Consider the following 71,088-nt stretch of genomic DNA (forward strand, 5'->3'; position numbering starts at 1 on the left):
TAATCCTATATTCCTATTATAATCGGAATTCAAGGCTTTACTCTGATGATTGGATTGTTCAAGTGAGAAGACACTTCTCTACGTACATATCCATTGGAATTTGATACCTACTTTCCTTTGGTAATTAGGGAAACTTCATTATAAGGTCCATGCCAGGTACAGAAAAACCAACAAGGAGAATTACAGCTCAACCTAAATCCACAGGGATAGAGCAACAGTCAAAAATGGTTCAGAGGGGCAGTCTTTTGGGATGAGATAAAATGTCGAGGAAGCGATCGGTGTTTCTGGAAGTGTGAGGTTGTGAAACTTGGAACCTTGGGTCACCAAAACGAACACGTTTTAGAGAGAACGTGGAAATGAATAGTAGAGAGAGGAAAAAGATGTTTAGAGAGAAAAAAAATGCATATTATTATTTAAAATATGCCAGCTGTCAGACACCGTAATGGAGTTGACGGTTCTAGGTATTTATGTTAGATCTCATTGTGATATTTTTGAAATTTAAAAAATAACAAACTTACAGGTACACCAAAAGTCATACACTATTTGGACGATTTTCTCCGTTATAATCGATCAGAAGGTTCTTTTCGTCAGAACTCAATTTCACAATTGGTCATGGACCGCATTAGCCTTGGGCTTAACTGCGAAACCCAAAAGGAGTGCTATGTCTGGGAAGCATCTACGTCGTCGTTTTGACGTTCCAGAACATCTCTCTCTTCAGGTTCTTCTTCTTCTTCTTCTTCTTCTTCAAAGCTCTTTGTATACAACTTCAGCCTTGTAATGCCACAGCAAGAGACCCAATTCTACATCGACTAATACCCAATTTCCAAACCAAAGAGAAAGATCGACCTCAATGCCTTACCAATTCTTCCTTTGGCCTCTGATCACTGTTCTATCCGCCTTAATCCTCAGAATCTCTCTACAAATTTTCACCGCCAGAAGCAACCGCCACCGCGCCGTCGCATTCTTCCACCCCTACACCAACGACGGCGGCGGCGGCGAGAGAGTGCTCTGGTGCGCCGTCAAAGCCATCCAGGACGAAAACCCCAACCTTGACTGCGTCGTCTTCACCGGCGACCACGACTCCTCCCCTGACTCACTCACTTCCCGAGCCGTCGATCGCTTTGGAGTCAAACTACTTCACCCACCAAAGGTACAGTGCTCTCTCTCTCTCTCTCCCGTACTCTATCAATATCTCTAATTCAATTTTCCAGTGATACCTAATCCAATTGATTAGGTGGTGCTTCTGTACAAGCGGAAATGGATCGAGGAAGCCACGTACCCTAGATTGACTATGATCGGGCAGAGCCTGGGCTCTGTGTATCTATCATGGGAAGCACTGACCAAGTTCACTCCAGCTTACTATTTCGACACCAGTGGATACGCCTTCACTTACCCAATTGCGAGGCTATTTGGCTGCACAGTCATCTGCTACACACATTACCCTACAATCAGCTTGGACATGCTCTCCCGGGTTCGCCAGCGGAGCTCCATGTACAACAATGATGACTTCATTGCTCGGAGGTCTGTTTCGCACTAATGGTACATTGATGATGATAATGCAATTTTAACAAAAATGGCTGAGTTGTTGGCTTTTTTTTTTTTTTTTGGTGTTGTTTTGTAGCAATTGGTTATCGCACTGCAAGATTGTGTACTACAATGTGTTTAGCTGGATGTATGGGACTGTAGGCTCTTGTGCACATCTTGCCATGGTCAACTCTTCGTGGACTCAGTCCCATATACAGAAGCTGTGGAAGATTCCGCAGCGTACTAAGCGTGTCTACCCTCCTTGCGATACTTCTGGACTTCAGGTTTGTGATTATAATTTTGTTTGAGAAACAAGCTCAATTCGGTTATGGTTGAATTTTTAGCATACCTCATGTGCTTGTTAAAAAGTGCCTTTCTTGATCTTACAAATGATTTACACAAACATTAAAGGAAAATAATAATAACTGAAGAAGGAAAAAAGTAGGGAAAATGTCTCGAATTGAAGAAAGAAGTGAAGGTAGCATAGCATGGTAGGAGTGAGGACTAGAGTTTTTGGTTAGGCATACTAGTATGCACAATTTTGGTTAAAGAATTAGATGCTGCAGGCACAGAGCTGCATAGGACATGTAGACTTCAAGTGGTGGTAGATAGTCCACAGTGCAGCACCTCACTCGAAGGTGAATGCACTATGCAGATCATAATGAAAATTGCCAAAAAGAGTATGGAAGGATCATTATGAGAGCAAAAAAAAAAAAAAAGGAAGGAACAAGGTTACTCATGCCACCATTACTTCTGTTTTGTATCCAAAGAGTTCAGAGATATTAGTGTTGGTTTAAATAGGAAGCAAGGATGGTATGATTTCCTTGTTCCTCTAGGATTTTCTCCCAATGAGAGGGAAGCTGGAATCTTAGGATGAAGATGTACTGAATATATTAAATCTTTTGAATTACAGTAAGAAGCATGAAAATGTTGAAACTTGAAAAGGTGATGACACTGAGATGATATGAGGCCAAATTTGAAATCTGGCACTTTAATTGCAGAAGAAAGTTATTTTAATTAAAATTTCATTTCTTTGAATTTAACAAGTGGCTGTCCACAGGTGCTTCCTTTGGAAAGACTAGCTGATCCTGCAAAAATCATATCTGTTGCTCAGTTTCGGCCAGAGAAGGTGGGCATATAAACCTTAATTGAGCACAAGGTACTAATAATTTATGGCTCATTTAAGGAGCCTTTATTTGTTACTCCTACTGGCAAGTCCTTTTTACCTTTATCTTTCTTTTCTCAGGCACATGGTCTCCAACTTGAGGCCTTTGCAGTTGCAATAGGGAAATTAGATGCACACTTGCCCAGACCTAAGCTGCAGTTTGTGGGTAGTTGTCGGAATAAATCAGATGAGGAAAGATTAGAACATCTGAAAAATAAAGCAATTGAGCTGAAGGTGGACGGGGACGTGGAATTTCATAAAAATGTCATGTACAGGTCTGTGCCGAGGATTTTATGTTCTGCATTATTTTAGGGTCATCAACCTAATCTAGTGACATGGTTATGTGGACATCTAGATAGCTTGTTTCTGTCCTACATCTCTTATAGTGCATTGTGTATTAACAAGTTGAATAGCTTTGACTGGCTTGATCTATTGATTGCTTCCTAATATATGCTTGAACCATATAAGTAGACTTGGTATATTACATAGCCATAGCTTCTGGACATATTTGCTTATGGAAAGGACTTGAGTTAATTTGTTTTCCACTTTTCTCAGTTCGTCAAATTAGTTAATTATTGTTGGTAAGTCAGGGTTTATAGTTTTCCACCTGTCATACAATATTTTCCTAAATCAGTTATAGCAGCTGTACTTATATGTAGAAATTTACTTCCAACTGTTGTTAGTTAGCTATCATGCTTGTAATCATCACCCTATAATGGATTTGTAATTGCTTTCTTAGCCTCGGGTGGTTTTCAAATCGACAGGGACTTGGTGCAACTTTTGGGCGGAGCCGTTGCAGGGATCCATTCAATGACAGATGAACACTTCGGAATAAGTGTTGTGGAGTATATGGCTGCAGGAGCCATCCCAATTGGTGGGCGTCTCATTTGTTATTTGAACTAACAACCTTTGTCGTGCCTTAGTTATACTGTACACTGATGTTGCTCATATTTTTCCCTTCATTCTTCAGCGCACAATTCTGCCGGCCCACAGATGGACATTGTTTTAGCAGAAGATGGAGAGCAAACAGGATTTCTTGCCCGCACTGTTGAGGAATATGCAGATGCCATCCTCAGTGTCTTAAAGATGCCAGAAACTGATAGGCTCAAGATGGCTGCAGCTGCAAGGCGACGGGCTGCCAGATTTTCTGAGCAAAAATTCTATGAAGACTTCAAAGCTGCAATCTCTCCAATACTACCCAGTAATTCCACTAAATGACTTATCACAGTATACATGTACCTTAATAGAAGAGAATTTTCACTAGCCTTTAGTTTTACAACATTTTTGTAATCCAAAGTTGGACCAGTAATTGAGAAAAAGTTGCAATTGGTGATTAATGACTGATCTTTTTCTTTTTCCCAGATGAAATTTAATCAGTAGTCTTGGGCTTTTTGATTGAATTAAAGGGCAAATGAGGGAACATTGCTCTTACAGAAAAATCTAAATTACTAGGCTCTTAAGCCCGAACCAAGCAACAAAACCTGACCCTAGAATATAAGAAGAATCCTTAGCCACCACAGTTTCGTGCCCTATATTTTGAGAATGTATAAAAGTACTAGTCTATACATTAAAACTTTGATAAATTAATAATTTCAATTAAATAATAAATATCTCTCATGGATTCTATCATAGGTACGACTCCTAGTTCACCAAGGATTAGTGGCTGATAAAAAGCACTAGCTAATGGAGATCTAGTCTCTGTAAGTTGAGAATTTGGTTAATCAAAGAGCTTCGGGAATATGATGGCGGACTGTAGAAAACCAAATTGGCCAGACCTTCCCATTGACCTTTTTGAATTGATTTTATCAAAATTATCCCTGAGGTACATACTGCGTTTGAAAGCAGTTTCTCGTTCCTTCTACAACGCTGTCGACCATGTGTTACAGACGTCCTCCTCATCATTCACTTGCTTAGCAGAACCACCATGGCTCTACCTTGGCATCGATGGTCATGGCTTTCGTTTTCAAAGTCTTCATCAGGAATTCAAGTTTTACCACTTGAATCAGAACAACATGGCCCAGGAGTTTCGCGATCACTTTTGCCTAGGATCGTCCAGAGCTTGCGCTGCTTCTTTTGAGCAAAACCCTAGATTTTAAGCTCTTGAATCCTTTATCCGCAATTCAACTTCCACTCCCTACCGGTACCACATTTCCAGACTTCATACTGGATAGTGATTGCTTATATTATCGTGCAAGGTTTAGCACATTTAATGTATTGCCTTTGCAACCTTCTCTGGTTACAATCATGTACAGTGTCAAACGCTTTAGTGCAGGGCCATACAGCATTGCATTTTGTACAACAGATGCAGATGGTAAGTGGACAAAGCTGAATGGTACTTAAATAATTGTTGCCATCATGATCAACTCTATGCATTACTGCAAGACATCAGTATGGTTGAAGTATGGGATTTCTCGACTTCCTTTCCCATTAAAAAGATGGAAATCCGAGCGGATCATGCACTTGGGGAACGAATAAACTATCATCAAACATGGCCGCAACCATGCTACATAGCCAAAACAGCAGAAGATCTACTCCTCGTATCGAGTTTATTCAGAAAAATTTGTGTTTTTAAGCTGGATTACAATTCCGATGGTAGCAACAGATGGATAGAGACAGAGTCCATTGGCAAGGGTGAATTGTATTTGAATATGGACCAGTCACTACTAACCTCAACAGCTGATGATGCTTCAGAACGCAACAGGAACTCAATTTACTTCACAAACTTGTTGAATTCCGGCAAAGGTGCCTTTGGTTTATTTGCGTATAGTTTAAGAAAGAAAAAAGAAGAAAAGGTCCAAGACTTGGTATTTTGGATGCCATATGGATCTATTTTGTTTGATCCTAATCTTTCATTCTTTCTTAGGCTTTAATTACGAAAAAGTTGCCATTTTGGTGATTGATGATTGCAATTTTGTAATCGCAAAGTAAAAAGATTTTTGTTAGTTAGAAAATAGGAATAAGAGAATTTAACAAGTTTGTTGTAATCCACAGTTTCAGATGAGGGCTCACCTAAAGAGCCAATGGTTGTGGACAATTTTTTTTTTTGGAATTTGTTCAGTACTTGGCTCATAAATAGAACTAGTAAACATAACTACGTGAATATCTCGCTCGAATTTCAATTTGCGCTTATAATCGTGGTTTTTTTTTTTTTTTATGAGTTTTGGAGATGGGAGCACGCAGTGGCGGAAAATAACATAACCTGTACGAATTCAGCAGTTCAGTTGTAACTTAATGATTTAATCAAAGCCGAAAGACCTTCGGGCACACAAACTATTGTCGGGTTGGGGCAGGCAAGGCTAAAACCCAACCCAAGCCCAAAAATAGTTTTCTTTAGCCCAAACTTTTTCTTTCGGGTTGTGGCGTTGAAATGGATCTAGCCCAAGTTCTATACTTACAAAGAGTAGGCGTGCCAGGCACGCGCTAAGATAGGCTGTGGTGCCATCAACTTCTCATCCCCTTTCCTTGGATTACAGACCATCCACTCCACTGCACCACAACAGAGACACAGTAACTCTCTCTCTCTCTCTCTCTCTCTAATGGTTGGGCCGTAGACGACCAGAAAATGGCTGTTTCATTCAACTCAGTACTTGGCTTCAATTCTACGGTAATTCTATGCTCCTTATTTCCACCATTTGTTTCTTTTTGATTGTACAAACCTCATTGTCATGGTTGTGTTGGAAAATTGTCAATTGGGTGTATTTCTATTATGAAGCTTTGGAATGAGCAGCCAGGGATTGTTTTGTATTGAAGTAGATATTGGGTGGTGTTAAAAGTTAAAACTGAACATTAAAGGAAGAATCTTGGCTCAAGAATGGAACTATACATAAAACTAAGCTCAAGAATGAGTCTTGGCTTTTGTTTTGTGTCTTGAGGTTTGTAACTGTTAGGTCCTAAGATCATACTTGTACTATATAGCTGCTTAATTTGCTTTGAGACAAAGATTCTGGCAGGAAAGGAAGGTTCCTTGGTGATTATGGACTGAGTTCCTGAAATTTACTTTGGCTGAACTAATATCACTCAAAAAAAAAAATTTCAGCAAACCAATTAATCTTATCCTGAAGGTTGTTTTGGTTCAGATAAGTTAATTCAAGTTTTAAGGAAAATTAGGGCTCTCCTTCTGTACACATGTTATATTCCTATATCTTTATGTAGGCAGTAGGTACAGTTTTTTTTGCTTAGTTATGTACTGAACAGTTCTGACCAAAAAGAGAAGTACTCAAGTCCAGTAATCAGGAGGGTAAAAAATTTCCAATCTTTTTACCTTTTGGAACTTGGTTTGCTTTTATGAATGGAGATAGGCTTCACTAGTAGACTTGATCTTTTGATGTATGGAGCAAATGTTTGTGTGTGTGGTGTGTGCTATGAACTATGTTGTATTAATGGAACAGTTCAGAAAACGATAGAGATGATTGTTCGAAAAATGGTTCTGCTTAGGGCAATTGGTTTTATATCTGTATGAAAGGCTAAAATCTCTCTGTTTATGGTTATTGGGTTTTATGTGATCTATATATAAGTTGCCAACTTCTGCTTGCGTTGATAGTTTACAATAGTTTTGTACTCTCTATTTGAAGTTACAAGCCAAGTACCAGAATGTGTCAAGATTTTCTGCTGGAGCTTCTACACCAACAGTCACACAATTCACATCTTCATTTGGAACATTTCGGCCAACAAGGCATATAAACCGAAAAAGATGGGGTTTATGTCTTTCCGTTGCAGATAGCAATCAGCTTACCACAGAAACTGGTGATAAGGCTTCTGAAACTACTTCAACTTCTCCTTCTGAGGATCCGTTACCAGCTGTGAGTTCTTCATCTTTGGGTACTTCTGCCAATGATAGTCAGTTCCAAAGTAGTGCCATTGACGAGCCTAGTTCACAAACCTCTGAGGCTGCCAATCGATCATCGGTTAATTCAAGTCAGAAACAGGAGGAAGCATCACCTCTACCAAACTCGCAATCTAAATCAAAAAGATCCCCACTAACAGCCAGGGAGAGACTGAGGGCAGCCAAGGTTCTCAGCCGTTATAACACGGAGTCAAAGCCAGCTAGAAAGAAATCAGATAGGAGCAAGACTGTACTAGACGCTGCTAGAGCGAGCGACGGTGGGAAGAGAAGATCTGGACTTCCACAGGCCCCTACAAACATTTTCGACGACAGCAAACGAGGAATGCCAAAGGATGGCCTAACTTGGGATTTTCCAGGGGGTGCTGATTTGTTTCTAATCATCTTCTCGTTTGTTTTCATCAGCACGGTGATGTTTGCTACCACTTACTTTGTCTGGAAAGTTGGTGCCATCCATTTTAATGAAAATTGAGTTGAAGAAACTGCGATTGGCTTACTTGCATCCAATCAATCCACCTTGATGCATCTCAACATTTTTGACAAGATATACATGTCAATGTACAAAGATTTGCACGGTCAATATTTGTATCAGTTACTTGAAATTTACTGCTCCTACACTTTTATAGCTTTGTTTCTTTGAAGTGGAAAATGTTATAGAAGCTATTAAATTCCTTTGAACCCTGCCTTGATTCTTTACCTCTACTGATTGCAAAAAACCATTTTACGCAAAATCTAATTGAACCTAATGGTGTACTAGCCCTTAAAAAAAATATAAAAAAATAAATAAATTGTGGACTAGCTAGATTTCTCTGTTTGATCCAACATTCAAAGAACAAGGCCATGTGTTTATCATCTTTATCGTGCTTGTGTACTCGTAATCAGTCACATGGTTCATTGTTATCATCCATGAACAATGTCACCATGTAGACTAAAGCTTAACCGCTTAGCTATTCGTCGATTTAATCATGGCTCCTGCCGACGATATAATTTTGCAGAAATTGTTGGAGCAATGGGACCCGAAAAGACTGCTGCACTTGATATTTCGATTTGGTGTAAACACCACACAAATTATGAGAAGAAAATGGGAACTCTGCAAAGCGAGTGGTTGATCAGATGTCGAATCAATCTTTAAAGTCCTCTTTATGTCGAATTACAATGTTTGAGTGAATTCGAGGGCCCTATATATCTCCGGCCGGTGATTTCTTATTGAAGCCTTTTGTCAGGTTGTGGAGTACAGCACAGGAAGAAGACAAACCAAGCCACTAAAACTGGTGGCAACTTGAAGCTTCAACGCATACAAGAAATTTTTTTAGTTGGATTCATCAAACATGTTATGTCTTGAAGCTTCCTACATTAATTAATATATTATTTGTGTTACCATTCACGGTCTAATAACATAACATACAAGATGAGTAATGCAATACAAAGAATAATAGAGAGGTTCATAGTGGTTCCAAGGTAGAATACATTATTTGCGTTACCATTCACAGTCTAATAACATAACATACAAAATGAGTATTGCAATACGAAGAATAATAGAGAGGTTCATAGTGGTTCCAAGGTTACCACCTTAGATACTTTGGAATGCATACCCCAAAGAAGATAGTACGGGAAGAAAAATGATGCATATCCTGGATAAGGATCAGGGTACAAAGAAACAGGCTTGTTCTACCAGTACAAGAGGTTTTGCCCCAGTACATCAGATGATACAACTCATCTGACGGTGCAAAACCATATTGGACAGTGGAATTTTTCTGTGTTTCTTGGATTTCAGACGGCATCTAGTTCTAGTATTATTGAAAATCTACTTGTCGGGATATCAATCCCTAAGTTCATGATCCTTGTTACTCACAAGTCACAACTATTACCAAGTCAATGTATAGACAACAGTTCCTATACAATTATTTAGTGTAGTATTTCTATGTCATTTTCACTCTTCATTTTTATCCAATTTTCATCAGCAATATTCGCATTTGTGCCTTGGCAATGCATAACTCTCTTTCTTCTAAGAGCTAGCACTGTATTTTTTTTTTATTATTGTTCAATCACACGGTGTCCTCAAATGCTTCTTAGGTCCAGAGACTAATCCGTGCTCCTTGGATCTTGTCAAAACGCTTCCTCCCTCCTTGCCACCAAGAATATATTGGGATTTAACTCCAATAAGCGTCGACGGGATTCGAACCCGGATATGGGGGTTCCACACCTGGAAGCTCTTACCAACTCGATCACATGTAGTGGTTAGCTTGCACTGTTATTTGTACTGCAACATTCATTGGTTGAGACGGTCACTTTCTGAATTATGTCATAAAATCTCAACTACTATATCATTTTCTAAACCCAAATCAAAATACAGTGAAATTAAACTGGTGATTTGAGAAAATACAGTAGAATTTATAGTGCACTTAGCAATAAAGGAAAAGAATTCATATTGAAATGACAGGCAGATACTGCCAAGAAGAATTTTCATTTGACAAATTAAAGGGGTTTATGGATAACCACTAGCAATCACTTTCAAGATGTGGAGATCACACATTATTTGCTTAGTGCAAGGAACAGTAGATCTTGATTGTATGAAATAAAAGGGGCAAAGAGGGTGGGAGGTCCTAACTTTTGGCCATGGAGAAATGTTATTCTGCTGAAGGGCCAAACTGGGTTAATCAGCACCAGACTGCAACAGCAGTGAGCAATGAGTCTTCTTCTTTCCAAGTTCCATGGCCTCATGTGAGTCATGTTTCTAAGCCTACTCAATTCCAGTTCTCTGGACGGTTTCCACCTTCATGGTCTTCAACGGCCGAAGGGATTGCCGAAGAAGATAGAGCTGCGAGTGCTTCTAAGAGCCATAGCCAAGCCGAGAAGCGGCGCAGAGACAGAATCAATGCGCAGCTTGCAACTCTTAGGAAACTAATTCCCCAGTCTGACAAGGTAAATTGATCTCATCTCCCTCTCACACACCAACATGGATGATCTTGCATGCAACCGTTTTATATAATCCGTGTCTTGAGTTTTGAAGGAGTCGCATGTCAGTTATATGACCAAGATTGTGAGATAGAGGTTGTATGCATGCATCGATTACACTTTTCACATTTGCTACTTGAATAGTAGGTTTATCATCTCTAAAATATGTTGTCACAATTTTTGAGTGAAATATATAGCTTACAAGTGGTTTGATGCTAGGCTAGCTTTAGGTGTGTGTTTAATTATGTACATGTTCAACGCATTAGAAACTGATATGGAACCTTGATTTGATTGTGAAGATGGACAAGGCAGCTCTATTGGGAAGTGTGATAGATGAAGTCAAGGATCTTAAGCGAAAAGCTATTGAAGTGAGCAAAGCCTTCATGGTTCCAACTGAATTTGATGACTTGACTGTTAGTCAATGTGATCCTGCCCGTGAGGGTACTCTTATAAACTCCACCAGCATCAACAAAATCAAGGACAATAGTATTATGATAAGGGTATCTGTTTGCTGTGATGACCAGCCAGAGTTGTTCACGGAGCTCATTCAAGTACTCAAACGCCTAAAACTGACTGCAATTAAAGCCGATATTGCCAGTGCCGGCGGCAGGATCAAAAGCATTTTAGTCCTTTGCTCCAAGAACAGCGAAGAGGCCGTCTCCATAAGCACTCTCAAACAAGCTCTTAAGTTGGTCTTAAGTAAAATCGCTGAATCATCCGTAACCCCAAATTGTCGAATTAGAAGCAAGAGGCAGAGGTTCTTCTTGCCCTTCCAATACCCAAAGTAGATTTTTCTCAAGATTCTCGAGTCCTTTGGTGATTTAATGTGTTGCAGTATTACTCCCTATTGCTCATTGTGTTCTTCCCCCGGGAGACATGATTCAATTATGCATTGTATGGACAGGTGGAATGCACAAGGTGTAAGACATAAGACATAAGGCAGTAGGCACGATATATACTGATCATCATTTTGCTTCCCTACCACTTGAAGAAGTGGAGTTCATTCTAGGACCACTTATTTTTTTGCTTCATTGAGAGCAACTGTGCCTTTCCTCATCTCAACATCAGTAGAAGATTGAACAAGAAGTAGATGAATTGCTTAGTTCCTTATCTTCTAAGAAGTTTTGCTTTCTGACAATTTTGCATAAATTGTGATGGAAATAAAAGAACAATGTTATTTGCAGTCTTTATTTCTTGTTATGCACTCTCTATTGTTTATATAAATTTAAAATAAAACTCTCAATTAAAAAAAAAAAAAAAAAAAAAAAAAAAAAAAACAACAACAACAACAACAACTTCACACGACCATGATTAATTTCTACTCAAAATTGTGGATTATAGCACTCAAATTTTGGCCAGAATTACATATTTGTTTAAGTAAATCCTTATTTGTATGTCTGGTCCAAACTTTAGGCTATTTGGCCTAGTGGTAATAGGGTTACATTAGAAGGATCTAGATTCCTATTCAATGTATGATTACTTTCCTTGTATGATTTGGATTATATGCATTGTAATCCTCTATATAAAGAGACTCCTATTATCAATTAGAATATACAGCAAATTCCTCTCAATTTCAGTTTCTCTACAACACGTTATCACCACGAGCCATAACCCTAGCTTTAGAAACCAAAACCCCAGAAATTAATCAAACTCCACCGAATTAGCCTTGCCTGCCCTACTACTGCCCCCGCAGCCCCCGCGTCGCAACTCAACGCTAACCCTACCAGGTTAGCCTCGCTGCCCCTGTATCGCACGCAAGCTCTGCTTGCCTTCTGCCCTCGCGACCGCGACTCACTAGCGACACCGCTACCCCAGTGTCACTGCAACTCGCCCAAGACCTCGAGACCGCGACACCGCAATATCTCATGCCCACGACTCTGCAACCCTAGCGACCTCCGCGACTCTGCAACCCTAGCGACATCCGCGACTCCGCAGTCCCACGACCCCCGCAAATCCTCATTCCTGCGACTCGCCCTCGACCGCGAGACTGTTGCGACTCCGAGACTGCCATCTCCCTAGAATGCTCGCCTAGGACGGAAACTCATCTACAATCCTTCAATGAGGATCGAGTACGCCCTGCAATCCTAAGAGGTATGTTTTACTAAAAGTTCCCATTTTTGAATTTTTCTTCTTTTCTCGGGGACTTGCAACCTCCCTTCTTCTACCCCCTTTCTTCTTCATAGGGGAGACCAATAGCCGAACTGTGGGGGTTCGTGCCCACTCCAAGCTTTGAGCTTGTAAAGTCCTCCAAACTTAGAGTTTGTTGAGAAGAAAACGATTGACCACAAACATCATTGTTTCAATCTAATCCAACCCCTCTTGGAATCAAATTTCTTGGAAGCGACTACGCTCGGAAATTTCCAATTTCTTGGAAGTGACTACGCTCAGAAATCCCTAATTTCTTATAAGTGACTACGCACAGAAATTTTATATGTTTTCGTGGTAGTCTTTTACGCTCCGAAACTAACGATAATTTCTTGTTCTCTTTCAGGATGAGTAACCTGAACAGATTGGACTTTGCTCCATTGGGAACAACTGGCTCTGGAGATCACAGGTGGGTTCGTAATATCCACCAGCATCTCAAGGCCAATGGAATTCTAGATACGATTCTCTAGCCTATCTAGGATGTGCTAACTGTTGAGCAAGCTCAAGCTTTGGAAGCAAATAGAGCATCCTTAGAGGCAAATAAGGCGAAAGCCATCATCCTAATGACAAATCATATGGATGATTCACTCCAGTACAAGTGCATGAATGAAGAAGACCCCAGAAGGTTGTGGGTCTCACTCGAAGAAAGATTTGGCAATGTCCGTGACTCCCTACTTCCTGACCTAGAAGTGAGATAACATAGCCTCCGCTTATGTGATTTCAAGTCAGTTCTTGACTACAACTCGGAAGCACTTCGCATTAAATCCTTAATGGAAGTATGTGGTAAAGATATCACAAATGCGATGTTGATTGAGAAGACTCTCTCCACCTTCTCCGTCTCTGTATTGATGGTTGCAAAGAACTATCGAATCGATGTTACTGTAAGACAGATCACAAGGTTTCATGAGCTTATTGGAGCCATGAATGTCGCTGAAAAGCATGACAATATCCTTGTGAAGAACTATAATTTGAGACCGTAAAGACAAAACTTATTTCGGAATCCGATTACAGTCGCGCCCCTAAGAGAAGGCGCCAAGAGCTAAACCATAATCTCAGGGATACTTCTGGACGTTCTGGTCCATATAATCGCTCTACTTGGGAATGTAACCGCCAAAATAGGTGAACACGGAACCGAAGAGGTCAACATGGAAAGAGAGAAGGAGGCAATGCCTCTGGCCATGTTGGTGTCGCCACCAATACTAAGAGCCATCTAAATGACATTTTTAAAGGGCCTCAATCAATGGAGTCTAAGCAAAAAGATGTGTGTTCTCGATGTGGAGTGTCCGGTCATTGGGCACACATTTGTCGAGCTCGTGAAGAAATTGTCACCTCCTACAAAGCATATTGTGAAGCAAGAGAACCTCGCTATGTGGAACAAGAAGATCAAGAAGATGATCTAGAGTGAAGGGTTGAAGACTACAAATCAGGCTGGGATTAATTGATCGCCAATTCTGTTTAAGTCTTTATTTTTCCAAGAGATATAATTGGCAATTGTCATTGCCATATACTTGTTTGGACCCAAAATGAGCATTTTGGTCTGACAAGGCGTGTCTTGGAGAAATTGAGCCAATGTTAGTGGCTCAAGCTATATATTGTCGACCAGTTTGAAATATATTATTTAGAGGCTAAATAAAGCCTCTAAATGATAGAAGATTATGCGAGCTGCAAGAAAAGGAAATGATGGAAGCATGGAAATAAAAAAGTCAACTTTAGCACATTTTCCTACTTCGATTAGGAGAAACCGAGCTAAACAAGGAAGAAGGGGCGGAAGACTAACCACATGAAATCCAAATGAGCTAAAACTGTCTAGATTAATTCTAGACATTCCAAGGATCATTTCTTATGAAGAGTTCCAGAGCTAGTTATGAGTGGAAAGCCTTCAAAAAAATCAGTCCAATTTTCTGCATAAGAAAAACTGGAAAACTGGACCTATAAGGAGTCCAGCAGCATTTCCGGCCAAACACATGGAATAAAGCTCTGAAAATTTTCCACAATAATCTACACTCATTTTGGATCATTTGATATGAATAAGTAAAAGGCCCATTATGATTTCTTAGTGGAGATATAATTGAAGGAATAAAGGAGCCGAAAGTGCTTCCTTATCTCCAAAATTCATCATTCCTTATCTCCAATTAGCGTCTCCTTATCTCCTTATCTCCAAAATTCATCATTTTTTATCTCCAATTAGTGCCCCACTATCATTTGTTTAAGGCCAACCACTTTGGCATGGTAGCCTATAAATAGAGGTTACAATGAAACACTTCAACACATAATTCATCACAACAATCTCTAAGATTATCCAAGCCTCTGTAGAGCAACCCTCTCCTTCTCTTACCAATAGTCACACTCCAGTCCTAGTCTCCTCAAGAGCTGACTGTCAGTGCCACCAAACCTTCCAGCCAAGCTAAAATCACGCTTTAGTAAGTTCTCATCACTTCCTAGTAGTTCTCGCTCTGCTCGATCTACAACATCGAGTATCGATTGTGATTCTGAAGAAGCTCAGCAAAAGTCCGCGCCGCTAGGCACAAAGAATCCCACAACGAGGTTGGTGCTTTCCTCGTCCACAATAGCTTGAAAGAAGTCAGGTCAAGGGATACCTCCGATGACCGCACCTGAACGGTATTGGCATGCCCGCGCAAGAAAAGAGACTGTTGACCAGCTTAAGGAAAACTGGAGCCAAACAATACTGTGTAGTAAATACCATTTTGCATTAGCTAGCATTTGGATTAGATTCCCCTAATGGTTAAGAGACAATGATGTACTCCATTGGCTTATGAATAAAATTTCGATTTCTTTTCATTATGACTCCATTTTGATTCTGAGCATATGACTTTGTGACTACGATGGCTGGGCCATCGATATTAATTCTAGGACATGGAATAGCCCAAGTTCTCCTTGCCAAATGGCACCTTGATTACTGTCACAGAACTCTCTACGCTCATAGGGCAAATCGCACCTATGAATAGCCAACGGATTCCATGCGAAAACGCATGTAGAGAACGGAAATGAGTTCCTTTGCAATGTCTCTAATGATTGCGAACAAAGGCGCATCTTAGAGAAGTTTATGTGTCTCTCTAGTGAACTCTATGTCACTATTCAAGCAATTAAATCCAATAAAGTTATGAGAGAAGATTTCTTAGATTTAGACACATATTGGCTTTAACACGACAGGATAGATCATCCTGGTCATGATATGATGATCCCAGTGTTCTAAAAATCGGCCGCCTAGGCTCCAGACGGCGGCTCTTCCACTCGACTAAGGCCAAATCTGAGCTATTGGGCGGGCTGGGAATGGGCGGCCGCCTAGACCGCCCAGACGGGCTACTAGGCGCTTGGGCGATCGGGCTACGCCAGTCTGCTACTGGATTTTTCTGGGCGCCGGCGTGGAATCTCTCCCTTCCCTATCAAATCTTGGAATCCGATAGTCGAGACATCGTCGTTTCTTAGCTTCGTCATCCCTTTGGATCACGACACACATCGATGAATCCCTTTAAAACAGCAGCAACAAGGTTGCTGAGATAATTACAACACCACAACCATAATCAAAGACTTGAAATTTAAACCAAAAACTGAAAAACCATGAATCCCCAAAAGCAACAAGCAATATCAAAAGACAGTAATAGAGGAAAATCGTTGGTGAAGTCCATGACGGCGAGCGAAATTGACGCCTGCGAAGACATTCTGGCACAGACGTAGAGCAGATCTTAAACCCAGCATAGACTTCACCTTTTGATCTCTATTGGACAATTGGGTTTGTTGGGATTTTGATTCTTGAACGAATTGAAAGGTGGAGCATATCTTAGACCCAGCAGCTGTAGCAATGATATTAGAAGTGAAAAGAAGAAATGGTTTCAGACTTTCAGGTTCTCACCTCCGATATGAGCAATGGGCAATTAGAATTAAAGATATATTTTTATATACTATTCATATTATTCTTATTTATGAATTAAAGAAATATTTTTATATAATATTCTTATTTATGAATTATAATAACTCATTATATATCCATGTAAGTCTTTGTATATTCATACATATGTATTAAAAATAAATTATAAATTAAAAAAAATAAAAACCGCCTAGGCCCCTGAGCGCTAGTCTCCTGGCCACCGCCCGACTAGCGCCTAGAGATTATTCGAACCTTGGATGATCCGTCTACTAAAGACTTCACACGGACATCCATTCTCTCAAGCGAAACGAAGCACGAATCAAAAATTGATTCCTGGACTAAGTATGGCAGCCGCTGCTGCCTAGGACACCGCCACCTTTCGCCACCAGCCTAGGGTTGACACAGTCCCTATCCATGACGCCATGGATAGCGTCCATCATGATGATGGCGCCCCAGGTGATGTTGCAATCATCAACTTTGCTTCAAATAACGTTTCAGACGCTCATGCCCAACCAAAATCTTTATTGGTTACTTCTAAAGCCTCTCACTCGTTTTACAAAGCCCGTTCCTTAGGGAAATTAGGACTGAGACCGTCCTGTGATAAGGATATGAAAATACTCATTCTGTTCTTACATAGAATCTATCGGGATTCTGTGGACTAATTCAACCAACCTGTAGACGTTTAAATATCTCATGATGTTGGTTGACACGCAAACACGCTGGTCACGTGTTGTACCATTGTCCACTTGTAATGTTGCTTATGCTACACTCCTAGCACATATCATATGACAACGAGCTCACTCCCCGAATCATCATATTCAATCAATTGGATTTGACTATGCTAGAGAGTTTACATCGAAGATTTTTTATGGATGTTGCAATGGGATTGATGTTGGACATCATATTCTCATGCACACACCCAAATGGTCTCGCGGAAATGACTACGATGGTAGTCCAGATATTGGTAATGCGCACCAATCTCCTTATATCCGCTTGGGTGATGCAATATCGATGCAGCTATGCTAATTCGTCTACAACCCACTGCCACTCGATCTACCTCTGCGTTACAGCTAGTAACTGAGTACAAATATCGTACTTACGCATATTTAAGAGTGCTAATTGCGCCGCCACAGCGGTCTATGATCGGTCCTTACAGACGAATGGGCAACTCAATTGGATTTGAGGCTCCAAAAATCGTCCGCCACTTAATGCCCTTGCAAGGCAATCTCTTTACCACTAGATTTGTGGATGTCACTTTGATGAGACAGTCTTCCCGTCATTAGGGGGAGATAAGAACACAGATGTTCAACAGGAAAAACATGAATTTTCGCGGCCTGTCCCCACTATGTCTCATCTCGATCCCTGTTAAAGTGACGAGATCACACACATTTGCTGCAAATATGCCTGCAAGGAAGGACGTCCCTACGAGAGGAAATAGGACCACCCTACACGGAGGTAGGCATAGCACCAACGCCAAAGAGAGTGACACTCTGGATTTACAGGCCATGGCTCCAACTAGGATGCGTGGGAGGCCCGTGTGTTCGAATGATACTTTGGCACATTCCAATCCTTTGATCATCAAGACTCAAAATCCGTCTCATGAGAATCTTTCGGGTTAGGGTTATCATTGGGGGACGCCTCAGCATTAGAATCTATTCCTGAGAATATAGAGCTCTATGAAAATTACACTAGTGTATATGAGATGTGGGATAGAAACTCCATCATAATTGATGATGTAGTTGCGCATTTTATTGCTCATGAGTTTGTTGAGTCTGACGATATCGAACCACGCTCCTTTGATGAATGAATGCCAACGTAGAGAAATCTGGCCTAAATGGAAAGATGCGATCCAGGTTAAGATGGATTCTATAACGAAGAGGAAGATTTTTCGAGGTAGTGATTTCAACACCTCCTAACATTAAACCTATTGACTAATGGGTCTTCGTTAGAATGCGTGATGAGAAAAAGTGATGGTAATCTCTTTAGAATGCCAACACCTCCTAACATAAAACCTATTGACTAATGGGTCTTCATTAGAATGCGTGATGTGAAAAAGATATGGTAATCTCGCCTTATGGCGCAAGGCTTCTCACAAAACGCCCTGGAATCGACTACGGTAAGACATATTCTCTCGTAATGGATGTCATTGCACTCCACTACCCTGTTAGTTTGGTAGTTTCTGAATAACTGAACATGCAGCTTGCAAATGTGGTCACTACGTATCTCTATGGGGATCTAGATATGGAATGTAAACGAAGGTTCATGGTGAACTTCATTTACCCAAGTCAAGTGGCTCTAGACCACGGAACGCGTTTACAATAAGGTTGAAAGCTCACTAAGATGACTACTTGATTGGGAGGAGATATGCCCGCGCGTTTTCATAACAAGTTCCGGATTCTATCGCGGTTCATGTTGGACATAATCTTCATTGGAAGCCCTTAAAGAGATAAGGAAAACCGCTGAACACTTGAAATCCGATTTTGAGATGAAGGATTATGGGAGAACACAATTATGTCTTGGTTTGGAACTTGAGCATCGTGTTAATAGATGCTTAGGCATTTTGACAAGGTCAAGCCTTCAAGCACTCTCATGATCGTACGTAGTCTTGATCCTGAAAATGATCCTCTTCGTTCAAAGGATGATGACGAAGATGCGCTAGGGGCGGAAATGCCCTAGTTAAGTACAATAGGCTCATTATTGTACTTAGCTCAATGCACAAAACCAAACATCTCATTTGCAGTGAACTTGTTAGCTAGATATAGCTTTGCACCAATGTGACGCCATTGGATTGGTGTAAAAGATATCTTTCGGTACTTGAGATGTACGATTGATATGAGCTTGTTCTATTCATATAGAAGGATGATGGATTCGGACCCATCACACACTAGGAACGCCGCCAACATTGGCCTGCGTCCACTATCCCCATCCCAAACGACACGTGTTTTGGAAGGTTTTGCTGATGTTGGGTATCTCTCTGACCCACACAAAGGTCATTCCCAAAATGGTTAAGTGTTCACCATGGGTAAAGACCGTGATATCTTGGATGTCTACAGAATAGACCCTAGTCACTATATCTTCGAACAATGCAGAGATCATTGCTCTTCATGAAGTGATTCTTGAATGTATATGGATTGGATCCATAATTATGCATGTTCGAAAAATTGTGGTTTGAAGTCTTCCACATATGAGCCTACGAGCATTTAGGATAATACTGCTTGTTTTGAACAAATGAAGCAAGGCTACATCAAAAGCTACAACACCAAGAATAATCAGCAACAACAGACTATTCTCAAGATCAAGGTGAACTAGGTTCGATCTGAGGACAGTATGGCAGACTTGCTCACTAAGTCATTGCCTAAATTCCACTTTCGAGAAACATGTTGGTAGCATCGTTTGCGGAAGTTATCCGAACTTCCATGACCATAGTCATCAAGGGGAGATGCATACATCAGGGGGAGATGTCTACATGCATGGTCTCGAAACGTGAAAGGTGTGTTGTGCTCTTTTTCCCCTTCGACCGAGGTTATTTTTGTCCCACTGGATTTTTGTTACTCGGCAAGGTTTTTAGCGAGGCAACGAGAGAAGCACCATGTTTGGGCGACACAAGGGGGAGTGTTTAAGTAAATCCTTATTTGTGTGTCTGGCCTAAACTCTAGGTTACTTGGCCTAGTGGTAATATGGTTACATTAGAATGATCTAGATTCATATTCAATGTATGATTACTTTCCTTGTATGATTTGGATTTTATGCATTGTAATCCTCTATATAAAGAAACCCCTATTATCAATGAGAATATACAGCAAATTCCTCTCAATTTCAGTTTCTCTACAATAATATTCTAATTTTTGCTCCCTCAAATAATAATATCTAAACACTTCTCATATTGACGGGACTCAAAATTTACGACATTTTTATGATTTTTCAAGGTTAGAAAATAGTAAAATTGATATAAAAAAATTCTTTCAAGGTTTCATTATTATATCAATTGGAATACATTCTAAAAATGGGGTCGTGACCACTTACCCAATTTTAGCCCAAAAATTGTCCACTTACTCCACCAAGAGTTTTTTGACCTCATTTACCCAATCTAACCTATAGTGACAGTTTTGCCCCCTATTAAACTCTATCCTCTCAGACTCTCTCTCTGCCGCGCCCCACCTCCGGCTTCGCTCTCTCTCTCTCTCTATCTCTCTGTGCCATGGTTACTCCGGCAGCTTCGGGCCACCACCTCCATCAAGTCTCCACCGCCATCAGAGAAGATAGGAGCACTGCATCCGGATTCGACCTCAACCTCCGAGCGCCGCCGTCACCCGAACCATACTCTCTCTCCCCCAGACTCTCTCTCTCTCTCTGCCATGGCTGCTCCGGCGCTCCACCTTCAGATTCTGGCCAACAACTCAATCGATCCGGCGGATTCTGGGCCATCTAGTCTCTGTTTCTCGATCCGGATCTTGGCCGGGTCTTAACTGGGGAACCCACGGCGACGAAGACGTACGGTGGTTGAGGTTGAGGTCGGTGGTCCGGTCCTATCAACCTTGTTTCGCCAACTCTTCCCATCTTGACGAAGACGATGACGATCCGACCAATCCTACACCAGCCTCACACTCGGTGAACCCCGTGAATGAGGAAGGAATTGCAATGTAACTGTGGGGTTTGTTTGATGGTCTACTGGGGGGCAGTAGACACATTATTGGCCCCCAGTAGACTTTGATATGAGGGACAGGGATCACTATAGTGTGGTGTTTTGATAAGTTACCTGTTGTTTTCTGTGTATTAAAGTCAAATTATCTGTGAATCCTACAAAAATGTGCATTTTTGGTGGTCTATTGGGAGGCAGTAGAAACATTGGACTTTGTATTGGGGGGCAATAATATGATTACTGGGGGGCAGTAATATGATTATAAATTGATCTATTGTTCCTGTAGTGTATTCATTTTGGTTTTGGGAGTTCATACAATTCACTGGACGGCAATAATATGATTTTTGGGAGGCAGTAATATGATTACTGGGGGGCAATAATAGCCGGATTCCGTATTCCAGTCATCTGTCGCCGGATTTCGGTTACCGGTTTCCTGAATCCGGTCACCGTTCGCCGGAGTCCGGTCGCCGGAGACCGTGATAGGAGCATTTTAATGTGATATTTTAATAGCTAATTCCTCACATTTTGCTTAGTTAATTCCTTAACTGAATCGATTTTTATTTCAATTTATATTTTTAGGTACATTGGAGTAGATGAAGAAGAAATGAGTGTTACGTCCATAATTACCTAGAAATGATGGAGAAGAATGAAAATGCACTAAAAAGTCAACCTTGAATATTTTCTTACTCCGGCTAGGAGAATCAGAGCCAAGCAAAGAAGAAAGAGCGGCCGCGTGACCAAATGAACTTCAAATGAGCTGAAACCTTCCAGATCCATTCTAGACACCCAAAGGATCATTTCTTATGAAGAGTGCCAGAGAAAAATATGAGTGGAAGGCCTTCAAACAATCAGCCCAATTTTCTACAGAAGCAAAACCGGAAAACTGGACCTGTAAGATGTCCAGCAGCATTTTCAGCCCAACCACATGGAATAAAGCTCTGAAAATTTGTCAGGATGATCCACACTCATAGTGGAACATTTTTTATGAAGAAGTCGAAGGCTCATTCTGAATTTTTGATGGAGAAATAATTGAAGGAATAAAGGGGAAGAAACTGACCTGAAAACAGCTCAACACCACATATTCATGTTTCCCACCCATATGAAGAAAGCATTTCTTTTTCCTTGGATACATTTTTTCTACCCTAAAAGATCATCATCACTTCCACATTTCTTCACCTTCATGCTTTGCTTTCATCATTACCTCATCTTTTACATATTTTACAAACCACTTTCATACTCCACTTTCATTATTTTTCTTCATCTCATCATTTCACTCTTCTTTTTCTTCCCTATTTAAACACATTCTCCTCTCACTCTCAATCATCAATTCCTTCATCCATCTCATCTTCTTTGTCTCTCCATTTCCTCTCCATTTTCCTTAGTTTTCATTTTCCCACCAATTCCTTCATCCATCTCATCTTCTTTATCTCACCATTTCCTCTCCATTTTCCTTAGTCACACATTCCTTCATCCATCTCATCTTCTTTGTCTCTCCATTTCCTTTCCATTTTCCCACACATTCCTTCATCCATTTCATCTCCTTGTCTCACCATTTCCTCTCCATTTTCCTTAGAGACCAATTCCTTCATCCATCTCATCTTCTTTGTCTCACCATTTCCTCTCCATTTTCCTTAGTTTCCATTTTCCCACAAAAATTCCTTCATCCATCTCATCTTCTTTGTCTCTCCATTTCCTCTCCATATTTCTTTTTCATTCTCTAGTTTTCTTGTTCCATTCTCTAGTTGCAAAGTTCTGCGTTTTCAAGCAATGAGAGGAAGAAGAAGAAGGAGCCGTGAAGATCATATCCTCCATCATCCACCTTGAAGGCTTGCTTCCAAGATTCAAGATCCAACCATCTAGCTCTCCATCTCCATCTTCCCTCACGGTGTAATTCATTCTTTTTCCTTGTAATGATATTTTGTTTTCCTTGTTTGAATTTTTGGTTTCCTTGTTTGATTTCGTATGAACTTGTTTCTAGTTAACAATAATGTTTAGGGCAAAGTTTAAGCCCAATTTCTATGTTTAAATAAAGTTTTCGAATTCTATAATTGTGATTCTAAGTTGCTTATGTGAGTTTGTTCGATTAAATTTGCTTTACAGAAAACTTTTATATGTTTATCTTATTTGGGTCGACACTTATAGGATTTGCATGTAATTGGTGCTAGGTTTAAGAACATGAAATCGACTTTTCGTTTTGTGTAACTTGAATCAAAAGTAGTAAAGGTTCTGGACAAGAATCGAATTTAATTGAAGAGGATTGCAATTAGGTGGACTTTTCCATAACTAAGTTGTACACTTGAGTTGATAGCCTTTCTCTATGTCTAATGCGTTGAACATGTCATGATTGACTAGCTTTCTAGGGCTTGATTGCATGTTTGATAGGATTAATCTAGGTGCTTTCGCTTAGGTTAATTAGCATTGAAAAGTAAAATATGGGAAATCATTTGCTTTCGAATGTTTCACATGATCAACTCCTCTCTCATGACTTGGAAGAACAATTATAGGGTTTGAATCGAATTTGATTACATGGAATTGATTTTGATCTTTGTTCCTTGCGATCCACCCTTGTATATATGTTTTTACATTTTCTTTATTTTATTTATCTTAATTTTCAATTCTATAATTCTTAAACCCCCTCCCTTTTTATTTTGTTACTTGTATATATTTCTATTCTTTATTTTATTTTTGTAAATAATACTTTATTATTTTAATTCTTTATTTGTTTATACAATTGTATATATTTATATTCTTTATTTTATTTTTGTAAATAATACTTTTCTTTATTTGTTTCACAATTACAAGTGTACCCTCAATCCCCGGATAGAACGATCCCTATTTGCTTATACTACTAACGATATTTCAGGGTTAAATTGTGCGCTTGCCAAGAGCGACGTCAATTTTTGGCGCCGTTGCCGGGGAAAGCATCAATTTTTGGCGCCGTTGCCGGGGATTGAAAAATCACTTGTTAAATTGTGTCATTTATTGTATATATTTGTTGTTTATAAATTGTTTAAAACTTAGTTTAAATATTATTTATATTATTGAACACGAATTTTAATTGTAGGTTGTAAATTGAGAGGAATAGGTGAAGTCTCTTTTGTTAATATTGGCCTAAACCCCTTATTGGTACCTAGCTCAGGTCCCTTAAGGTTGAGGGCGGCCTTTATTAACACTTGTTGAACTGTCTTCAAACTTATGAACTTTTTCATCTTAGTAAGTATAGCCTATGTGAAATGGTGTCTAGGAAGGGGACAACGTTCATGACGGGTTTTTGAATCCAGAAGTGCTTGCAAATGGGCCTAAACCACTATGTGGGAGTAGCTCATGCCAAAATGGATTTTTCCTCTCGTGTTCGTCCTCCCTCACCTGGCCATTTCAGTAAGGTTGCCCAAACGATTTGAAAGGGAGTTTGTGTCTAGGCGACTATACTTGGGCCGCACGTCCACTTGATTTACCGCTTGGAATTTGATTCGATATCAATAATGTTTATAACAAAAGAAATACTTGTGAATACTCTATACGTGTAAATTATTTTGTTGTTTCACACTTTAATACTTGTAAAAATACTTTTCACGTTTTATACTCACTTGTACTTAACTTGTGTCTTTTGTACAATATACTTGTTAATTTTACTTGTAGTTTGTAATTAATAGTTATACTTGTTTTTATTTTGTATTTCTTTGTTAATTATAGTTACTAACTTTATTTAATGTAGGTACCGTCTGGCTGCAAGACGTAAAATACAAGCGCTACTTGGGAGGCAACCCAATTCAGAATATAATCAGATTTGCTTTCTCTTTCCCTATTTCTTTTTATTTTTCAATTTTTCTCTATTGTTTTTATTTTAGGATTTGTTTTCGTAAATGTCTTCTATCTATGCTTACTTATTTCATTGCATGCTTTTAATTGATTACATTGAAGATAATGCAATATTTAAGTGTGGGGGAAGAGATTTGTATTTTGTCTTTCATTTTGAGTACTATATATATTTTTGTCTTTTATTTTTGAGTCCTTTATAAAAAAAAAAAAAATAAAAAACAAAAAAAAACTGCATTTATTCAGTCTTCTTAATCAGCTATTTACAAAAAAAAAATGTAAAAATTTAAAAAAATATATATAAAAAAAAAAAAAATTATACACTATACTGAGCCATGTCTGCATCTCCGTAGGACTTTGCTTCAAGGACAACAGAACCATACCAAGGACATTGCAGAGCTCAAGAAGCAAATGGGACAAGTGGTGGACTTCATGACCAAGTTTCATGAGAGTGGTAAGCTTCCAAGCAATACAATTCCAAACCCAAAGAGAGGCTTTGAAGGTTCCACCAATTGAGGACAAGAGGAAACCACGTCTAGGCTGAGAAGACGTTAAAACCAAGCGCTACTTGGGAGGCAACCCATGCAAATCAGATTTGCTTTCTTTATCCTTATCTTTTATTTTTCGTTTTTACTTATTTGTACTTAGTATTATTTTCGTAAATTTCATCCCTATATGCTTAAGTGTTTCATTGCATGCTTATTCTTGAATACATTGAGGACAATGCAATATTTAAGTGTGGGAGAAGGGATTTACACTTTTATCTTGAGTCATATATATTGAAAAAATACAACAAAAATTGAAAAATGTCAAAAAAAAATTTAAAAAAATTTTGGTTACTTTTGTTTTTGTTTTTGAGTCTTAGGATGCTCCTAACGTCTAGGATGAACATGTCTCTGAATTCATGGCTGAAGGTTTTCACAATCGAAATAGGACTTAATTGAATTCTGTGGTTAATCGACATTGTGATGTTTGTATGAAGATTTGAGATAGGATTGTAACTTGGTTCATTAAGCATGCTAGGATTAAGTCTGATTCATTTGACCCAAAGTGAGTTTTTGTGCTAAAATACTTTCTTTTCGAGTGCTTATTGATAATTCTAGAATTTCGTGGCTGTATTTGCAAAACCTCATCATTCTTTGGAAATCCAATGATCATGTGCCATAGATTTTAATGGACTAGAGAGTACTAGAACTCGGCTGTTGTGACTGTCAAAGCTTGTATGCCATAATATGCACTGATCCTGGATAGGATAGAAGGCATTAGGGTAACCACGATAGCCAAACAAGCATGTATCCCCAATTGTGCCCGTCGTGGGACTCCTTAGAATGAACCCCTTGGAGCCTACGTTGAAAACCTTTGTTTCATCACCCTCACTACCCTACCATGAGCTTAGTACAGGATATCTGTACCCTTGTCTTAGGGACTTAGTAGAGCATGACATAGTATGTAGGGGTGACGATGAAAGACAAGTGTGGGGTGGGGAAAATCCAAGAAGAAAAAAAAAAAGAAAAAATTTTTGCCTTGAAAAAAAGAAAGAAAGAAAAGCGGCAAAAGAGAAGAAAATTTGAAAAGAAAACTCTTGGGAAAATGTTGAAGTGTGGTTTTGGACTTGCAAATTTGTAGAAGGCTCAAATTTGAAAATTATGCCTTTGTCCATTCCCATGTTGGTTAGAGTGAAGGTTTGGCCCAAAACAATGATATTTGGTCTACAAAAATGATAACATAAGGTGGTCCTTTTATGCTCTGCTAGGTCCTTAGGATTTTTTGTATCCTTAATCTTCATTTCGAAAACCCTAGCTTAGCCCCATTACAACCTGTTTTAAATGCTGACTTGATCCTTGAGATGGGCAGTCTTTGGTTAGTGGAGTCAGTTACGCAGTCGAGCTTATGGTTTAGGTCCATTTGTGCACTTAGTCATTTCATGAGGTCTTTAAAAATTCTTCACAAAATGTGTTTATTGATGAAATATGCAAGCTGTTTGTTGCCTTACAATTTGTTCTCTTGCATATACTTGAGTGTGAAGCTTTTAAGCATAGCCATTTCTGAGAGAAAAATCGAGAGTATGCCCTATGAGTTTGGATTGGACTTGTTCGAAACATGCTATCATTCACTGTATAACTTAAGTTCTCCATATCTTGCTTAGTCATATGAATGTCACAGGTTTATTAACCATGGAATTATCTTTGTGATTTTGATTGAGTGTTTAACGTGAAAGCCATGAGTTTGGAGTCTCTGAGACAACAGTTAGGAGCAATAGAGTCATTTACTTGCTTTTTGTCAAGTCTTTGTTCTGTTTTGGATTTTTTTTGTTTTGTTTTGCTAAGGGACTAGCAAAAGCTAAGTGTGGGGGAATTTGATAGGAGCATTTTAATGTGATATTTTAATAGCTAATTCCTCACATTTTGCTTAGTTAATTCCTTAACTGAATCGATTTTTATTTCAATTTATATTTTTAGGTACATTGGAGTAGATGAAGAAGAAATGAGTGTTACGTCCATAATTACCTAGAAATGATGGAGAAGAATGAAAATGCACTAAAAAGTCAACCTTGAATATTTTCTTACTCCGGCTAGGAGAATCAGAGCCAAGCAAAGAAGAAAGAGCGGCCGCGTGACCAAATGAACTTCAAATGAGCTGAAACCTTCCAGATCCATTCTAGACACCCAAAGGATCATTTCTTATGAAGAGTGCCAGAGAAAAATATGAGTGGAAGGCCTTCAAACAATCAGCCCAATTTTCTACAGAAGCAAAACCGGAAAACTGGACCTGTAAGATGTCCAGCAGCATTTTCAGCCCAACCACATGGAATAAAGCTCTGAAAATTTGTCAGGATGATCCACACTCATAGTGGAACATTTTTTATGAAGAAGTCGAAGGCTCATTCTGAATTTTTGATGGAGAAATAATTGAAGGAATAAAGGGGAAGAAACTGACCTGAAAACAGCTCAACACCACATATTCATGTTTCCCACCCATATGAAGAAAGCATTTCTTTTTCCTTGGATACATTTTTTCTACCCTAAAAGATCATCATCACTTCCACATTTCTTCACCTTCATGCTTTGCTTTCATCATTACCTCATCTTTTACATATTTTACAAACCACTTTCATACTCCACTTTCATTATTTTTCTTCATCTCATCATTTCACTCTTCTTTTTCTTCCCTATTTAAACACATTCTCCTCTCACTCTCAATCATCAATTCCTTCATCCATTCCATCTTCTTTGTCTCTCCATTTCCTTTCCATTTTCCAAACACATTCCTTCATCCATTTCATCTCCTTGTCTCACCATTTTCTCTCCATTTTCCTTAGTCACATCTTCCTTCATCCATCTCATCTTCTTTGTCTCTCCATTTCCTTTCCATTTTCCTTCTCCATTCTCTAGTTGCAAAGTTCTGCATTTTCAAGCAAGGAGATGAAGAAGAAGAAGGAGCCGTGAAGATCATATCCTCCATCATCCACCTTGAAGGCTTGCTTCCAAGATTCAAGATCCAACTATCTAGCTCTCCATCTCCATCTCCACTCACGGTGTAATTCGTTCCTTTTCCTTGTAACCTTTTTGGTTTCCTTGTATGATTTCGTATGAACTTGTTTCTAGTTAACAATAATGTTTAGGGCAAAGTTTAAGCCCAATTTCTATGTTTAAATAAAGTTTTCGAATTCCATAATTGTGATTCTAAGTTGCTTATGTGAGTTTGTTCGATTAAATTTGCTTTACAGAAAACTTTTATATGTTTATCTTATTTGGGTCGACACTTATAGGATTTGCATGTAATTGGTGCTAGGTTTAAGAACATGAAATCGACTTTTCGTTTTGTGTAACTTGAATCAAAAGTAGTAAAGGTTCTGGACAAGAATCGAATTTAATTGAAGAGGATTGCAATTAGGTGGACTTTTCCATAACTAAGTTGTACACTTGAGTTGATAGCCTTTCTCTATGTCTAATGCGTTGAACATGTCATGATTGACTAGCTTTCTAGGGTTTGATTGCATGTTTGATAGGATTAATCTAGGTGCTTTCGCTTAGGTTAATTAGCATTGAAAAGTAAAATATGGGAAATCATTTGCTTTCGAATGTTTCACATGATCAACTCCTCTCTCATGACTTGGAAGAACAATTATAGGGTTTGAATCGAATTTGATTACATGGAATTGATTTTGATCTTTGTTCCTTGCGTTCCACCCTTGTATATATGTTTTTACATTTTCTTTATTTTATTTATTTTAATTTTAATTTTAAGAATCCTAATCCCCCCCTTATTTGTGTTTACTTGTATATATTTATTCTTTATTTTATTTTTGTAAATAATACTTTATTATTTTAATTCTTTATTTGTTTATACAATTGTATATATTTATATTCTTTATTTTATTTTTGTAAATAATACTTTTCTTTATTTGTTACACAATTACAGGTGTACCCTCAATCCCCGGAATAGAACGATCCCTATTTGCTTATACTACTAACGATATTTCAGGGTTAAATTGCGCGCTTCCCAAAGGCGCGTCAGACCGCGCCGACCACTGGTCACCGGAGCACAGCAAGGTGGAAAATGACTTCTCTCTCTAAGTGAGAAAGAAGGAGAGGGTAAAAAAGTCTCAAAAAAAAAAAAAAAATTAATTGGGTAAAGGGGAAATAATCCCTTAGAGTGTTTTGGGTAAATGAGATTAAAAAACAGTTGGTGGAGCAAGTGGGCAATTTTTAGCCTAAAATCGGGTAAATGATCATTTTCCCTTCTAAAAATCATGCCCTAAGAATTTCTCAACTTACTAAACCATGCCAAGTCCATTTCTAATTTTCTTATTCAAATAGTCATGTTCCTTAAATCACCATTGGAAAGCATGACCTTTAGAACGTGTTCAATCGACTGAATATCAAATCTCATACATATATTTTTTTTTTATGATTTTTCAAAATTGAAAACAAAAATTAATAATAAAAATTAATTCGATATTTCAGTGTTCCGCAAGTTGAGACATAATTTAAAAGTCATGCTCTATAAATACTACAGCTAAATTCAACTCATGTAGAACTCACTACACCCTTATAACTAATTTTTCTTTTCTATATTCCTATTTTATTGTCTCCCCTAGCCTCTCATTATCAACAAGCTGAAGGTGTGAATATAATGGGCCAAGCTAATTGATCTCTAATGGGCAGCCTTACTTAACCAAACCTGGTGTCACGAGCCGCACTTAAGAGTAGTGCTATCGTGACACTTTGTGAGGGAAAAGCCGAGCGGGGGCGAGCCTTGGAAGCCCAAGGGCGAGCTTGAAGGTAAAGCGAGGATGAGTGGCATTGTCGTAATTAAGTGGAAGTTCTGGTTGGAGGTACTTCGGCTTGGAATTTGGAAAAACTCAAAACACAAGAAATATCCGGGACGTCGAAAAGAGTTCAACGCACTTGATGGCATGTCATTTGGATTTTCTGTGAATTAGTTATGGACAATTAGTCTCCTCGGCTATTTTGATGTTTCCTCCTAACAGTTTCATGTAAGCCAGATATGCTCTATAGGGGGAGGCATGGTGTCAAGCTCTCCACCACCCCCGGCGCTGGCCTTCATGGGGCGCTAAGTGAGCTTCTCCTGGGCACCCGTGGGGGCCTAGGAGACCGGGCATATGTCGTCAGAAAGGGGCGGCATATGTTTCCACGAGTCAGGAAGTCTCGTGGACAGTATTGGCCGAAAGGCTGATATTGCGGGTCGACGTCGGGGTCGAGGTTCGTATGAGGGCGATCCTTATGCCATCGGCGTTAGACAAACATGTGGGCTTATGGAAGATATGTCGGGACCTCGTGGTGCTCATTGGCCACAGAGCAAGAGACATGGGCATGTGTTAGGGTTCGACCTTGCCCAAAACAAAGGGATGCCAGCAAGCACGGGAGGGGCGACCCCGTGCTAGATTGAAGTAAGCTTTAGAGGGGCATCAACGATGAGTTGCTCACTCAAGTGGCGTGCCAACAAGCAAGACGGTATGCCATCTTGGGGGATTGGCCTACGGGCTAGATTATGCCTTGGAGCCATGACAGTCATTAAGAAGAGAACATGGTAGCCTTGTGAGAAGGGACAGGCCACATGGCCTCGATGGCTGGTCAGGCTGGTACTCAAGGGTTGAGTATACAGGCAGGTGTTACCCATGAGCCGAATGGGCTATCTAGGTGATGTCCATGAGGCGAAGTATGAGGGCATGTGTTGCCTAAGAGCCAACTGGGTTGTACAAAGGATACTCACGAGGCAAGATACGACGGCAGGCGGTGTCCAGGAGCCGAGTGAGTTGCACTAGTGGTGCTTATGAGGTGCAGGATGAAAACATGTGTTGCCTAGGAGTTCATAGGATTGTGCCGTGGATGCACAAGATGAAGTAAGCGGACACGTGCTGTCAAGTATGGTGCGTGGACGATGCGCACAAGGCCAAAGTACGTGGGCATGGGTTGCCCTTGAGCTGAAGACCGAGTGGGTCGCATAAGTGATGCCTACGAGGTGAAACATGCAAGACATGTGTTGTCTTGAAGTTGGATGTGTGGTGCGAGAGATGCCCACGAAGTGAGGAAGGTGTGCGAGCTACTAAGGAATGACTCAAGGAAGAAGTGTGAATGCCAACTTAGTCTCGGTACACGGTCATGCTACTTGCTATCGACGTGCGGGATGCACGCGGGTCAGTAATGGGCTGACTCAAGCCGGGATGACATGAAAGCCTATCGGTTGGGCGAGTGTCTTGGGAGACAAGCTAGACACAAGGAAGCGATCGATTAGTCACAAGATGTGAGACTCATGTGTGAGTAGCTTTCGTTGGTAAACCCCAACAAGTAAGGGGATGATGTCGAAAGGGACAAGTTGACAAGAGAAGCACACAGAAAGAAAAAGAAAAATGGAGTATCAAGGAAGTAAGGAAGATAGGCTGGCCTCGGTTCAGTGGAACCTTGGCGCCGCACGGGCTAATTCCGCTACGTGTAAAGTCGGCCCGTGACACCTGGCCATGTCAGTACGTCACACATGGTGATCCAATATAGCTTTAGCAAAGACTAGACCACCAAGCCTGGTTTTTCTGGGAAAGAGATAAAACAGATTCTAGACAATGAGAACAAAAATCAAAATGAAAAGGGAGAAGAGGATTAAAACTTATTAACTAGTCATGTTTACCACAACAGCTATCTTCTCTATTCTCTGACTACTTAACTAACTAGAACAAATCTCCTAGTCACAGACTTTGGATCAGATTTTTAGTGGGTAGTAGTTAAAAGAATAATCTAGTTGTAAAATTAAACTAACATGTTATACCTACTTTTCCATTCCAACTCCATTTTTGCTTTGAAACTATGACCTCAAACATATCAAAACAATGATCAATAAAAAACAATACATATTTTATTTACTTTTTAACCGCCGAACCAACTCCCCCCATATGAGTCCATTTTAACTGAACAGTAGGCTGTTACGGGTGACGACACTATCACTATCACCCCGCCGTAACGGCGTACTCTCCGTTTGGTCAGTTGCTGGGCGCGCACTTAATGAGTTCGGTTCCGTTTTGCTTAGAAACCGACGACCGTTACACCTCCTCCTCTACTCAAACTCTTCTTCCTTGTCATCACCACCGTCCATGCAGAAACAAAGTCATCAACATTGACGGATAAGCTGAGTCGTGAAAAATTGAAGAGGAAGTTACAACCTCCAGATACCAGAACCAAAACCCACTCCTTAGACCTCGAGTACTCCTCCTCCATCATGATGATGATGCAGAAAATGAAAATATATAATAAATAAAAAAATGGAAGCAGAAATTGGGAAACGCGTTTGAAGTTAATTTCTGTTACGTGAATAAGAGAGCGGTTTTACGGTTCATGCATGCCAACAACCCCTCCATTCATTCATCAAAAACGGTTAAAGAACTCATCTCTCTCTCTCTTCAACTCCATCCCCCCATTTCTTCTTCTTCTTCTTCTTCTTCTTCGAAACTCACAAAGGGCACCATCTAAATCTTCTTCTTCTTCTTCTTCGAAACTCACAGACACCATGAGCGGCGGTGGTGATAATAGAGTGAAGGGGTCGTGGAGTCCTCAGGAGGACTCAACGCTGATCAAGCTGGTGGCGGAGCACGGCCCGCGCAACTGGTCCTTGATCAGCTCCGGCATCCCCGGCCGGTCCGGAAAGTCGTGTAGGCTGAGGTGGTGCAACCAGCTCAGCCCCGACGTGCAGCACAAGCCGTTCTCGCCGGCCGAAGACGCCGCGATCGTCAGGGCCCACGCTCTGCACGGCAACAAGTGGGCCACCATCGCCCGGCTCCTCCCCGGCCGCACCGACAATGCCATCAAGAACCACTGGAACTCCACGCTCCGGCGGCGGAGGCTGGCCGAGTCGAGCTCGGCCTCTTCCGAGTTGAAGCGGTTGATTGGCGCCACGTCGGACGACCCGGAGACGAAGCGGCAGTGCTTGCGTGGGGCGTCGGCGGAGGAGGATAGTTTCAAAGCGGTTGCGGCGGGAGTAGAGGGCGTGCTGACGTCACTGACGCTGTCGCCGCCTGGGCAGAAAGTGGAAAACGAGGTCGTTTTGAAGAGTGAGGAGGTGGGGGAGGAGGAGGAAGAGGACAATGATGATCACCAAGAGGAGGCGGTGGATGACGAGGAGAAATGTACGGTGGAGATGGAGGAGACGTGTCTGATGACGATGATGCAGCGGATGATAGCCCAGGAGGTGAGGAACTACATCGAGAGCTTACGGGCCGAGAATGGGCTAGTATTTGGGCTACAGTCGACGGTCCAAAATGATCGGAAATGTTGACGAAAGGTTTCATCGGAATGCTTCACTCTTTTGCTCTAGTTCTTGTGGCGTCCTTGTGAAATGGTTGCATTGTTATCTCTCTTATTTAGAGCTTGTTAATGACTTGGAGTTGAATTTCAGGTTAGCAATTTCCTAAATGTAGCTCAAGCATAAGAAAGACAAGGACCGTCTGCCTTGCCTTTCAGACTACAGCGGCAAATTACGTTGAAGATCGATTTACTCATATAATGCGTGTATTGACTACAATAGCGGATTTACTCATATAATGACTACAATAGCGTATCAGCTAAATGAATAGGGAGCACAATACTCAAATTTCCAAAATTCATTAAACCAACCGCTTATTGAACCGGCCATACAGACTTCATGTTAGGTTCTCTGGACATACCACATTAGTATTAGACTATTAGTGTTCCATAGATGTAAGAATTAATGATCGCTTCACTTTTAAAAGTCCTCTACTAGCCAAAATGGTAAAATTTCCACTTCCCATTTTGGAAACAGTGCCTTCTGAAAGACTGAAAAGGCCAAAAATAACATAGATGCAGGCAATTATGTATTAATGCAACAAAGAATATCACACGATCATGAATTTTCCAAACAATTACACCACATATAATTGCAACTGTAAAGGGTGCATAAACAGCTGATAGGATCATCTGAGTGATCAACATTCAGTCACCATAAACAACCAGACAATGCTCAATTAAGTACAAACACGGATTAGTTCTAATTCTAAAAGAAGACGGGCAGTTCCCAAATTTTGCATTTCTGCTGAGCAACAACAAACATTTAACCTAGGCAGCTAAGACACTGAAGAAAACTATGCATATCAGCTGGACAAGATTCTGAAAAGAACCCCCAAAAAAAAAACATGAAATTTGTCTACTTCTAGTATCAGACAAGCAGCTAAGACACTGAAAACGCCGATGTATTTTCGCCGAACAAGACTCTGAAAACACCAACATATCAAAATTGACCTGCTGCAGCTCAATCTATTTTCTTCAAACACAAAACAACGCAAGAAGCGCATTAGAATGCTGCCTAGGACACAAACTCATTCAATACTCTAAACAGAACCGTCTTCACAAAGCTATAAATGGAATCAAACTCCGTTTCCTATACCTATCAGAGCGAAGATGACGCACAATAACCTCCATCAGCAGAACCAATACACTGACAACTCAAATCTCTAAATCACAATAAAATCCCATTGGCAATATAACACGAGATCCACCCATCATCACAAACCAACCAATATATCATGCAGGAGACGGCAATAGATAAACTTAAGTTCAAAATCCGACTGAATTAAGCAAAATGTGTTCAAACACAGTACAAAATTTATAAAACGTTCTACTACAACTGAACTAATCGATGCTGATTACTTGATTAGAAACACGAAAACAAGGAAATTCCGGCGAGCTGAACGTCGATCGATGAAGGCAACTACTTAGATCTCTGTCTCATCTTTCGGCGCTTCCTCTTCAACCTCCTCATACGCTTCTTCTTCCACTGAAACACCACAAAAAAAAAAAAACAATCATCAACAAACAGAATAACAGATCAAGATGAACGATCGAAAAACAGAGAAAGATGAATCACTGTGCTGAAAGGAGGTTTTACCTTGGCCCTCATGGCGCCGCTGAAATGAGATTCGCTTCCAAAAACCTAGTTGCGCAGAGAAGGCAGCCCCTCTTTCTGAGGAAGTGATAGCGGCTTTGGGAGGGTCTGGATGAGGAAGCGTTGCGACGATATATATTGAAGGAAGAAACCCTAAAGGGCTTAGTCGGCAATAGATTTGGGTTGGACCAGTGCTTTACTACCCGCCTAAATTCGGTTACGAAGTCTTGGCCCAATATTTTAACTCTGGGCTAGTGGGAAAGATAGGTTGGACCATCCTAATGCCTAATGGAATATTAGGCGGGTTTTGAAAGTGACAAATTGGTGGCAGTAGTGATTAGGCCCAGGCACTAAACGACTCGGTTTAACCCGGCTTCAAGTCAAGTACCTTCTCGCCCAGAATGAGTCGACATCAATTTTCAAATTCTATGGAGAATTTTGATTCTCGTTCAATTTCAACACATCACCTTTAATCACATTGTTCGGGTGGGCGAGTCACATATTGCGCACTTCCCGTTTGTTTTAATATTTTGGAAATTTTATTTTTGTTGTATTTGTTTTATTGAACTAAATACGGTTGCAGATTTCTTCGCAAACTTGGGCCAATCATCTTCAAAAAATTGTATTTGGTTTACCGATTACACTTCTTCTGTAATACGTACCGCTAGTGGTTTTTGATGCTATGATGTGCAAGATCCCTAGAAGATCTTCTCTTCAACGTATTCTCTTTAAAGGACAAAAAAAAGATTAGAGGCATGAGCACATGTGAAAAATTTGGAGTCTAACCTCTTTGCACCTGAATTGATCTGGTTTCCATAATGAGTATATGATTTTTGGGACGAAAAAATCGAAGTAGATTGTATTGATTTTTTATTTTTCAAAATGTGAACTCAACATTCCATGTTCTTTGTCTACGTGACTACGTGTTCCGTTATGATATTTTTTATTTTTTTGAGTGCACGTGTTCATTGTACGTCGACTAAAAAAATTATAGTTGATAAGATAGACAAAATAAACAATTAAGCCATCTATTATTGGAAATGATACATGTCACTTGAGAAGTCAAATTTGATGTAGCCCACTCAGGCATACTATAACAACTTACTGAAGTTGGGGAACATAGGTGTTGGAGACCACTTATTTATCCATTAAAATCAAGAAATAATTAAGTAAAATCACTACATTCTGTGTATGGGTTAGGTTGGATATAGGTAAACTTGGAGGGGCACAAATATAAATTTGGCAAACCAAGGGGCTGTGTAGGTCAACAAAAACCATCGAAAGGAATAGCACACCGGATTGGAAATTTTCCTCTCTGCTACAAAACACCGGCACTAAAAGCAAGAAAACGACTTTCTTTCTGAAACCCACTTTGAGTCGTGACTTGGCCAGTTGGCCCAGTAGCACACTTGCATGCATATTACAAACTAGTCGCTAATCATAGATTCCATTCAGGTTTATATTCAACAAAGCAGTTTTTGGACATTCTCAAAGAAAGAAAAAACAGTTTGAACAAGAAAAATGGCAATAATTATACCAGAAAAGAATCTACAAGATCGGATACTATTACAAGAATTTAAACTATATATGCTAAGATAATAAAGAATTAAATTGAAGTCGATGAAATGTACAATTAGTCACTGTACGACAATTTGCAGAGCGTCATCGGAGTTTGACCGGAGAGAAGTACGGCAGAGCGGGCAACTGGACTGAGCGCTCAGCCACGTATCGACGCAGTCAGAGTGGTAGCAATGGCGGCACTGAGGGAGAACCTTAACCTTCTCGCCGTCTTCGAAAACTCCGAGACATATAGAACACTCACCGCAGCCAGCCGCCTCCGAATTGCCGGAGGACTGGTACAAGATTATCGGCAAGCCTCGAATCAGGGCAGCGTCGAGGCCGCGCGGCTTCTGCGGCGGCGCGTTCGGCGCGTGTGAAGAGAAAGGTGAGTTGGAGGGGCGGTAGCGGCAAACCCATCTCGCGTAGAGCAAGAAGACGGTGACGAGGAGGACGACGGTGAAGAGGATCACGACGAAGAAGAGGGTGCGGCCCTTTACTTGGAACTCTTTGTCGTCGAGGACGGTGTAGTGGCCATGGAAGGGTCCAGAAGAATCTTTAGTCGACATTTAGGGTTTTGGTGGTGGTTTTTGATTTGGTTGGAAAAGAAGGGGTGGTTTATAATTTATATAGGCAGTGCTGGAGGCGGCATTTTTCTACTAGTAAAGCTACAAGTAGAATTAGCTGGTGGCTTCACACAGTTCTTGGATGAGTGTTTAATTTATAAAACGAAAAAGAAAAAAGAGATAAGTTTTTGTAAGAATCTTGAGAGGGGCTTGGATTTCTACAATTGGAGGGTCCATTGACTTGGAAAAGATATTTTCTATTTTCCTAACTTTATCCTCAAACTCAATCAATTTGTGTCTCTCTTTTTTCAAGGGCCTCCTTTGTTGATTAATTTTCAAAGGGATGGGTTTGTTTTCACAGCATGTCTCTTTCTAACTCATCTTTATTAGCTTTTGGTCTTTTCATTAATGATTGTCTATCAGTTACTAATTAAAATAATTATACTCAATCACCTTTATATGTAAATTCAAACAGTAAAAAATAAAATAATTCAACTTAAAAATAATTTTTTTTACCATTATATTTACATGTAAGGGTGGTTGAATATAATTTTATTGATTAATTATTAATCAGTGAACATTATTATTAGTCTTGTAGTGTTCTAACAATTGATAAACAGTTAAAATTTGAATTTATGTGGATGATTTTAGTTCATTCCAAGAGACTAGCAGTTAAAAAAAAAACTAATTAAATTTGACTTATGTGGTAAGAGACTAAGAGATAAGATTTGGATTGATAGCTGTGCTGATTTCTTCTGCCAGCCACCTATTTCATTGGAGAGGGTTTGGATGTTTCTTAATTGCCTGCTATTCTCATTGTAAAGAAGTGATGGAAATTGCTTATCATGTGGTTTATGATGCATCTATTTTTTTTTACGTCAAGGAATTATGATGGGTATATATATATATATATATATATTTTTTCTCTCGTACCCAAATGAATGACTAAATTGCTTTTATCTATAAATGATCTATAATATCATGTTTTTATTGCCTTAGTCAGACTAATTAATTAATTATTATTATTATTTCTTTTATGAAGGCATGAACATGGATTTTGGATGATCTCAACTTATGAAGGATGGAGAAGAAATATGTCTTGCTGACAGTGCCACCACACATACGATCCTTCGCGATCGGGTTTATTTCTCCACTTTAACACCTTCTAAAGCCAATGTGACTACTATCTCAGGTCCTGCAGACCTGATTGAAGGCTCCGGAAGAGCCCACATTAGGCTACCCAATGGAACTCAATTGTCCATTCAAGAGGCTTTATACTCTTCGAGATCCAGAAGAAATCTCCTCAGTTTTAGAGATATCCGTTTAAATGGATACCACATTGAGACCACAAATGATAATCATGTGGAATATCTTTGCATTACATCCAATAAAAACTGCCAAAAGCATATATTGGAAAAATTGGTTGCCCTATCATCTGGGTTGTATTACACAACCATTCAACCAATTGAGGCATACCATGTTGTGAACCAGCAGTTCAAAAATCAACATACATTTATGCTTTGGCATGACCGTTTGGGTCACCCTGGATCCACCATGATGCGTAGGATCATTACAAATTCCAATGGACATCCATTGATGACTAAACATATTGTTTTGCCAAGCAACCCTTGCAAAGCCTGCTCACAAGGGAAATTGGTGATTAAACCATCTTATGCAAAGATAGATATCGAATCCCCATCTTTTCTACAAAGAATTCAAGGGGACATTTGTGGACCTATTGACCCATCTTGTGGACCATTTCGATATTTTATGGTCCTAGTTGATGCCTCTACAAGATGGTCACATGTTTGCCTCTTGTCTACCCGTAATGTGGCATTTGCCAAACTACTTGCTCAGATAATTAAATTACGAGCTCAATTCCCGGACTACTCTATCAAGTCCATTCGTTTAGACAATGCTGGTGAATTTACATCTCAAACGTTTGATGATTATTGCATGTCTATGGGAATTGAAATTGAACATTCAGTTCCTCATGTTCATACACAAAATGGTTTGGCAGAAGCTCTTATTAAGAGACTTCAAATAATAGCTCGCACTTTGCTAATGAAAACAAAGATGCCAGTTTCTGCATGGGGACATGCAATTTTGCATGCAGCAGCTTTAATTCGGTTGAGGCCCATAGCCAACCATCAATATTCCCCATTACAACTTGTTTCTGGGAGCCAGCCCAATATCTCCCATCTTCGAACATTTGGTTGTGCTGTTTATGTGCCTATTGCACCGCCACAACGAACAAAAATGGGCCCTCAACGTCGATTGGGAATCTACATTGGTTTTGATTCACCATCCATTATTCGGTATTTAGAACCCATGACGGGTGATACATTCACCGCACGGTTTGTAGATTGCCATTTTGCTGAGACAATATTCCCGCCGTTAGGGGGAGATAAGACTGTTCTAAATGAACGTCGTGAATTAATGTGGACTGTACCCACTATATCTCATCTTGACCCTCGTACTAAAGAAAGTGAAATTGAAGTACGAAGGATTCTGCACCTTCAAAGTATTGCTAACACAATGCCTGATGCATTCACTGACACAGCAAAAGTGACAAGATCACATATCCCAGCAATAAATGCACCGGCAAGAATTAATGTCCAAATTGGACAAAATAATGTGGCGGCCAATGAGCCATCTACTGCACGCCTGAAGCGTGGCAGACCTGTAGATTCAAAAGATTCAGTTCCTAGAAAGAGGAAAACAAAGGCACATCTGAATCCTAATGAAATCGCCCCTGAAGAGAATATTGGGCAAGACATTAATGTCCGATCCACAATTCATGATTCTGTGACTACAGAAGAGGAAAATGACATCGGTGAGACACCAGCCCATGAAGAGGCTCAGGTACCTGAAAATAAGGAAATTTCCGTAAACTACGTGTACACCAATGAGTTGTGGGATCGTAGAGATATTATCATAGACAATATATTCTCATTCGCAGTAGCTACTGAAATAATAAAAGGCGATGACACTGAACCTCGCTCTGTTAATGAATGTAGACAGAGACATGACTGGCTCAAATGGAAAGATGCAATCCAAACTGAACTAAATTCTCTAGAAAAACGCAGTGTTTTCGGACCTGTTGTCCAAACACCACCCAATGTCAAACCGGTTGGATATAAATGGGTATTTGTGAGAAAGCGTAATGAGAAAAATGAGATTGCAAGATATAAGGCGCGACTTGTTGCGCAAGGTTTTTCACAAAGGCCTGGGATAGATTATGAGGAAACATATTCTCCCGTAATGGATGCTATCACATTCCGCTATCTAATAAGTTTAGTAGTTTCGGAAAAACTTGATATGCAACTTATGGATGTTGTTACTGCATACCTATACGGTGAGTTAGATACTGATATCTACATGAAAGTCCCAGAAGGACTTAGGTTGCCTGAAGCAACTACAAAACCACGCAGTATGTACTCAATCAAACTGAGACGATCCTTATATGGATTGAAGCAATCTGGACGAATGTGGTACAACCGCCTCAGTGAGTATCTACTTAAGGAAGGATATGTCAATGATCCTATATGTCCTTGCGTGTTTATTAAGAAATCAAATTCTGGTTTTGCAATAGTCGCAGTTTATGTCGATGACATGAATCTGATTGGAAGTTCTTCAGAACTTGAAAAAACTGCTGAATATTTAAAGAAAGAATTTGAAATGAAAGACCTTGGAAAAACAAGGTATTGCCTTGGGCTGCAAATTGAGCATTTGGATAGTGGGATTCTTGTCCATCAATCTGCTTATACAGAAAAAATTCTGAAGAGATTTGGTATGGAAAAGGCTCACCCACTGAGTACCCCAATGGTTGTTCGGAGTCTTGACACTATGAAAGATCCATTTCGTCCAAGACAAGATGAGGAAATTATCCTTGGTCCAGAAGTACCATATCTTAGTGCTATTGGTGCCCTACTTTATTTGGCACAATGTACAAGACCAGACATTGCATTTGCAGTTAGTGTATTGGCAAGATATAGCTCTGCTCCAACATCACGGCATTGGAAAGGCGTAAAAGACATTTTACGCTACCTTCGTGGTACAACAGATATGGGTTTATTCTACACAAATAAATCTGTTGATAATCCCACAATTGTTGGATATGCTGATGCAGGATATCTCTCTGATCCGCATAGAGGTCGCTCTCAAACAGGATATGTTTTTACTTGTGGAGACACAGCAATTTCATGGCGATCATCTAAGCAAACACTCGTGGCAACTTCCTCTAATCATTCAGAAATAATTGCTTTATATGAGGCTGGCCGAGAATGTTTTTGGTTAAGATCCATGATTCGCCACATTCGAAGCACCTGTGATTTACCTTCAGTAACTGACAAACCAACAGTCATGTATGAAGACAATACTGCTTGTATTGCTCAGATTAAAGAATGATTCATCAAAGGTGACAAGACTAAGCATATCGCGCCAAAGTTCTTTCACACTCATGAGCTTCAAAAGAATCAAGAAATTGCAGTGAAGCAAATTCGATCCGACGAAAACTTGGCTGATTTATTCACCAAATCTCTACCTAAGTGTACTTTCCAGAAGTTGGTGAAAGGGATCGGATTGAGACGACTCTCGAAGCTATCAAGCGACGCATGCAAAGATCAGGGGGAGATTGCAATCAGGGGGAGCATCAAGAAACATGCTACCTAGGACATATGCGCGTTGTGCTCTTTTTGTCCTTCGACCAGGGTTATTTTTATCCCACTGGATTTTTGTTACCTGGCAAGGTTTTTAACGAGGCAACAATAAGCGCGTCCAATGCCATCATCAATTGGTGGACATCCAAGGGGGAGTGTTGTAAATATTATTTCTTATGTGGCTGTCCACGTTATTAGTTAGGGACCTACATGTAATATATCAATAGTTTAAACACTTATCATGTAAACCCTACCTCTATATAAGAGAGGCCTCTAAGACTGAATAACACACTTCTCTATTTTCCCCTCATCTCTCTTTATACGTTTCTTACTCTCTACAAAGTAAGTCAATACTTTTTAACAATTGATTAATTATTAATCAGTGAACATTATTATTAGTCTTGTAGTGTTCTAACAATTGATAAACAGTTAAAATTTGAATTTATGTGGATGATTTTAGTTCATTCCAAGAGACTAGCAGTTAAAAAAAAAACTAATTAAATTTGACTTATGTGGTAAGAGACTAAGAGATAAGATTTGGATTGATAGCTGTGCTGATTTCTTCTGCCAGCCACCTATTTCATTGGAGAGGGTTTGGATGTTTCTTAATTGCCTGCTATTCTCATTGTAAAGAAGTGATGGAAATTGCGTGTTACTCATGATTATGGACCCAAGACTACGTTTACACCAAATAGGAAAGTAAACAAATCTTTTACATAATAAAAAAATTAAAAAAAGTAGCCGAATCCCACGCAATTCATTTACCTGCTTACTTTTTTGATTTCATCTTTATATCTGCTAGAACATTTCAAAATTTTGGATGAACCTCGGTTTCCATTTTTTAATACAAAATGGTTATATGCTTTTTGATCTGATGTTAATAGTTATTACCATTTTTTCGGGTCGTATTTTGGCATCAACTTAATTTCTACTGTAGGGATCCAATGTGAAAAGCTGTTAGAACTTAGAAACTAACGACTTAAACAAGAGGAAATAAAGTTGCGAATATACGAGTCACTCGTGGTTGTAAAAGTATAGTCTGGAATCTGGATATATGTGTGTATGTTCGACCGTTTTCATCTTTTACTTTTTTTTTTTTAGAAAAATTCAGGTACCGTCCACAAACTATTCTGTCAACACCAATTTGATACCCGAACTCTCAAAAGTATCAATGTGATACCCAAAAACCTTATATGGCATCAACGTGATACTTCCGTCAAAAAATTTTAACGGCTCCGTTGGTTTGCTGACGTGGCAAGCACGTGGGTCCCATGTGATATTTTTATCAAGGACAGAATAGTCTTTCACCACTTTTTAAATATAAAAACAAACAAAGCACAGAGCTCCATCTCCATCTCTTTCTCTCTCTCGATGATACATTGATACCCATTAACATATTTCAGAAAACCATGGCCACGAAGGATGCATCACTTTGTGAAAAACCCAAATGTGATCACTGGCTTCATCGATTCGAACGGAAACAGCAGTACAAGCTTGATTTGGAGACGTCATTGATGAAAAGCTTGAAGATTGAATCTTGAGAAGGAATTGCTAAGAAAAACTTGTATGAACAAAATTTGAATATTGAAAAGGAATTGCTACAAATTGTGAACTAATCTCCAAATGTCTCTGGTAATCGTACAAATCTTCGACCTCTTCATATTGAACTCGTATTGGGATGGTTGAAATTGATGGGTCCAACTCATTCTTGGTTTGCTTTGCAGTTTCTGTTTTATAGTTTTACAGTTCCTTTCTTGAAACTTGACCCATTTCCGGTAATCAGAGTGCAAACAAACTGGTCAGCTCCTCCATCGTCCGCAAGCTCCAGTCCTTAACCACCAAAATCTTGGTTTTGGCCAAGTAATGTAACCACAGATCAGTCACTGCGTCCCTCAAAATACTCTTCTGGATAAGCAGAACATTAAAACCCGTCGACTTGATCTTCTTAATCATACTGAGAATGTAGTTCCTCTCCTCCTTCAAAATCCTATCCATCTGGGTATAGTCCGAAACCACAATGCTCTGCTCAATATCAGTTTTGGGAGGCGAAATCTGGAACTGAATCACAGCAATCTTCGCCTTCTCCATCCCAAACCCCTCGCCATTTCTCCACTATCCGACCCTTCTCCGCCGAAATCCCCCACCACGCATTGGGCTTCAATGACCAGCGTTTCAACACAGACCACTCCTGCAACTTGGGACTCACCCAGTTTCTCGAATTGCTCACAAGTACCTCTTGTTTGGCCTCTGAAGCAGACGCCATGGCTTTTCTCTACGAGTCGGGCGTCGAGCCGAAGGGAGATACGGTCTTTCAGGTGATTTGGGAGCTGGGGGGGATTGGAAGTTGGCGTTTTTGGGTTTCAAATGGGGTGAGAAGTTGGATTGTTGCGATGAAGAGGCGTTTAGTTTGATGGTTTGGGTTTTGGGGAGTCATAGAAAGTTTAGCACTGCTTGGTGTTTGACCTCGTCCACCAAGTCCCTCCTCTCCCAACTCGACCTCGTCGCCAACCCAACTCCCGATCCCCGCCGAACTCCGCTTCTCCGGTCACCCTCCGCCGCCGCCAACCCAACCCATCCTCTTCAATTTCTCAGCATCCAACCACCGAGCTCGAAGAAGAAGCAAACCCCAGAAAAAAAAAAATTTTAAAAAAAAATGGTGATGAGATTTAACATCAGGGTCATTTTGGTCTTTTTTTTTGACTCGTTTGCCACGCCAGCAAATCAACGGAGCAGTCAGAAATTTTTTACGAAAGTATCACGTTGATGCCGTATCAGGTCTTTGGGTATCACATTGATACTTTTGAGAGTTCGGATATCAAATTGGCTTTGACATAATAATTTGGGGACGGTACTTGAATTTTTCTCTTTTTTTCTTCTCATAAAACGTAGGAGAACAAATTTGCTCACCATCCACAGGTGAGTGGTACAACCACCCGTTTACACAGCTGTTTTGTGTTATAAACTATAATTTATGTTTGATACCGCATTACAGCTTCATAAAAAGATGGATGTATCGAATCACTACGATACTGGGGTGATAACAAATTTATTTTCCGAGTCCTGGGGCATGGTGAAAAACTGTTTAGTATGTTTCTGGAAACAGCAAGAATTTGATCTATAATTTTTTGCATGTTTGGATGTCTAGTTGTTTTACCACTTCCTTGTTCATTGTTATGTGCTTTTTGACCACCGACGTCGTATATAGGAGCCCCGTAAGAATGTCACTAGCTGCATGGATCACTAGTTAGTGACTAATTGGGGGTAGCAAACTACTTAAAAGTAGTACTAATTAAATTACTAGAATGTGGGGGGCATGAGTATCATGAATTAATCCAGCCATCCAGATAACGAAAGGTCATATAACTCAGATTAATCTTCGAAAGGACGTTTTCGTATGAGAACTACGTATTCCATCTCCAATATTATCCGACTTATACACACACACACACAGAGTTAGTTTGCAATTGGTGATTTGGTTCCATACATATCTTAGCACATAACTACTATTGGGCACCAAAGAATATGATCGAATTAGTGCTAAGCTGGCAACAATAACAACATGGGTTCCATTAATTAGCAGCAATGGATTATATATCTTAGATAGTAATTTATCGAATATATGCTGTTGTTGCACTTGTTTGTTTTCATTGTCCTGTTCGGAGTTTGAAGTTCATCAAAATTAAACTAGAAGTAGCATGTAATCTAACCAAGAAACATAGACATAAAGCTCAAGCTCCCATTTCCTGCTATGCTTAATTGATTGGAACAAGAAGACAGCGTGCTTCTTATTTCTAAGGTACTCGTACGTAAATAATTGTTGCAATTCGTGGACCGAAATCTTCTGTCCTCATTTCCTTATCCCCATCCTGTCTCTTCATTCTGATTGGTTAACAAGGATTAAAAAATGAATATAAAGATTAAAAAATTAAACAAAAGTTTAAGATAATAATTTTTTAATCTATATCAACCAATCAGTGAAGAGTGACACCTATCTCCATCTCATTTGGGGACAGAGGACTTGCTGCCGCAATTCGTAAGCAGCTGCTTTGATTCTTCTTGCGTGCTACTTTGTTTCTACGATCTTTTTCGGATACGATTAATATTTCTTTACCCAATAAACATATATGATATATCTTGCTCCGACAGATTAAGATTTGCACTTATAATAGTAGCCTGATCACCATAGCACTAGAACCAGAAGTAGGCCTTTGATTCTTAAGAGTACCCCAATTATACATGCAAGCACTTATTAATTATTGGGTTGGAACTAGTTGGGTGGGCACGTACTCAATAGTTATCTGAAATATTTGGTTAACATTTCAAAGACTAAAAGGAGGGAATCACAGACCTAGTTGGGGATTTTAAAAGAAAGAGATCATCGTTGCTGCTTGTACTTAATTTTTACGCTTCAAAAAGGCAAAATAAAATAGACACAGTTGTACAGTTGTGGTACTCTCCAATACTTCAAATCCATCAAAATAGGAGGTTCCTATCACTTGGTTGTTACGTCTTTACTTAATTGATCTTAATCCACTCCATACCGTGCATTGAGAATAAGATGTTCGATGTTTTTCTTTCTCAGATGAATAAGATACTAAAAGTTGCACCGTACGTAGTTAGTGTTTTTGAGAATCGACCAAATATTTTAAATCACTTCAGGATTTAGTAGATAATTCTTTTATGTAACCGCTAATATTTGTTGGCACAAGTGCATGTCAGTGCACTGAATACTCTCTCAACTTTAATCCAGCTAGCTAGGTAAAGATTGTTGGCATATGCTGATCAGTTCTAATAAATATTCTCACATCAAATGTTGTTTATGTTGATCAATTATAAATATGTAGATATTTGTATGTAGAGTTTGCTTAAGAAGTAACGACATTGTCCTATTTTTTAGGCCATTTTCAATTGTCAAGGTCTAAAATAGGTGTGAAATGTGTGTGCAAAGGTGCTTAAATACCCCATGGATTCAAGGGTCAAGATTGGACTAGTACCCTAGATCCAATGGCTCAAAAACAAGTAGAAAATGAATAAAATGAAAAGACTAAAACAACCTAATAAAATGTAGAGAATTAAAAGATTAGAAAACGGGTCAGTATCCTGGGACATACAATTTTACACAATTTTTGACACTTCTTCTGAGCCCTTAAGATTAAAAACATTGAGTGGTTCAGATTAATTTTGTGAATGATGTCACACAAACTTATAGATGATTGGACAAATGACATGGCATTAAATTAATTTTATAACAAATAGATTAAGATTAAACTTATGTTCTATAAGAATATAAAATGAAAAAGAAAATTACAATTATATAAACAAAATACCCGATTAAAATGAAAATTAGAAGAACAAGGAAGAACCCTAACTCTATCTCAATTGACCTATGACAATACAATAGCAGGTTGATTCTCAAACCTGCTAAATGTTGCAACATCGATCATATCCTCAAAACAATATAATCTAACATTTAACTTGCTCCTCGTTCCAATGTTTTTCAAACACAAACCAAAACTCCAAAAGTTCGTACCTGAATTAGACATTAACATGATGTTCGCTCCATCTATGCAGACAAATAAACAACAGAAATTCATCTGAATAGGCATTAATCTACTGCTCTACCCAGCAATATGAAGGGGCACAAAAGATGAAATGCACAAGCGCGGCAATTTTAAAAGAGCAATTAGTCCAGTCAAGACTCATTCCCAAAACACCTTAATTTTAAATGCTCTAAACACATTCAATACTCTACATTACAGTTAGCATCCATCCAATTATACCTTTTTTTCATATAAATTTTCTCTTCTTTGAGACTAATTTGCTTACAAGTTTTGTAAATTAGTTTACCAGCTTGTAGAAGACGGTCAATGGAGATAGAGCTAGGGTTCTTCTACTTTTTTTTTTCCTAATCGTGTTCTTCTAGTTGTTCATCTAATTGCAATTTTTTTTTTTCATTTTATGTCTTCTTATACAAATAAAAGTTTAATCTAATCTTTAAGTAATTTGATGCCACGTCATTTGTCCAGTCATCTTCTAATTTGTTGACATCATTCACATAATTAATCTGAGCCACTCAATGTTTTTAATCTTAAGGGCTTAGAAGAAGTGTCAAAAATTGTGTAAAATTGTATGTCCCAGGATCCGGACCCTTAGAAAACATTTTGGAAAATATAAAGAAAACCGGAGGTAAAAGTGTAAGTGAGTGTGTGCCTAGTGTGAACACAAATAAATAACTCTATTCACATATGTGATATGTGTGGTATACTAATTATTATTGTCATTACATCAATTTTGAATTTGAAATTTGAATACAAAGATGTTATACAAATGAGCTTGGGTCTTCACTTGTGTGTTTCTTTGGTCTTGGGTCTCAGACTTCTTGCTATTGAGCCAAGTTGACTTGGTTGACCCGATAGTCAATCAGTTGACTTTTTGTCCTTTTGTCAAAAATCCTATTTTGCTCCAATTTCGTACAACTTCTTCAGAAATCCACAACTCCGCTTATTTACTACAATATAAATAAAAATATATTAATTACATAATAATTACTTTGGAGATTAGCTTAATTCTAGTGTTTAGAACGTAATTACGCACATAAAAATGCGTGTAGTCATAGGTCATGGTCTAAATTTTAGACCCTTGAAAGATACTATTCATCCAAATAGTAAGGTCTATAATTTTTCTAACTCCGATCGTCTGATGTCTAAATTATTTTTTTTGAAATAAGGGCTGGTACACCTACCCTCACTACAAAAAAGAATTGTATTAGCTTCACCAATTTGCGTCGGCCTTCAATTGCCGTCGCCAATGCCTCCTCTTTTGCGACGGCAAAAACTGAGGGGTCGCGATTGTGTAAAATATTTGCGACGGTAACAACTGCCGTCGCCACTGGGCGTGGCAAACCCAAAAGAGTTAGCCGTAGTAAAATAATATGCTTACGATATGTTTGTTGCAGGGGATTACGATCCCACCTAAATCTAAGTCGCTAACCCTAATCCCTCATTCCCTCAGCCTCTCTTCGAGATTTCGACTGACCCTGACCCTCAGCCTCTCTTCGACTCACTCCCTCTGTCCCTCAGTTTCAGTCGCCGCCGACCCACCGCAAAGTTCGACGGTTCGGCCTTATCTCTAAGCTAGCTCTAACCTCTCAGTCAGCCATCTCACTCCCTCAGCCTTTCAGTCTCAGTCTTCCTATTCATAATCTCGAACCGCTGAACCGCCGACCCACGGCTTTGCTTCGACCCACTGTAAGTAAACCTTCTCTCTATGCTTCATTGTTGGGATGTTGGTCTCCGACGCATCGATCTCCAGTTAATAGATTTGATTATTTGAATGTTTTGATTGATTTGAATGTTTTGATTGATTGATTAAGACCAAGAGCCGCCTTCATCTCACAACTCTCAATCTCCCTCAGTCCCTCATCTCAAATTTCATGAACCCAGTAAGTCAAGTAACCAATTATTTCAATTTTCAACCCAATCTCAGTAACTAACTCTCTGTTTTTGATTAAATAGTCTTAAATCTTACTCTTGGACAGTTTGAGTCTTGGGGAAAGCGGAGGCCGGAACTCAGGAAGACGAGCAGTCGGAGTAGACAGGAGGAAGGAGGTGAGAAACTAAGAACGTGCGGACTGTGAATCTGTGAGTCTTCATTTGAAAATTGAGATTGCTTTGTGGGTTGTGGCTTCTTTGGTTAATTGATTATATATTTATATGCAGCTAAGCAGCTTGATCAATTTTTTTTTTTAATTATAATTTATATGCTTGATTGCTTGGCTGCTTCGTTGAAAGACAGAGAGGGATGGAAATTGCTTTGTGGCTTGTTTGATTAATGAATAATGATTATATATTTATATGAGTCTGTGTCTCTGTGTATCAGTGTATGAAAGACACAAATGGTCAAATGAAATTGGTCAATTGGATCGGATAATTATGTTTGGTCATGGAAATGTTTGGTCAATTGGATTATAATTTTGCAGGGTGAGGTATGCAAGGCAGTGATCTGCTTAAAATTGCAATGAGGTAATCGATTTCATGGGTTCTCACATTCATTTTGGGTTTTTGATAATTGTAGTGGATTGAATTGTGTGTTGTGATGGTGCAGGAGCAAACTGGATGTTGGAGAACATGCAATTCAATTTGCGTGTGTTCAAATCATTCCCTTTGTGCAAAGGGTTATCCCTGTGAGTTTTAATTACCTTTCTGCAATGCAGTGTTCATGTTGTTAAAAGTTTAAAATCTTTAGTTTGCAATTTGAATTTTCAGTAGCGAGGGTTTATTGATTGGTATGACAAAAGGATAAGCATATTTGTGAATGTTGTATTGTTTGACTGGATGAGCAATGCACCTATTATGATATGAGTTGAATTTATCTACATTCTAGCTCAGTTGCTATGTTTTAAGTTTCGGTGCTAGATTTGATCATTTTTCAGTGGTATTTATGGTTTGGTGTAAATATTGCAGATTCACAGCTTCAGGCATTTCCTCCATTTGTGACACAAGGGAAGATCTCTAGTGGTGCTCGCCCTCCTCATGATGCAGATGGTACACACAGTTCTTAACTTTGTTTGTTAAATATGTAGTTGCTTTCGTATGTGACTTCCCTACATTGTTTCAGATTTTTATAGTCCTGTGAATGCAATTCAGTACCTAATGGTTTGAATGTTAATTTTGTAGTGTACGAAGGATGATAGGTATGGTTGAATTTCATTGTCTGTGTTTAGGAGTATGAACCTGAGTATGGATGATTATTTGGGTGGAATTCAATAAGACCATACAATAGCCTAAAGATGTGATTTTAGTAATTTAAAGTTGCTAATAAGTGGACCAATGAACTTAAACATATTGGATGTTTGGAATATAAAAAAAAAACTTAGAAGAGCTGATGTCAATTAATTGTAATAATGACTCAGCCCTCTCCATGTTTCCGTTCCCATTTTATATGGGTATTGCCATTCCTAAGAGTTGTTAAACTATACAAGAAAAGTTAGTAATGCTATTTGTCAGGGGTTTTTGAAACTTCAACCTGATTTCTTTCCATACGATGGAGCTATCAATGAAAAAACTTCTAACAGTCCAGATTTGTAAGTTTTCTTTCAATGAGTTTATGTTTTTGGTATTATATAATTGAACCAAGTAGCAGTGTTGAATGCATTGACATCCTTCGTTTACATATGTTCTGGCAGGAAATGAAAGAATAAGGCTTTTGAGTAGCACATGATTACATACTTAAAGCCTTGAAGGTCTGGTGCCATCTCTTTTCTTTTTTTAATTTAGGAATTTGTGTATCTTCTTAAATCTGCAACTAATTTAGAATATATGAGAGTTGATGCTTATTTTTCTTGATATATATTCACTGTCCTGAACTTGCTTATTTTTCTTATTATTTGTATGCACTGCGTTATAGGTTAGGAAAGAAGAGCTTGGAACCAATGGTAGCTTTGCTATATTTTTGAACATTTGTTTTGCTTATAGGTTAGGAAAGAGGAGCTTGGAACCAATGGTAGCTTTGCTACAACTGGTTTCTCTATGTTGAAAGGTACTTATATAAAAATGAAGGAATAATTTCAGTTTACCCCCCTGAGGTTAGGGGTCGTCATCATGTTAGTCCCTCAAGTTTCAATTTAATCAGTAACACCCTTATACTCTCCAAATTCATCAGCCGTGTCCAATTTCTACTATTCCGTCCAATTTGGACCGTTAAGTCTGACTTTTGAGGGCTAAAATTGTCATTTCAAGACAAAAAAATAAAAAAATAAAAACAAAAAAAAATTGTTTTTTTTTTTTTTGCATTTTTTTGTCTGTTTTTTTTTTCAATTTTTTTATTTTCTTGTTTTCTTTTTCTTTTTCTTAGCTTATTATTATTATTATTATTATTTTTTTTTTTTTTTAATTTTGTCTTCAACTTATACACCACAAGTTATAATAGGTTTATAAAAACAAAAAAAAACTCTAGGTGGTCAAAAAGCCGCTCGCTGGTCTACGATATTTATGATATATCTCCGATAAAGCAAAGAATTTTAGGATATATCTGTAAAATATAATAGGTTTATAAAGTGAAGAATTTTAGGATATATCCCCAATAAAGTGAAGAAATATCTATAAAATATGATTAAAAAATAAATACATATATTTCTTCACTTTATTGGGGATATATCCTAAAATTCTTCACTTTATTGTGATATATCTCCGATAAAGCGAAATTTTTTATATTTTAAACCTATTATAGGGTTTAAACCTATTTTATATTTTAAACCTATTATATTTAAACCTATTATAGGATATATTTTACACCTATTATAGGATATATTTTACACCTATTATATTTTATAGATTTATTTTACAAATATATCCTAAAATTTTTCGCTTTATCGGAGATATATCACAAATATCGTAGATCAGCGAGCGACTTTTTAACCACCTAGAGTATTTTTGTTTTTGTTTTTATAAACCTATTATAGGGTTTATTTGTAACCAGCCAGCGAAAAATTTTAGGATATATTTGTAAAATATATCTATAAAATATAATAGGTTTATAAAGTGAAGAATAATAGGATATATCCCCAATAAAGTGAAGAAATATCACAAATATCGTAGACCAGCGAGCTGCTTTTTGACCACCTAGAGTTTTTTTTTTGTTTTTATAAACCTATTATAACTTGTAGTGTATAGGTTGAAGACAAAATTATTTAAAAAAAATAATAATAATAATAATAATAAGTGAAGAAAAAGAAAAAAAATGAAAGAAAAAAACAGAAAAAAAAATGCAAAAAAATAAAAACGAAAAAAGAAAAAAAAATTCTTTTTTGTTTTGTTTTTTTTTGTCTTGAAATGACCATTTTAGCCCTCAAAAGTCAAACTTAACGGTCAAAATTGGACGGAATAGTAGAAATTGGACACGGGTGATGAATTTGGAGAGTACAAGGGTGTTACTGATTAAATTGAAACTCGAGGGACTAACATGATGACGACCCCTAACTTCAGGGGGGTAAACTGAAATTAATCCAAAAATGAATCCATCTCATTAGTCTTCAATAAGTTGTGAACAGTTTGCCTTGTGTGAACTATAGGTTTAAGTACTTTCATATGGTATTGTTGTTGCAGTCATCTTTTATTGGACGTTGAGCTCCTCACCAGTCACACTTATGGTAACTGTATATTTTTTTTGTGTCTATATTTGTTCATTGATGATCTGTCTTCTTACATATGGCTGGGCCAGAATTACTTGGTGTCGTCTAATGATGCAAAGAGGTATGAACTGTCTACAAAGCTTCTGGAACTCATTTTCGACTGCACAATTATTGAAAGCTGTTATATTGGTGTGTGGATGTCATTGAAGTTCAATTACAATAGCATCTGAAACTTTTATATGGTACTGTTGGAACATTTATACATATATATAGTGATGTTTTTGATGAATTGTGCATGCTCACTAGCTAGCTGCTCTATTTAGTGTAATTAGTTCTGTAATGTTAATTTATTGATCATTTCAGTTCAAGGGAAAAGATGCTTACAGTCAAGGAGTCATTGATGTAGTGCGAGTAGAAGATCCAAGATGAAGTAGAACGATTAGCATGTAGATTTCTTATTTCTGGTATTTAGTTTGAAGTTATATATGAAGTATTAAGCCCACTCTCTAGGAAAGTGTATCATCTTTGAATCAAATTGATCAAGATAGTAGTTCTAGTACATTTTGGATATTTCTTCTTAAATCAGATGGACTTGCCTGTTTGTGGTTCACTTGTTTTGCATATTGTATCTATTGGATATTCTCTATATATATTTTGATACAGTTTATACTAGCTAAGATCATATGATTGTATTGAGATAGCAGGACACATTTTATTGTCCTCTTTGTTAACGCCACGCTTAATTTTTCTGGTTCCAGGGGTGGAGATCATGTGCAGTGACCACGGTGGGTAGAGATGGTAGTGATTTGACAGCTACAACCATTGGTAAAGCACGTTGGCAGGAACTTGACCATGTTGTGGAAGAACTGGAGAAAATTGTTGTTGTCAATCTTCAGCAGCGATCAATAATATCTCTCATTGGAAATGTGCAGAAATCATCACTAATATTGGAGAATGTGTTGTACTGTGTTGGGCCAATTCCCTATTTTCTTTTGTTCTCTGGTTGATGACAAGTGTTGTTCAATTGATCAAACAGGGTTATCAGCTATATATGTATTTGAATCTGGTATTCATGTTTTGGTGCATTTTATATAAAATTTATTATTTAGCTTCTTTTGCTCCAAAAATAAAAATCTGGTATGCAAAATTGCATGCCAGGTTTTTTTTTAATCAATGATATGCATTTTGCGACGGCATTGTTGCCGTCGCCAATGACCAACGGCAACGGCTAGGCGACGGCAATGTCGCCGATGTCGTTGGTAGCGTCGCCATTGCTATTTGCGACGGCGTAAATACCGTCGCCAAAGTTCATGCGACGGCCAAATTGCCGTCGCCAATAGCAATGGCGACGCCACCAACGACATCGGCGACATTGCCGTTGGTCATTGGCGACGGCAATTTGGCTTTCGGCGACGGCCTTGCGCCGTGGCCAATTGAATTTTTTTTTGTAATGCCTCAAGCCTTCATTAATTAAGCTGTTGAATACAACGAGGGGGACATAAAGCCTAAACCCCGAACAATTAGTAACGAGAGAACAACCCGAATAATTACATGAACTCCCACTAATTCTATGTATTCAAACATGCACCAACTAGCAAACGTTGACATACCAGATATCTGGGCAACTCTCTTTGCTTCACAATAGTGACATACCAGACAGAGAAAGGTCATATAAAGCTATATAACAATTAAACCTGCTTTCCCACAATGTTGTCGGGCTGTCGGCCGAGGCTAACTCTGGCGACACTAAGTTTTATCCTTCCACTAGGAAGTTACGTCCATTTGATAGAAACTCGCCTCCTCTCTAGAACAGGCAAGACACTGTGTGAGTGCAAATACAGGCATTCAGGCTGACTCTCCCTATAATAACTCTATAGAGAATTATTTTAAACAAAAACCTAACAACCATGAAATAAACATAACAAAATAAAAACATGAGCCCAAAAGCCCACCAGCAAAGACCCAAGGCCATAAGCCCAGCCCAACAGCCTTCATCTTCCCCAACCTCCTCGCTGATCGCAGAGGGCAGCCAACCCCAATGTCGTCGAACTTGCATCACCACCACCCACGAACCATCAAGCAGCGACAACCAATTCACTCAGGCTGACGTTAGCCGTGAGACCACCGGACTAAATAGATCCATTCCAAATATGTGTCGTCCAATTGATCAGACGTCCCACCACTAGTCAGATCGTTGAAACTCCCTCGTTGATACCAGGGACCAATCTGCCGCTCCCAGTCGCTTCAATAACTCTAGATCCCACCGCTGGCCATCAACCTCCCTCACAATAGTTCAAGATTCCAGGAACATAGATCGTACCCAATCCATCTAACCTAATATCTGCCCAATCCACCGTCCCCAAACTCGCTCACGCCAAAGAGTCTTGCCAATGGTCTTTGAACCTTTACAGGGCCGTACGAAGACAACACCCCAAGGACGCCGCTGGACGGAGCATCACTCACTCAATCTCTTACCAGAACGTGCGGTGCTAACCCTAAACACCGGACGGAGAAGAAAAATTCTATTGTCTAAATTATAGATTCTAATATATTTTATTCAAGTTTGAATTAATTGATCAATTAAGCATCCAAAGGTAGGCCAACAGTTTGCCATCCATGGTCTAAATGTTGGTCTATATTTAGACCAACTTATAGACTTTAGCGCTCCATTTACGTTTTTTGTAATAGACTAAGAGGGGTGTATTGTATATGGAATTAGTGGAAGTTTTAAAAAAATCTATGGAATTTGAAAGTTTGGGTGTATTCAATATAGACTTTTAACAGTCTATGAAAGTCTTGAGGTATTCAATTAGGATTTTTAAAGACTTTATGAATTCCACCAAAATCTAGGGGTATTCAATTAGGACTTTTAAAAATGAATAAAAGTACAGAGGTATTCAAAATATCATTCATACTTATGGAATTAGAAAATCATGGATAATCATGGACTTTGTAGTGTTAACTATACATAACAAACTCCAATAATTTTCCAGCCTCCAGACCAAAGATTTCAAAAAGTCTATCAAAGTTTCCTCTTCAAAAAAAAAAAAAGGTCTATCAAAGTTATTCTCTCTACGCACAAAGAAGTTTGTCCTTCATCATCTCTCTTTCTTAATTTTTTGTCTTTTCTCTAATTTTTTATGATATCAACTTTTTTTGATACCCAACATGTTCATTGTAGTTGTTGAATGTGATTTTTGTTTTTCTTTTCTTTCAATTGTGATACTTCGAACCCTAATAGCAATAAAAATGATTTATGAAACCCTAAAACTCAAATATTGTGGTCTAACCTTAAGACCTTGAACCATACTAAATTTTATCTTATTAATTAATTATTCTCATTAATTTGAATTTATATTATGGTTCAAAAAAAGGTTGAACAATTGAATTTCAATTGATTGATTATAGATCAAGACATTGATCAATATTGCTACAATATATGTTAATCGGCGAAAACAAAATTGATGAGAATAATTAACCATAAATATCAAGTGATCTATATTGTATATTTATGTTGTTGGGAGATTAGGAATGAGAAAAAACTTGCTAGACAGACTAACAATCATTTATTTGAGTCAATTTCTATTAGAAGATACTGGAGCATTGAAGAGACAACAAGTTATTATTTTGTTTTGTGTTTGGGCTGCATATGTTTTTTTTTTTTTTATATTTTGTACATCATAGGAAATCTGTAGAAGTCATTCATAATAAAATATATAGATTTTCATGAATCAATAAAAGTCTATTGCTAAAATCAATGGTTTTAAGAAATCCATAACAGTCTATCGACTTTTTAAAAAGTCTGTGGACTTTTCAAAAAGTCTGTCATTTAAAAAAAGTCTGCACAAATCCAAATACAATACACCCCCCTAAATTCATGATTGGAGATGGATTTTGGACATCCATAGACTATACACCTTCGATTGGAGATGGTCTTAGAAGGACGATTTCCTTGCACCCTCTGACTTGAAATATAACTCTATCTTATACTTAAAAGATGTATTCAATGACGGATTATCCTAACAAAAGAATCAGCCAAATCGGAGATTGTTTGGTTATCTATCTCATACTGGGTTTATAACATGCAAAGTTGCAAGAAAAAATCTTGGGTAGGGACTGCCACGTGGTGGGGCTGTGCGGCCCTCCAATCAAAACTCTCAAACTTTTCAATCTTTTCCGAAACTGTCCCTGATTTTTAATATGCAATACCCAAAATACCCCTCTGCTTGGGATCTGATTGGCCCGCCCCACTGCCACGTGGTGCGGGTACCGTACGTAAGACCTTCTCAAGTTGCAAAAATAGTTCTTAGATAAATCATAAAACTGAAATAATGATTTGGAAATTATTCTCTTAAAAAATATATTTTCTTAATCTTTGTGAACCAATAAATGCATGAAGACATAATTGAGAATGGGGACAAGACATAATTGAGAATGGGGACAAATGATTTCATCCCAAAGCAAATTAAGTTGTCCCAACACCCAAGGCATTTAAGACTAGTGTAGACTTGCAACTTGCACTACATTGATCATCAACTAGGTAATTAGACTTCTTCCTGATATTTACACTCAACACTAATAAAGTAGGAGATTTGATCGGGGTTATATCATTGATAAGACTTCACTGTATGTTTAAAGAAAAAGGGTTGAGGTTTGATGTTTTCTGCAGACTGCATACTACAGGGAGCTAGGCTAGTATCATTGGAATCCTCAAATATTTCTCATAGATCAAAGTGAACTAGCTAGAGCATAGAATCTATGTTTCAAGTAACATTTTATCAAAACCCAAAAAAACAAATCTATACAGTTGAGAGTTGACAGTGTGCTCGAACTAGTTGTCTCGCATAGATCAAGTCCTTAATACTCTTCGTATCTAATTCTAGCTATAAAATACAGTTATTTTTACCTGAAGAGCAAGTCTAAGCTACTAAATCCAAACAGAAAATGAATATATGAAACAAGAGCTAATTCATGGAAGCTCGATCCACAACCGTGGCACCACGTTCAACATGTTGAACAGCACATATTTTCCGCAACAGAAGAAACAGCTTTATGTACCAGTAAGGTGTCTAAATAACTGACTATACAGATGTAGAATGGACGTTTTAACCCTATTTTATGTAATACATTAAGCTCACTAGTGAAATCCAAGTACCGATTCTGGATAAAGGATTATGAATGACAACATTTGTTGTCAAATACTATCCAAGTAGTACAGCAGCAGTGTATGTGATCAAATTGTTGAATATTCAAAACGAGAGAGACCAAATATCTTGATTTTTCTCTAATCAATAATCATAAAACCCAAAGTAACAGTGAGGAGGACGGGATGCAAAAGCCATCCATCTAAAACTCCCATGAAATTGGGGATCTTCATAAACTGATCCATATATGAAAACAGCCTCCGCTGCTTGGATCTTATTATCTATAGATCTATCGAATACATATAGAGAGAATATTTTGATATATATAATAAATTCTTTGATAACCAAAGATGATCTAACAATAACACTTCTAATATCGCAACCTTCTAGATCCAAGGCAGTTATTCATTGCCTTCACAATCTTCCTGAATCCAAGTCCAGAATAAAGACCAAAATTAATATGAAATCTTGCATGCAAGCTAGCTAGAATTCATCTATTTATATATATAGCTTGAAAGGTATTAATAATTGAATTATATATTATTTATATTAATTCTAGCTCGATCTCTCTTGTTCTTCACAGAGACATGCAGAGAATCAATCAAATCCTTTAAAATCCAAAAAGAAAGGATCACCGTAGTAGTCCCACAGAGTCTGGGCACACTCTTCCTCGTTCGTCAGCGGCCACATCGGCGACATGGGTCCGCCTTGTGCCATCATCATCGGATCCGAAACAGCCGGTGCAACCGCCATGGGCTGCGATGACATAGACAAACTCGAACCCGCGGACCCAACAATCGAGTTCATATCCTCGTAAGAAGTACAGCTCTGATTCTGATTCAAATCCTGTTGCTGGTGTACTTGGTATTGCTGATGAGCATGGACACTAGGGTTTGGGTACGAGGTTGGTGTGGTGTTAATGACGTCACCGCAACAATCCGATGATAATGGATAATGATGAAACTGTTGCTGCACCACAACTTGCTGTTGGATCTGTGGATTTAAATTGTCCAGCTGATTACTCATCTGTGCGGAGGAGTTAGGGTAAACCCCAACAGAATTGTAGGGAACAAATCCGTAAGGATGGGCCGAGGCGGCGAAGTTACAGCTGAAGCCTGGGAAGCCGGAGGGCCGAGGGAGCAGGGGTCTTAGGGTTTGGCTGGAAGAAGAAGACGATGATGAGGAAGAAGAGCCGCGCGTGGAGGACTGAGAGGAGGAAGAACCGGAGGGCTGGAGGTTGAGCTGAGCCCTGGAGCCGTAGAGAATGATAGCGGCTCGATCGTAGGCTTTGGCGGCGTCCTCCGCGGTGGCGAAGGTCCCGAGCCACTTCCGTGTGCGCTTACGTGGCTCACGGATCTCCGCCACCCACTTGCCCCAGCTCCGCTGCCGCACTCCGCGGTAGCGGAACTTGTTGTTGTCCGGACCACCTTTGCCCTTGCACTTTCGATTGTTGCTGTTGTCTTTGGCTTCTGTTGTATTCGTTGTTGGTGTGGTAGTTGCGGCGGCGGTGGTTTCAACACCGGTTTCGTTGTCGTTGTCGTTGTTGCGTTGGAGAGGGTGAGGTGGGGATGTGTCGTCTTCGTCCATGGTGCAAGCTTTAAAGGGGGTTGTGGTGGGAAAGATGGAGACCACTACCGCCTCGTTCAGTGTTCTTGATTAGTCGAAATACAAGATGAGAGAGTGCGTCTGTGGTCGGATTTTGAATGTCATCTTTGTTAATGGTGGAATAGGGCGGTGCTCTCTTTTATATACATATTTGCCTTTTCTACTGAAGAGGAAGAGGAAAGAGAGAGACCGTGATTGCTGTGCAGTGAAGAAAACAGGCTCAGTGCTTGCACATTGGTTTTGGAATTTGCATCCATATTGCTTATTCATTTATTTATTATTCATCTTGCTAATTTTCTTCTGGTTTAATTTCCATTTCTAGTGCTGATCTTCTACATAACCTAATGTTCAAAAAAAAAAAAAGACTTCATAGCGACATCATTATGCACATTTTTATAAAAATAAAACATAAAACTATTCCAGCAGAAGAATTAAAATTTGTGAAAATATATAATGTGATTATCGACGTGTTATTGTCTTATGAGTTATAAATTAGAGTAATTCCAACAACTTCTCTATAATTTTTGTATCATAGGAAATTAAAAGTCAAACCTTTAAGCAATTTATATTCTTCAACTCAAACTGATTCTCTATTTTACAGCAACCTCTAAAATCTCCATAATTCTTCTTTAAAATTTTAAACATTATTGTAAATTTAGAGAATTTTGTTTTCTCTTTCCTCACTATCCCTATAATGAGGATAGTTATAGGGAATCTGTCAGAATAATTTTTTTTTTCTAAAATAGAAAAAAAAAATCAAAATATGAGGCAGCTGTTTGAGGTGTTCTTAGCGTTCATCATCTTTGGCACCTTCAAATTAATACCCAAAAATATTTTTCAAGGAAAAATAGTCCATAAAAGAGTTCACTTTTTAGTACAGTATTCTTTGTTTCTTTGTCTATGTTTTTGCTTCATAATCTTAAAGAAACTAAACTACAAATTAGTTATTCTAGAGCATGCATTATTTTTTCTATGGAGGTACTCATTCATGGTTGCCTTGCCTAATACAATTTCACGATCAGAATCAGCCACCTTTCAAATGCGTAACCAATACTGAGAGTGTCCTCTTGTTTCCACTGCAAAAAAGAAATAGTAAAAGTTATCTGGTCCGTTTGAAATAATGATTATAGTTTTGAAACACTTGAAGGCTAGGTTTTGTTCAATTTGTCATCGAAAAAAAAATTTTGTTTTATTGATTTCACTTTGTAATCGTAATCCCTAAGAATTGACATGATGTCTCGTATATGATACATGATATCCGCACGCCTAACGAAAAACATGTAAAAGTTTTTCAACTTGTTCATGGGATTTGGTCATAGTTTTTGGTCTTCTGACCTAGAAACAAGAGGCCTCTGCAGTCTGCGCAGCTCTAGTCCCTCTGTGCTACTTTTTAATGTTTTATTTTTTTTTTGGTCACTTCTCATAATGACAAGAGATTTTTTGCTATCTGATCATAGATCTTTAACTTACCAATTACCTAACTATATTAACCACGCATATTTTCAAGGTAGTCAAAGTCTTAGCTTATCAAAGTTCAAATTCAAAGTTCTCCTTTTGAATTGCTTATATCAAAAACCCCTTTGAACGAATTAATTGGCCACCCATGATCTCTTATTCCTTTTCCTGAAATTTGAATTGGTTAGTCTTGTCTGCGACATATTCTTCACAGGTGGTATAAGGTCACAGTAATATTGTTCATACCTGGAAATTGTTAACTATTATAAGTTCATTCAGATATTTAAATATCATTATACACGAGTATACGTGATCATGTTATGGATTTTAGTATGTATAAATGAAAAATATGCAGTCGTACAAGGAGGTACGTAAGAAGCTGATGCATGTTGAAAAATATAATTTTGTGAAATTTGGAAGTAGGAACAACATATTCCTTCAATTGTATATTTTCACAATTACATATTTGAGGGCATTGATCAATGTCTTTCATTTAAAGTAGTATTATCGATCCATAAGAAATCACGAAGTACAATAGTTTTGATGAGGAATTATTATGCCAATTATCTTTTAGAGTTATGTGCAGCAATCATTATTCTTTTAGGTTCGAACTTTGAAGATCAGAATATTGATGGAGGAAATTGGAAGAAAAGAAACGATGAGGTGGAAGACGTATTTGCATGGAGGAACGACGTGTCTGAAGAAGAGAATAAGAAGTGCAGGAAGGGAGTTAGGAGGGGGGTCGCTGCAGAAAGCATGTGGTGGCCAGCCCAGCAGCTCATTGGAACTCGCAAAGGTTGCAGCAACATTACCAACTTGGACCCCAAATAGGCTCATTAACATTACACAGAGACAACTTCTGTGCCCTTCTGATACGATACTATGCCTTATTCAAAAGGTAATATTAGGTGAGTTTTTGCCCGAGTTCCTAGCAATGGAGCTTGTCCTCCATTTTGGACTTTTAGTTGGAATCGGCATTTTCAGCTGCAAATTGTGGGCGGAATTGTATTGTATTGTATTGTAAGTTTAGAACCTTGGATCGAGCTGTTCCGTTATCAGCCACAACCTTTATCAATTCATTTCTCTAGAGTTTACCAAGCAGACAAACTAGGGCTTCTCCATTTTTATACCTCTTTTCTGAATTCTTATTTCTAGTGAGGCTAATGATCGAGCTAAACGTTGTTTATGTTAACGTTACTCGTATATAACGAGAATACTGATGCCCGTGTCCATGTCTAGGAAAGTGATCGAAGTAAAGCGAGACGATTCCTTGTAACCAACACTGAAACATTCTCTCCAAATTGAAAAATTTAGCTGTTATTATAATTTTTCACCCAAAATAGATTATAGCACACAATTTTTTGCCAAAATCCCATTCTTATTTTTTAACTATAATCTTCTCATCTCAAAACATATTTTTTAAGGAATTTTAGGACGGATGAAACTCTAAAATCTCAACTAAATTATTCTTTATGATTTTCTAAAGAAAAAAAAAACTGTTAAAATTTTAAATAAAAATTGAGTCGAGATTTTTTTCGATCCGTCACTTGGAATAGCTTTTAATAACCATGCTTCACTAAAAATGAGATTATGACACATGAGAATTTAATAAAAATAGTGTTGACAAGGCTTGAGATGTTTCGACATGGACATTAACACATCAAAACTTGTAAAACCATGTTAATACCACTTTTATTCAAATTTTTCCTTACCAAAATTTAACCATTGATAAAACATGATTTCTATTACTAGTTCCGATAAGTTCATAAGATCAATTAATTAATTTTTACTTTGCTACTAACCATAAATGAATTTCGCGACATATTGATCCCTTAATTCAAAGGTACATTTGGTTCTCGTAACCAAATGGAGAGATATTTAATTTACAAGGAAATTAACAAGGGGAAAGAGTTTCTAATGAGGACTAATTTAAGATTTTTTTGTGAGACTCACTTTTGGATCATATTTTCTCAAATTAACCGTTATATATTTAGATATTCATGTGTAAATCATTTGCACAATTTTTCAACCAAATTAAGAACTATTATGACATTCATAATCAGGTTTTATTAGTTTTGAACATGAACGGTCCATATACACAATTTTACAACCAAATTAAGAACTATTAAGACATTCATAATTGAGATTTATTAGTTATGAACATGAATGATCCATATTTGATATATTTGGTTCGTCCATTGATTTGATCTAGATCTGTACCTTAACGATTAACAATGGGAAAGAAAATTTTCAGAAGTGATCTACGTACTTACTCATGCATACATAAATATCTAATAGTTGGTTTGCCATAATGTAATAAAAAAGTAGATCTCTGAAATCGTTAATTAGAAAATCTTTAACTAATACTCATAAAAGTGGTCCTCATTAGAATGGCTCCCTTAATAAGAACTTTTTTTCTGTTAAGAAAAATAACAATTATAGTATCCTTATTAGGGTATTTTCGATTTGGACAATAGAAAATTGTGAAATGATTAAAATATTTGCATGTAAAAAATTGACATATGCAAGGGAGGAAGATTCTTAAGGATGCATTGAAATATCACAGAGCTTTATGAATGAAGAATTGCTAATACCAAAGTTGTTAAGGTCTTAAGGATGGTTTTTGTTCTGAGTAACCTGTGAGTCAATCTCTACCTCAACGGCTCAACCATAATCAAATGCTATCCATTCCATAGCAATGAAAGCCCAATTACCTGAACTTAAGGAAAGCCCAAAATGAAACCATCAAATAAGGGAGTCAAATGGGTTAGAGTTTGAAAACAATGGGAGCTAATGACCCAATAATAAAGGTGGTCCTTGCATATGTCAAATTTTTACATGCAAATATTTTAATCATTTCACAATTTTCTCTAATTAAAATGTCCAGCAAAGTACATCGGTCTCAGAACAAAAACAACGTACATCTCTAACAAAAAATTAAACATAATAAACTATATAGTAGTCTTTAAAATGAATGAACTGGAAGTTTCTGTGCCAGTAGTTTAGTTTTCGAAACGAAACCCATCTTCTCAAAATATTACGGACCAACTTTTCTCTCATCAGTAGGAAGGACGGACATGTGTGTCCCCAAAATACAGAAATTCCTCTACTATAAGCATATAGTAGTTTAGTAGCATATAGTCCGCAGAATACAGTACTACCCCTGGTTCCTCTCATGGTCCTCATTGATGAAAAAACAGGGATCCAATTTTAGGGTTAAGAAAGTCAGAAATTAAGAAAATCTGTATATACAAAGTCATCTAGACTAGAGTAGTGAGAATGAGATCATGAGAAGCAGAAAATCTCGATGACTTGTGTGCTTCATACAAAGAGGCAATCCAATCTGAAACTCTAACTCCAGGATATTCTTATCCCGGTTTCCAATACTCCGAAACACTATAAAATAACGTGATAAAGTCAACGAGCGTGAGGTCAGGAGCAGAGAATCATGTACTGTAATGGTCCAATCTCTCACCTCACGAGTAAGGACTGTTGACTAACAACTCGTATTTGTCAACCGCACTGGTGGGGACAGCCACCATCACCTTCACAGATTCCCCTGACCGCCATTTTCACCACCGTCGTCATTCACCGGCAGAAATAAGCAGTACCTATCGCTGCAAATGGGCCCCACGTGGACGGGCCTGCCCATCCCGAAGTCAACCCTCTCCAGGCCCAACCTTGACCACTGCGACACTATCAGCACCCCCACCGAGTCCGGACTCGCCTTCGTCTCGCCGCTCACCGACTGCACCACCCCCCTCACGTACTCCTCCCCCACTCGCTCCTTGGCGCGTCGCACCAGCTCCGCCGCGTACCCCAGCCTCTTCTCCGTCAAGTCCTTCACGCTGCTCTGCGCGCATCCCAAGACGAACGCATTGCCGTAGTAACCCCCCGGAAGACTCGGCTTGACTCGCTGACGTACGTTGACGCTGAACAGCAGCTTTAAAATTTGGTTGGACGGTAAGTTCAACGCTCTCGCCCAGCTCCTCCATACGTGACCGGAAAGTGCCTCGAAAGATGTGAAACCTGACTCGCTACTGAGTCGACTCGTCGACCGAGCTAGATTCTTTAACTCGGTTACGTATGTTTTGTTGCAGACAACGGAGGTCGGACATAGTCTTTCGTTTGTGAAGCGATTCATGAAGCCGCAGAGGTCCGGGACTTTGTTGAAAACTGGGAGGTTTTGCTGACGTGGAATTACGTTTTTACGGTCCATGAGGTGGCGATCCCAGACGGGCTTTGGTCGGAACTCGCCGAGTCCGTGTTTTCCGGCGGCCAGCTCAGCGAAGTAGTTGAGAAACTCGGCGCTTCCGATTCCGTCGCAGACACAGTGGTTGAACCCCACTCCCAGTGCGGCTCCTCCGTCCTTCAGCCACGTCAGCTGAACCACTACCGGCGGGGCCCCCTTGAGGACGTCCGCCACGTGGAGCGACAAGAGCTTTCTCCACTGGGTAACGTAGCGCGGGGCATGTTGGAACTCCGAGACAGCGCGGTCGGAAACCGCTTCGATGAACACGGCACCCTGCGCCCGACACACCACCTCGAGGCTCGAGCCGTCGGGTTTGGGCCTGACCCGACCGGCCAGCGGGTAGTACTGGACGAGGGCTTTAGCCAGTGCGGCCTTGACACGTGTAGCGGTTAAAGCCTGGTTGGTGTTTTGGCGGGTAGGGTAGACTAGGAGGTACTCTATAGTGAAGCGAAGGAAGAGCTGTGAGTCGACGGCGGAGAGGCTGAGAACGCAAGAAGGGGTTGGCTCGGAGGGCGCGACAACCACGGCCTCCTTCACACGCGCCAAGCTTGCCATTGTTTTATGGTGATGAAGATGAAGATGAAGTGAAGTGAAGTTGGAGATGAAGAAGAAATGGAACTGTGTATTTATAAGAGAGAGGGGGGAGTTGAGAGAGAAAGAGGAATGTGTATTTTTTTTTTTTTGAAATGAGAGGCATGTGTATCTAACTGTGAAAGATTTGTGCCAAGATTCTCCGGGCATTGCTTTATGGAAAACATGAACATGAAAACAAATTTAATTATTGACAACTTGGCCTTTCTCTGGTTGCTAGCTGCTGTTAGACTCATCGGTCATTTCCGATTTTTTTTTCTTTTCTGAATTTGTTTTTTAAATTAAAATCAATCATGGCATAATTTTAAGGTATGATATTGACATTAAGCTGGATTAGTTGAACCAACTATAATAAATCCTAGCTAAATCCACAAAATTTGAGATCTTAACTTCCAAAGATTGATCCTTACTACTAGTTTTGTGTTAGGAAAATGATTTGTGGCCTCAATGAGGCCTAAGATTTATGGCCTCAATCTTAGGTGTCATGCCATGTCATCTACACAAATCACCTATTTGTCAAATCATGTCATATCATTATTGAGAAAAATACCATCTTATCCTTCAAAAATCTAATAACTCTAAATTATTTTGGCTTTCTTCTAAAAAAAAAAAATTTGGCTTTCTTTCATTTTTTTTCATTACCTCATGCTTAAATTTAAACAACAATTTTTTTTTTCTTCAATCAAGAGTAGAAAAAATTTCATGTAACTCAGTTAATAGATTTGCACGTACATTCGATTAATAGATTTGTATAACACATGTATATGAATTCAACCTTTGTTAGGTTCCTGCAAATTTTGAAAATATAAGGTGAAAAATGCATATTCATATGATTGTATTTATTCTTTTGTTCATTGTTTTCTCTTTATGTAGCTAGGGTTTAAACGTTAAATATGAATTTATTATTTTTTGTTTGTCTTTCCCTTATATTTAGATTGCAGATGTTAATTAATGGCTGCTAACGTGTAATTTTTTTCGTACCTCTTAATTTAGACATAAGTATTTCTCAAATTCAATTAACTAATGCTATATTTTTGTGGATGAAATTAATCAATATTTGGAAAGAAAAGTTAACGTCTATTTCTTGACACATAATTCAATATATTAATGCCATTTGGGAAGAAAAATTAAAGGAAATAATTTAATTAAATGAAGAAAAATATTGATCAAAGAATCTGTAGACATATCTCTTAAATTAATAGCTGATATTTTTTTTGTCACCTAATTAAATTCATTAATGTAATTGATTCACCCCCTAATTAGCATCTAAAAGGAAATGTAAAAGGATAAAGTTGGTGTTGAAATAGTATGATGTGGCGAGATATATTATATGGAATTGAAAATAAATTTTTATTTACTTATATGGCATGACACCTAGCATTTGAGGCCACAAATCTTAGGTCTCATTGAGGCCCTATATCATTGCCCTTTTGTGTTATAAGTTTAAAATTCATTACATTTGTTGCATGTTTATGCATATAATAATTTTGCTTTCTTCCTACTCTTTCACATAATAATAATTTGATTGAATATAAATTGCATCAAAATCCTCTCATATTTAGTATCGTTGCAATTAACCTTATTCATTAGAATTGTTAATAGATCTCATGAAGAAAATTATGTGCAAGCATGTTAGACCTAATCATATGTTCTTGCAATTAATTAGGTATATTGTTGTAGATAACGGAATTATGCGTTGTCTACTCTTAAATATAATATCAATATTGTCCTCATTTAACTACACTGACGTCAACACATGTAATTTTATCTCAAAAAATCTCGATAAACCATGAATGATTTAACCGCTTATATTTCTAATTATATGTTTTGAAATCAACCATCTACACAATGTAGGTCATGAACGTAAAACTTGCCTTACTATTAATAATATCCTTGGCCTCTTGATCCACCATGCATAGTCATCTAGGGTTCTAAAACGTTTAATTAATATCTAGCTTATAGAATAGAAATTCATATAAAATTAAAGTGCACAAATTGCTATATGTGTGTGTGTATTAATGATCTCAGCTGTGTTTTTATATAGATCTTAATTATATGGGAGGCTAGGGAACTGATGGAGGTGGATACAGCTGAGAGCTGTCTAGGACATGTCTGCGGTATCTTTAGCAAAAAGATTTGATACAATCATTCAGTGTTACGTAAAACCTGGTTGGTGAAGTGGATGAAGATTTTTTTTTTTTTTTTTGGCAAAGAAAAGTGGTGGATAAAGATGAAAGCCCTTTTAAGCTTCTGGCTTTTGGGGTGGGGTCTCAGCCAACTTGAGCACGTTAATCTTTTTCTTTCTCCTTCTCTGTTTATAAATCACGGTGAACATTCCGCTGACCGGAGTATTTTATTGGGGATATGGAACGACATTTTAGGAAGATATATGATCGGACTGTCACATGGATCTACCTTGAAATTCAAGAAAAAACCATGTGAATATATGTCTACCAGTTCCCTTATGTTCTCTGTCAGGGATTACAATCCCATATCCATTACTATTTACTAGTGCATTGCAGACAGGAATTAATATATGTTATCAAGCTATTGATTTTATTTTTTGTTCATCAGCAACCTAGTTCACAATGGACGGTGTGTGTGTGTATATATATATATATATATATATATAAGTTTGCTCAAGTGCGGATATCCGCACCGAAGAAAAATGTGCGGATTTCCAGTTTTGACCAACTTTCCGATCACATTTTTACATTTTAGCTGTTCAGTTTTTAGATCCTAATGTATAGATTATCTCTGCAAAATTTCAGCTAATTTGATGATCGTTAAGGCATCCAAAATTGCAATTTACACGAACAGACAGAATCTGTCGAACCGGAACCGTTCGTATTTATAATGGTAAATTGCAGTTTTGGATGCCTGAACGATCACCAAATTGGCTGAAATTTTGTAGAGGTGATCTATACATTATGACCTAAAAACTGAACGGCTAAGATGTGAAAATGTGATCGGAAAGTGGGTCAAAACTGGAAATCCGCACATTTTTCTTCAATGCGGATATCCGCACCTGAGCAAACTTATATATATATATATATATTTATTTATTTATTTATTTATAACATTTCGACTAATGATATTCACCGATTTACTTCTCAAAATCGGAGGCTATGTCCTTATGGCGGTAAAACAAGGTGATTGCAGCTCACTCAAGGGTGATTTTGTAGTGATTTCATTATTTTCACTTTTTTGAGATAACTGAAAATACTTCATTAACAATCTTTTTTCATCTTTTACCTAATAATAATAATAATCAATTTGAAAATAATAATCTAAATGTAAGTAAATAAGAAGCACCTGTTAACCCCACTTGAAGAACAAATTTTCCTAGGTAAAAAAGAACAACAAGAATAATCCCAGAAGCAAAACTCAAAAGCCAGCATTACACTAAGTTTTGTTGTTTGGTTCTAGTCTTCCAAAATTTTAGAAGGTCGACTTTGACAAGTACCGGAACAACAAATCTACTAGTTCTCTATAACTACATAACCGAATAGCTAAGAAAATGTAATTAAATTTGTGCTAATTCTATTATATATGTAGCCCTACAGGTATCATTACCTCCTTCAACAACTTGAAGAAGTGTATGATTTGTTTATGGAAATCAAAGTCAGGTAATTAGGATTAAGTGCTAATAAACTATGCTTAGTATAGTTTATTCAGATTCGATTCTTTGGAATATAACTAATTTAGAAACCAAGATTATGTGGAGAATGTCAATATATGATTATGATGGAGCAATAAGTTAATCAAAAGTGGTGTTGATACATGCATTGTGCCTCTCACATAGTCGTGCGCGCTCTCTCTTTATAGGAGTTGAACTAGAGTAACATGTAACAAGTAGTTTATTAAGATTCCCGAAGAAAATTTTCAGGGCTTGATTGAAGCTGTTAATCTGTTATATATAAACAGTGTGTATAGCTCTTTTATAATAAGAAGCTTTCGAACAGAAAACTGCATTATATATATGCTCTACGAACCTGCCCACAGATTCATATCCGAGAATAGTTTTCTTTCCTTTTAGGGTTGGAGGCAATTTGGAAAGTGATCACGGACATGGGAAACAAACTGGATCGATAAATGTGCATTTTACTGATATATATTCTTGTGAAAAGCTAGGATAAAATCTAGCTCACTAGTGCTAGAATCTGAAGTGGGTGTGGTCTTATTACTCATATATTCAGATTCAGAGATTTTGTTGCAGGCAGGCTGCAGAGAGATGTATAATATTGCACAAATAAAGTTGATGAAGTCATGTACAGATTTGGCATTGATACTAGTCGATATTACTTGGGGGTGCTGAAATTTTGTATTAAATTAGCTTGTTTCTACCTTTTGGGTTCAAAATCTCCATCCAAAGTGCAGAATATATAGTAGGTTTGATGCACATAAAGTTGAATACCGAAAAGCTCAATTGGAATCTTAATCACGTACTCTTGAAAAGTCATCAGTCTAGATATGATACACTGCAAAATACAAATGCATGTCTTCTCTTGTGTCGTTATTCTCTTTTTACATGCTACTATCATCGATGCATATCAAAATTATGAAAAGAAAATTTTAATTTAAAAAAAAATTAGAAAGAGATATCTAATTATTTGTAATAAATTACACCAAAACGTGCACTGATTTAAAGACTTTTGGAAAGACCTCATATACTCGTTTGCCTTTCAAATGACTAGAATAGGATAAGTATTGTGCTTTCCAACAAGTGGAGCAATAGGTGGAGCAAGCTGA

General features: G+C 38.4%; 7 protein-coding genes and 2 long non-coding RNA genes across 11 annotated transcripts; 5 read left to right on the forward strand and 4 right to left on the reverse strand.

Moving 5' to 3' along the window:
- Positions 1–665: 665 nt before the first annotated feature.
- Positions 666–4,031, forward strand: LOC112182582 (GDP-Man:Man(3)GlcNAc(2)-PP-Dol alpha-1,2-mannosyltransferase). The gene is made up of 7 exons (XM_024321115.2): positions 666–1,150; positions 1,235–1,521; positions 1,622–1,808; positions 2,585–2,653; positions 2,771–2,964; positions 3,454–3,563; positions 3,660–4,031. Exons 1-7 carry the CDS (start codon positions 851–853, stop codon positions 3,905–3,907), a joined length of 1,395 nt encoding a protein of 464 aa, XP_024176883.1. The 5' UTR covers positions 666–850; the 3' UTR covers positions 3,908–4,031.
- A 2,083-nt stretch (positions 4,032–6,114) lies between these two features.
- LOC112169836 lies at positions 6,115–8,207 on the forward strand. 2 transcript variants are annotated; one of them, XM_040516185.1, is made up of 2 exons: positions 6,115–6,293; positions 7,240–8,207. In XM_040516185.1, the coding sequence occupies exons 1-2, from the start codon at positions 6,252–6,254 to the stop codon at positions 7,999–8,001; spliced, it is 804 nt and encodes a 267-aa protein (XP_040372119.1). In that variant the 5' UTR covers positions 6,115–6,251; the 3' UTR covers positions 8,002–8,207. The 2 variants fall into 2 exon arrangements, with proteins under 2 accessions (XP_040372119.1, XP_024163010.1); XM_024307242.2 differs by having other exon boundaries at positions 6,117–6,293; positions 7,261–8,207.
- Positions 8,208–10,077: 1,870 nt separating this feature from the next.
- Positions 10,078–11,670, forward strand: LOC112173200 (transcription factor bHLH51). The gene is made up of 2 exons (XM_024310785.2): positions 10,078–10,451; positions 10,784–11,670. The coding sequence occupies exons 1-2, from the start codon at positions 10,146–10,148 to the stop codon at positions 11,270–11,272; spliced, it is 795 nt and encodes a 264-aa protein (XP_024166553.1). The 5' UTR covers positions 10,078–10,145; the 3' UTR covers positions 11,273–11,670.
- Positions 11,671–32,774: 21,104 nt separating this feature from the next.
- LOC112171119 (transcription factor MYB73) lies at positions 32,775–33,754 on the forward strand. The gene has a single exon (XM_024308353.2). It carries the CDS (start codon positions 32,822–32,824, stop codon positions 33,752–33,754), a length of 933 nt encoding a protein of 310 aa, XP_024164121.2. The 5' UTR covers positions 32,775–32,821.
- Positions 33,755–35,037: 1,283 nt separating this feature from the next.
- Positions 35,038–35,540, reverse strand: LOC112179383. The gene is made up of 2 exons (XR_002927737.2): positions 35,381–35,540; positions 35,038–35,269 (listed from the first exon to the last, which is right to left on the reverse strand). It is a non-coding gene; the product is annotated as an uncharacterized LOC112179383 (long non-coding RNA).
- Positions 35,541–37,014: 1,474 nt separating this feature from the next.
- On the reverse strand, positions 37,015–37,503 carry LOC112171125 (RING-H2 finger protein ATL66). Its single transcript, XM_024308358.1, has one exon. The coding sequence runs from the start codon at positions 37,501–37,503 to the stop codon at positions 37,015–37,017; it is 489 nt and encodes a 162-aa protein (XP_024164126.1).
- An 11,634-nt stretch (positions 37,504–49,137) lies between these two features.
- On the forward strand, positions 49,138–54,238 carry LOC112178860. Of its 2 annotated transcripts, XR_005804909.1 has the most exons (7): positions 49,138–49,408; positions 49,534–49,602; positions 49,676–49,768; positions 50,140–50,182; positions 50,265–50,343; positions 53,653–53,735; positions 54,048–54,238. It is a non-coding gene; the product is annotated as an uncharacterized LOC112178860 (long non-coding RNA). The 2 variants fall into 2 exon arrangements; XR_005804908.1 differs by lacking the exon at positions 53,653–53,735.
- Positions 54,239–59,030: 4,792 nt separating this feature from the next.
- Positions 59,031–60,020, reverse strand: LOC112171143 (ethylene-responsive transcription factor ABI4). Its single transcript, XM_024308371.1, has one exon. The coding sequence runs from the start codon at positions 60,018–60,020 to the stop codon at positions 59,031–59,033; it is 990 nt and encodes a 329-aa protein (XP_024164139.1).
- Positions 60,021–64,764: 4,744 nt separating this feature from the next.
- LOC112174554 (alcohol acyltransferase 9) lies at positions 64,765–66,423 on the reverse strand. Its single transcript, XM_024312344.2, has one exon. It carries the CDS (start codon positions 66,298–66,300, stop codon positions 65,041–65,043), a length of 1,260 nt encoding a protein of 419 aa, XP_024168112.1. The 5' UTR covers positions 66,301–66,423; the 3' UTR covers positions 64,765–65,040.
- Positions 66,424–71,088: the final 4,665 nt, after the last annotated feature.

Source organism: Rosa chinensis, chromosome 1 (assembly GCF_002994745.2).
Source record: "Rosa chinensis cultivar Old Blush chromosome 1, RchiOBHm-V2, whole genome shotgun sequence".
NCBI classification, from domain to species: Eukaryota; Viridiplantae; Streptophyta; class Magnoliopsida; order Rosales; family Rosaceae; genus Rosa; species Rosa chinensis.

Coding starts and splice junctions, on each gene's coding strand:
- LOC112171125 (XM_024308358.1), bottom strand. CDS start 37,503: ATGTCGACTAAAGATTCTTCTGGACCCTTCCATGGCCACTACACCGTC.
- LOC112169836 (XM_040516185.1), top strand. CDS start 6,252: ATGGCTGTTTCATTCAACTCAGTACTTGGCTTCAATTCTACG. Junction 6,294..7,239: donor TACTTGGCTTCAATTCTACG/GTAATTCTATGC, acceptor AGTTTACAATAG/TTTTGTACTCTCTATTTGAA.
- LOC112173200 (XM_024310785.2), top strand. CDS start 10,146: ATGGAGAAATGTTATTCTGCTGAAGGGCCAAACTGGGTTAATCAGCAC. Junction 10,452..10,783: donor TAATTCCCCAGTCTGACAAG/GTAAATTGATCT, acceptor TTGATTGTGAAG/ATGGACAAGGCAGCTCTATT.
- LOC112182582 (XM_024321115.2), top strand. CDS start 851: ATGCCTTACCAATTCTTCCTTTGGCCTCTGATCACTGTTCTATCCGCC. Junction 1,522..1,621: donor GATGACTTCATTGCTCGGAG/GTCTGTTTCGCA, acceptor GTTGTTTTGTAG/CAATTGGTTATCGCACTGCA. Junction 1,809..2,584: donor GCGATACTTCTGGACTTCAG/GTTTGTGATTAT, acceptor GGCTGTCCACAG/GTGCTTCCTTTGGAAAGACT.
- LOC112171143 (XM_024308371.1), bottom strand. CDS start 60,020: ATGGACGAAGACGACACATCCCCACCTCACCCTCTCCAACGCAACAAC.
- LOC112171119 (XM_024308353.2), top strand. CDS start 32,822: ATGCCAACAACCCCTCCATTCATTCATCAAAAACGGTTAAAGAACTCA.
- LOC112174554 (XM_024312344.2), bottom strand. CDS start 66,300: ATGGCAAGCTTGGCGCGTGTGAAGGAGGCCGTGGTTGTCGCGCCCTCC.